The sequence below is a fragment of the Nicotiana sylvestris genome, chromosome 11 (genome assembly GCF_000393655.2).
Source record: "Nicotiana sylvestris chromosome 11, ASM39365v2, whole genome shotgun sequence".
Lineage (NCBI taxonomy): Eukaryota > Viridiplantae > Streptophyta > Magnoliopsida > Solanales > Solanaceae > Nicotiana > Nicotiana sylvestris.
Window position 1 is genome coordinate 158906318 of NC_091067.1, and position 72089 is coordinate 158978406.

Below are 72089 nucleotides of genomic sequence, written 5' to 3' on the forward strand. Positions count from 1 at the left end.
GGCAAACGAACAATTGTACCTCTACTTGGCGGTTTCCGAGTTGGTAGTAAATGGAGTCTTAGTCTGGGAGGAAGAAGGTATGCAATTGCCTATTTATCATATCATTAGAACTCTAGGCGAGGCCGAATCAAGGTATCCTCACCTGGAAAAATTGGTGCTCGCTTTGTTAAGCGCCTCTAGGAAGCTAAAGCCTTACTTTCAATGCCACCTCATATGTATCGTGGCCTCTTACACGCGAAGGAACATCATACACAAGCCCGAGTTCTCAGGCCGGTTGGCCAAATAGGCCGTGGAAATTAGCAGGTAAAATATCGAGTATCGACCCCGAACCACCATAAAGTCTCAGATTTTGGTAGACTTCATGGCCGACTTTATGTCGTCCTTAATACCCGAAGTCGAAAGAAAATTACTGTTAACCTCGGGGGACACTTCGGGGATCTGGACCCTTTTCACAAACGGTGCATCGAACGTGAAAGGTTCCGAGCTCTATATCGTATTGAAACCGCCTACGGGAAACGTAATTAGGCAATCTATTAGAACTATGAAATTGACTAAAAATGAGGTCGAGTATGAGGCTATCATTACAGGTCTAGAATCGCTAAAAGCCTTGGGCCGAGGTAATCGAAGCTAAGTGCGACTCCCTTCTTGCAGTAAAATGCAAAGATACTTGGACAAATTACAGGTAACCCTATAATAATTCAGGAAATGGACCCTGTAGCATGTACCTCGATATTAGAACAGCGAGGCCTATGCACTGGCTAACTTATGGTCGTCGATTGATTCTAATGAATTCAGTTCGGAAGTAGTGGTGCAGCTAATGAACTCAGTAATAGAAGAAGGCCATGACTAAGTAAACTCAACAAGTATAACTTGGAATTTGAGGAAAAAATGCATAGACTTCTTGAAGATAGGAAAATTGCCTTTGGATCCTAAAGAATCGAGAGCCTTACGCACCAAGGCTGCCAGATTTAGCTTGGTCGAAAGGGAATTGTTCAGGAGGACCTTCGACGGTCCACTAGACAGATGCTTGGGATCGGGAGAGATCGAATACGCCATTAGAGAAGTTCATGAAGGCACTTACGGGAACCATTAGGGGGCAAAATCTTTGGTTCGAAAACTAATTAGGACCGGCTATTATTGGACTGAAATGGAAAAGGATGCGAAGGACTTCGTATGGAAATGTGACGACTTGACACGCCCCAATGATCCATCAACCAGGAGAAATGCTCCACTCGGTCCTATCCCCGTGGCCAATTATGAAGTGGGAAATGGACATCATCGGTCCCTTGCTATGGGTACCCGGTAAAGCTCAATTCATACTATTCATGATCGATTATTTTTTTCCAAATGGGTTGAGGCTAAGCATTCGAAAAGGTCCGGGAGAAATAAGTCATTGACTTTATCTGGGACCACATAATATGTCAATTTGGGATACCGGCCGAGATCATTTGCGATAACGAAAAACAATTCGTCGTTAGCAAGGTGAGAGTTTTGCAAAGATCAAAAAGATACTATCAACACCTTATCACCCTAGTGGGAACGGGCAAGGGGAATCAACGAACAAGACTATACATCAAAACCTTATAAAGAGGTTGACCGGTTCGAAAGGGAAATGGAAGGAGATCCTGCTCGAAGTCCTGTGGGCATACTCTACGGCTTCAAAATCAAGCACCGGGGCCACCCCATTTTCTTTTGTCTGCAGAGCCGAAGACTTAATACCCAAAGTCGAAAGGGAAAATTTTTATATAATCTAAAATATATTTATAAAGGCCTGATAGAACGACCTCAAAACAAAAACAAAAAAATACATAAGGAAAAACTGGAAAAATACTAAGGCATCTATGGCTGGTCTACACCGGGGCCCGTCTCGTCGCCAGAACCGTCAAATCCTTTCGAGCCCTCAGAACCCTCGGAGCCTTCGGGAGCCTCAGGCTCGTAGAGCTCTTTTTCCTCAGCCTCGAGCCTCCTAGCTTCTTCAATCTTGGCTGATATGTCAAACCTCAGGCATGGATCTCTTCGAGGGTCTATCTCCGGGATAGCCTCTTTATGTACTCAGTCTTCATCTTTAAGCGAGTCTCGGCTGCCTCCACATCGGCCTTGTACTGGGCCACCATTTCCTCGGCATCAGCAGAGTTTGAATCCAACTTGGACCTTAGTGCCGCATATTCTTGTCCGAGAGAATCTAGTTTCGCGATGGCCGAGCTTAGTTGTGCCCGAAGATCATCATTCAGCCGAGACCACTTATCAGCTTTGTCCTTTGCTACCCGAAGCTAATTCACGACCGATGCCAACTCTGATTTTGCGGCTTCCTTCTCTGAAGCCAGCAGGTCCAACTTGCCCTTCCAAACTTCGGTCGTGGCCTTGACCTCGTCCATCTCAGTACGAAGCTGGTCGATCAGGTCTATCTTCTGTTGGACCTGTGAAGTTGTATTGTTAGTCACCATGACTAGCTGCTCATTTTTAGCTTAAAAGATCTTCACCTTATAAACCAAGATGGTGTTTTCCTACTTCAGGGTCAAGGCCTCCTTCTGAGCATTTTATAGCTCGGCCTGGAAAATCGGGAGGTCTTTGAGGGCCTCGTCCTGTTGCTCACTAAGAGACTCACAAAGGGGGTACATAAGGGTTGACGCCTTACCCGGTTCGGCACCTGCTACTCCTTGTTAAAGAGTCTCGACGTGCCCACTTTGTTCATCTCTGTCTGGTCCTCATCGGTCACCAGGCATCAGAGGTACCTGGCTACCCCCACCGGAGCAGACAGGACCCGGGCATCCTCTAGTATTGTGAGAATGACCATTTTCTTGCGCTCGGGGTCTAGCTCGGAGTAGGGAATTACTTCACTAGTTTTAGGCTCGAACTCGGCCTACCCGCTCCTGCGAGCACATCCTTCTTCGGGATCTCCAAATGACCAAGTCCGAAAAAATCCTCCAATGCAGCCATATCCATGTCGTCAAAGAACGTGTTAAGGGCGTTGTCTGGGCCCTGCGCCACCTCGCTTGACTTCTCTTTACCCACTTGGGCCTCTTCAAGTATAGACTCGATATAGGAGGGCGTCTATGCAAGGTCAATAACACTGGTTGACCCCTTCGGAGCAGGGGCTGCTTCCTGGGAAGCCACAACCTCCGTCTATCACTCTGGTTCCCGAGTTAGAGAGGGATCGACCTTATGGTCCTCTTTCTCGATCGTTGTCTACTCCCCTCATTAAGGGTTAACCCATGAGCGACAAAAAGGTCATCATCTTCGGGCTCGTCCCTGAGCCGGTAGAGAGCATTGGGGTCCGTTACCCTGGACTTGGTGCCCTTCTTAGGCTTCCAGAACCGAATGTCCATCCTTTTCTTTTTCTTTGGCTCAGCGTCCAGGGAATCCGAGGACTTTCTCTTCTTCTTCTTCTCCTTCACGGCAGCCCCGAGCAGCCTCGAAACAGTGGGTTCAGCAAGCGAGGATAGATCCTCATCTTCATCCAAAGGCCTAAGTTTGGTAGTCTTAGGAAAACCTGTAAGAAAAGAGAAAAGGTTAGTATGTATAAGTTAAGAGCATGGTGATAATTATTCAAGGAAGAACCTCACCATGAGAACGGGCCTCCCATTTGCCCTTCAAAAGCTTGCACCATGTGTGCTCGTAGTACTACATCTGCTTGTAGATCCCCTTGATCCACTCCTTGAATCGGGGGATTACATCAAGAACTTAGGCAATAGCTGAACGACCACAAACGCAAGCAATGGGAGAAAGAATAAAACAGAAAGGACTACTCAAGAAAGACAATACATACAAGATACGTTCCACTCCTCGGGCAATGACAGAAACTCAGAAGGGATCAGGTCTTCAGTTTTCACTCGAACGAACCTCCCCTGCCAACCTCTATCTCGGTCCTCGTCAATGCTCGAGAAAAGAGCCTTGCATGCTCGCCAAACGAGCTTAATCAGTCCCCTTCGGAAGATTTAGGGACTGTATATGTGGAGTAGATAGTCGAGGGTGAATCGAGGGGCTTCGGTGTTGTTCACGAAATGGCATAAGTGGATCACTATCCTCTATAAGGACGGGTGGATTTGCCCAAGGCACACCTCGTACCTTTAGCAGAAAGCAAAGAATATGAGGTCCACCGGGGCGAGCGTGAAGGGGTAGGTGTAAACATGCAGATACCCCTTCACGTGTGTAGTAATATCTTCATTAGGCCCAAGAACAACCACGTCCTTACCCTCCCATTTATAGTCCGCTCGGACTATGGGTAGGACCTTTTCAATAACGGAGTATATTTATCTCCATGCTCTCTTTCCTCGGTCTTGTTGACTAAAGGCCTTCTCGACCTTGAAATCATCCCCGATAGAGCAGCCCCCAGGTATGAAGCACTTCATGGAAGACTCCTGAGCCACTTCAGGAATGACCATCTCGGCATCTGCAGCCAGGTGGGAAGATGAAGGAGCAGCCTGCTGAGGCAATGACTTGGAGATTTTTGCCATTGCATCTTGTGAAATATGAAGGTCTGAAGAAGAGTATAAAGGTTTGAAGAAAAATATGAAGATTTGAAGATGGTATGAAGTTCTGGGTTGAAGGTCCGAAGAAAATATATGAGGATGAAGATGAAGATATGAAGGCTCAAAGAACAACGTATGAAGACTTGGAGAAGTTGAAAACAATTTGAAAGTTCGGGGATAAAATCTAGAGTTGGAAAGTGAAAGAAGTGAAAAAGGTTGAAGCTTTTATAAGGGAAAATCAATCAATGCACGATGTTTCGCATTCAAAGCCAGCCAGCAAGTGACTGACACGTTTTTGAAGTCAGAACAACGCGACTGATTGGATGTTTTGATTTAAACGTCATCTCGGTTGTATCGTACGAAGGAAGGAACGAGGGTTCATCTATCGTTTCCCATCGTTTTGGCAAACTTACTCTCAAAAAAATGAGGGGACTATCTGTATGCGGGTAAAATCGGGGATAATGCATACCCCGATTTTCTGGTGAAGAATGATAACTAGGGATTTTGACGCATTTTATGCTCCTTCTTACTTACTCTTTGATTATAAATTCATACAAAATAGTCCCAAAAGTCTCATAAGTTGTGCTTGATTGCAGGTTTGATCAATAAAGTGACAAGATGTCAAAGATCAGCTCAAATGGAGTGAAACTTGCACAAGTACAAAAAACAAGACAAACTCAGGATAAGCAGGCCTAGTGCGGCCTCAATACACTTTGTGTGGTTCGCACTAGGGAGATTCAGAGACCTGGAGTTGAAGGCATCAAAGCAGTGCGGCCGCAGTAGATATTGTGCGGCCCGTACTGAAGACACCGCGGCCGCACCACCATTTCATGTGGTCTGCAGAAGCAATGTTCAGAGATATGTCAAGTACTAGGGTTCAAGCCTGTGCGGTCCGCAGTCCATTCTGCGCGGACCGCATTGGAAGCCCCCTGCAGCTGCGGTCCATTCTGCGCGGTCCGCGGAGCCTAGGTTTAGAGAGTTGAAATTGCAGAGTCAAGAGCCTAGTGCAGTCGCACACCATTTGTGCGGTCCACACTGACCCTACAGGGGCATTTTTGTCCAGTTTTTCCAACTTAGTATAAATAGAACCTTTTTCCATTTTTAGGGCATCAGATATTATCAGATATTAGTTGCGCTCGTGAGAAGACCATCTGTAGCCATTTTAGGCTTTTTAACTTAGTTTTAACGATAGAATCTCTGTATTTACTTTAGTGTTTAATTAATATGCCTTTATCTTCATCTATTTTTCTGTTCTTCTCTCCAAGCATGAGTAGCTAAACCCATTAGCTAGGGTTGTGGCTCAACCCTAGTGTAGGTAATTGATGGGTATTGTGATTTAGGGCTAGATTGACTATGGGTGTTTGTTATTTGGGTCAATTTTATGGTTTAATTTATGAATTGGTGGTTGCAAACACTGGTTTGTTCTAAGTTGACTTGGCTCTTCTTGAGAAAGAGAGCCTAAGTCTCCAAAATTGACCCAACAAGGAATTGAGATGGACTCAAGAGAATTGATAGTCCCAATTAAAGGGTTAAACCTTGAGAGAGTAATTACCCGACTTGAACCCTAGTTGCTTGAGCAAATTTGCCTACCCATTTGGTCTTGAGAAAGTCAATTGGGCAAAATCACTCTCTCTACCGAGAGGTGTTAGAGTGGGTAAAATCGTGCAACGGTTATAGCATATTTCTCCAATCATGTCAATCGTGCCTTAGAAGCAATTACCCATCAATTAGACACCTAGGTGGAAGTCACTACCCTAGCACCTTTTTATCCATTATATACAACTTTTAGCAATTCTCGTTTAGCATAATTTAAGTGCATTTATAATTAGTAGTTGATAATAGTAGTTTGTTAAAGAAAAACCAAAAATGATTGGAAGTGATATTTGGAACAAATACACAATTCCACTCTAAATAGATACTCGACTCCATTCCTAGCTCCTTGTGGAAATCAATCCCGACCCACAAATCGGGTAAAATCTATTGCGACCCTCTCTTCCTACTTTTTAGTAATGTGGAGTAGGCTGTGATCACTTTTTGATGCCATTGCCGGGGACCTAACGGTTTTGGCTATCTATTTAGTTAGTTTTGTGTATTGTTCTTCTTTCCTTCTTTGTTACTAACTTGTTTGTGTCACTACTCAGGTACCAATATGGCTTTAAACAATGCTAATGACCCTCTTGGAAACGTTATAGCGGGGGAGGAGGTAGATGATCTTGAGCAAGATGAGGTACCCCTTGCACCTTAAGGTCAACGGAGAGGCCAGAATGCCAATTCTAATCCAAATGACAATATTCCAGACCCTCCCCCGGTTCCTCCAAGAGTGGCCCCCAGAGTATTATTGAACTAGGGCTACGCAAGTGCTATTGTCCCACCCCGAATCCGAGCGGGCAACTTTCAGATAACCAATGTGATGTTGACCTTACTTGAGCATCGTGGGTACTTCACGGGAACTGCAAATCAAAATGCCTACAAACATCTCAAGGGATTCGTAGATACATGTTGGGGAGAAAGCAGACGAATGTATGCGAGGATGCGCTAAGATTGAGACTTTTCCCGTTCTCACTTCGAGGGAAGACATTAGACTGGCTCGAGAGACTCTCCAACCATTCCATCACAACTTGGGATGAGTTGGCGGATAAGTTTATTGCCAAATTCTTCTCTCCTTGTCATATGGCGGCACTTTGAGATGAAATATTAGCCTTCAAGTAAGAGCCAACGGAACCTTTGCATGAGATTTGGGAGCGGTATAGAACGATGGTGAAGGAGTGCCCAAATAATAATATGACTGAGGCCATGATCCAACAAACCTTCTACCGGGGAATAAATACTACAAATCAATGCATTGTTAACCAATTGGTTGGTGGCAATTTTATGAAGTTTTCTTATGATGAGGCATGTGATGTACTTGATGAAATGGCGGACACTTCTTCGGCATGGCAGAGTAGAGCAAATGTGCCTCAAGGTGATCCTACGGTTATCCATTTGCACAAGGAAATGCACGACCACGAACACGGGCAAGCGATAGCTGAGCTTACTACTACTATGAATCAATTGGCTAAGGCGCAGTTGCAAAAAGTTCAGAATCCTCTCCAAGTGAATGCCATGGAGGGTGTTAGTATGCTTGTCAACAAGAGAAGTTAAAGGAGGCAACAAAATCAAGGAAATTCTGAGAAATTTGTTGATGAATATGATGGGTGTAAAAATGATGGTTATGATGACCAAAGTGAAGAGGTACAAAATGTCAACAACTATCAAAGCAATAGAGGCAACTCTTCAAACCAACAATGGCTACCCCAAGGAAATTGGGGCAATCAACAACAAGGTGGTGGGAATTGGAACAACAACAACCAAAACAATAATTGGGGTAATCAAAACAACAACCAAGGCAATTGGAATGGAAATAACAACAATTGGGGCAACAACAACAATCAAGGCGGGTGGAACAACAATGAAAACCAAGGCAACCAGGGGCAAGGCTTTCAAAGGCCCTCAATGTACCAACAACCGAACAATCCACCCCCTTTCCCTTCTCAAGGTCCTAGTTCTTCTGGTAATGATATGGGTAGAATTGAAATGATGTTCAAGCAGATGATGAAGAGGAATGCAGATTCTGATGCACAGTTAGCTTCTCACAACACCTCTATCCGAAACTTGGAGGTACAATTAGGCCAAATATCTCAGTCATTGAATACTCGCCCGAAGGGTGCTCTACCAAGTGATACGGTAGTAAACCCAAAGTGTGGGAAAAATCATGTTATAGCGGTCACAACAAGAAGTGAGAGAGGCGGTGATGTGAATGCCTCTAAGCAAAAGCAAGTCGTGGATGATGATGTTGAGTTGCAAGATGACGAAGTCCCTTTGGTAGTTGAAGATGTGGTTGATGAAAATGTGAACAATGAAGTGAGGATTGATATTCAAGAAGTCGAGGTGGAAACCCAAAATGATGTGAACCCGTCTAGGGAACATATAATTGACATGCTGGAGCCGGTTGTGCTAAAGCCAAGGCTCCTTTGCCAAGGCCACCTCCACCTTATCCTCAAAGGCTCACGAAGAAGAAGAATGATAATCAGTTTAAAAAGTCCATTGACATGATGAAGAGCTTATTTATTAATGTGCCTTGGTGGAGGCACTTGAACAAATGCCGAGTTATGCAAAATTCATGAAATACTTGGTTACAAAGAAGCGTTCTATGGATTGTGAAACTATAAAGATGACTCACCAAGTTAGTGTTATATTGCATTCAATGGTCCCGAAGCTTGAAGATCCCAGTGCTTTCACCATTCCTTGCACCATTGGGAGTGCGGATTTTTCCAAGGCTCTATGTGATTTGGGAGCTAGTATCAATTTAATGCCCTACTCGGTTTTCAAAACTTTGGGTATCGGGCAACCTAGGCCAACCTCAATGAGACTTCAAATGGCGGATCGATCGATGAAGCGACCTTTGGGCATTATTGATGATGTGCTTGTCCGGGTGGACAAAATCATTTTGCCGGCCGACTTTGTCATTTTGGATTGTGAAGTGGACTATGAGGTTCCTATTATCTTGGGCAGACCTTTCCTTGCAACGGGGAAGGCATTGGTTGATGTTGAAGCGGGTGAGATCACTTTCCAAGTAGGAGATAAAAAGGTCGTTTTCCATGTTTGCAAGTCTATGAAGCAACCCAATAGCACCGAGGTGTGCTCATTTGTAGACCTTGTCACAACTATGATTGTGGATGATACCAGTTCTATGATCAACGTGGAGGATCCTCTTAAGGACGTGCTATTAAATCTTGATGTCAATGAGGATACAAGTAGAGTAGAGTGCGTGAATGCCTTACATGGGATGGGCTCTTATTCTTATGGGCCTAGAAAATTGTCTTTGGATCTTGAAAACCGAAAAACTCCACCAACAAAGCCATCAATTGAGGATCCACTGATGTTGGAGTTGAAACCACTTCCTCCACACCTCAGGTATGAATTCTTGGGTTCAAACTCTACTTTACCAGTTATTCTTTCTTCTTGCCTTACTAACATGCAGGTTGAGGCCACTTTGGCGGTGCTTCAAAAGTGGAAAAGGGCAATTGGATGGACTCTAGCTAACATTCGGGGAATAAGCCCAGCATTTTGTTTGCACAAAATTATCTTGGAGGATGATGCAAATCCTTCCTTGGAGCATCAAAGAAGATTGATCGAGGCTATGCGAGAAATGGTGAAGAAAGAAGTGATCAAATGGTTGGATGCCAGGGCCCATTTCTGATAGCTCATGGACTTCTCCGGTGCAATGTGTACCGAAGAAGGGTGGTATGAATGTGGTGACCAATGACTACAATGAACTTATTCCTACTCAGACAGTCACATGTTTGAGGGTTTGCATGGACTACCGGAAGCTAAACAAGGTGACCCGAAAGGACCATTTCCCATTGCCATTCCTTGACCAAATGTTTGATCGTCTCGCGAGGCGTGCTTTATATTGCTTTTTGGATGAGTACTAGAGGTATAATCAAATCTTAATTGCCCCGGAGGACAAGAGAAGACCACATTTACTTGTCTGTATGGAACCGTCACTTTCTCTCGGATGTTGTTCGAATTGTGTAATGCTCCGGCGACTTTCCAAATATGCATGATGGCTATTTTCACCGACATGGTGGAAGATATACTAGAGGTCTTCATGGATGATTTCAGTGTGGTTGGTGATTCCTTTGAAGAATATTTGAAAAATTTGGATAGAGTATTGGCCCGATGTGAAGACACAAACCTCGTACTCAATTGGGAAAAATGTCATTTCATGGTTGAAGAGGGTATAGTGTTGGGTCACAAAATTTCAAAGCATGGAATTAAAGTTGACAAAGCCAAGATAGAGGTGATTTCAAGGCTTCCTCCCCCCATTTTTGTCTAAGGGGTGAAGAGTTTTCTTGGGCACGCGGGTTTTTACCAGAGGTTTATAAAAGATTTTTCAAAAGTGGTAAACCTCTTGTGCAAATTGCTAGAATAGGATGCAAAGTTTGTGTTTGATGAGGGATGTATGCAAGCATCCGAACTTCTTAAGCTTAAGTTGACCACTACCCCAATCATTACCGCACCAAATTGGGGCTTGCCTTTCGAGCTCATGTGTGACGCAAGTGACGTTGTGGTTGGGGCTATTCTGGGTCAAAGGGTTAATAAGATATTTCATCTAGTGTACTACGCAAGCAAGACCATGAATGAGGCTCAAAGGAACTATACAGACACCGAGAAAGAGTTATTGGCTGTAGTGTTTGCAATGGAAAAATTTCGGCCATATCTTATGGGGGCCAAGGTTATAGTGTACACCGATTATGCCGCCCTTAGGTATTTGATGACAAAGAAAGACTCCAAGGCAAGATTGATGAGATGGGTGTTACTATTCAAGAATTTGATCTAGAAATTGTGGACCGGAAAAGTAGTGAGAACCAAGTGGCGGACCACTTGTACCGTTTGGAGGAAGAGGGAAGGCCTTGTGATGGCCTTGAGATCAATGATTCATTTCCCGGCGAACAACTCCTTGCGTTGTCAATGAATGATATGCCATGGTTTGCTGATGTTGCCAATTACCTTGTGACTGGAGTAATCCTGTGTGAGCTCTCTTCTAACCAAAGGAAGAAGCTCAAGTGGGATAGTTTGGATTTCTATCGGGATGAGTCATACTTGTTCAAGATTTGCACAGATGGTGTGATTCATAGATATGTCCCGGAGGAAGAACAATTGAGTATCTTAGAGGATTTCCATTCTTCACCCTATGGTGGCCATCATGATGGGGTGAGGACCGTCTCAAAAGTTCTTAGTTTTGGATTCTATTGGCCCACCTTGTTCAAAGATGCGGGTGATTTTGTGAAGAGGTGTGACGATTGCCAAAGAGCGGGTGGAATTTCAAAAAGGGATGAGATGCCTCTCAATACCATTCTTGAAGTGGATATCTTTGATGTTTGGGGCATCGATTTCATGGGTCCATTTGTTAGCTCTTGTGGGAATACTTACATTCTCGTGGCGGTTGACTATGTCTCAAAATGGGTTGAAGCCATAGCCTTGCCTAACAATGAAGCCCGGAGTATTGTTGCATTTCTTCAAAAGAGCATTTTCACAAGGTTTGGCACTCCTCGTGCGATTATTAGTGATGGGGGGTCTCACTTTTGCAATAAAGCTTTCGACACATTGCTTTCCAAGTACGGTGTCAATCATAAGGTTTCGACCCCTTATCATCCTCAAGCTAGTGGTCAAGTGGAAGTATCCAACAGAGAAATCAAAAGTATCTTGTCAAATACGGTCAATGCAAATAGGACTGATTGGTCGAAGAAGTTAGATGACGCTCTATGGGCTTATCGGACGTCTTACAAAACTCCGATTGGGATGTCTCCGTATTGGTTGGTATTTGGGAAAGCATGCCATCTTCCGGTTGAGTTAGAGGACAAGGCCATGTGGGCTTTGAGGAAGTTGAATTTGGAATGGATATTGCAGCTAATCTTCGTGTTGAAAAACTCAATGAACTTGATGAATTTAGATTCCATGCCTACTCCAGTTCGTCCTTGTATAAGGACAAGATGAAGTACCTTCATGACAAATATGCTCGTGGAAAGGAGTTCAACGTAGGTGATTTGGTTCTCTTGTTCAACTCCCGGTTACGTCTGTTTCCGGGAAAGCTCAAATCCAAATGGAGTGGATCGTTTGAAGTTGTGTTTGTGACCCCTTATGGTGCTCTTGATTTGAAAAACAAAAATGGTGAAGTCTTTAGAGTTAATGGGCACCGGGTAAGCATTATATTGGAAGGTTTGATGACAGCCACGTGGTGGCGCTCCTTCATCTCAAGTGATGTGGTGGTAACATGCATCGTGCCGCGACATTAAATCAGGCGCTTCTTGGGAGGCAACCCATGTGTTTTTCTTCTTGTTTTCTTTGATTTTCTTTATAGTATAGGATTGATTTTTGGGCTAACTAGTTGTGAGATGTTGCAGGGATTGTGTTGATGCAGTGCAAGACATAGTGAAGAAAATGTTCAGTCTCTGAAGTTGCCAGTGCGGCCGTACTACACTTTGTGCGGTTCGCACTGGTGAAGGACAAAATGATACCTCTCTGTAGTTGAAATTGCGGTCGTATTACACTTTGTGCGGTCCGCAGTGGACCACTGCGGCCGTGGTCTATTTTGTGCGGACCATAGTGGGATACTGGGCCAAGCTTGATCATAACAGCCCAGTGCGGACCGCGGTCCACTTTGTGCGATCCGCACTGGTAGGTGAGGCTGGGCCTCAGGGGCTTTTCTATAAATAGACCCTGGGGACCCCTTTTTTACTCTTTTTGCAAAATTGAATCTCAGAGCATATTATTACTATTCACTCCCTGAAATTGATCGTGAAAACTTGCTTAGCATTGATTAACTTCACTCCACCTCATAATCTGGTAACATTACACTCATTTCTTCCATGTTTAATTTTGTAATTTTGTTCTATTTTCATTTTCTTTTCTTAGCTTATACTTCTTCTTCTTCCTCCCATAATTAGTTCGACTCTAGGATTAGATTAGTTAAAGGTTGATTTATGTGGACTTAGTAGTTTCATGGACTGGGTAAATTTTATAGGGACAATAATTTAGTGGAAAATTGGACTTTAAGGCAATTCTGATAAACCCTAACTCAGTGCCACTTCTGGGCACGTTGTGCGGACCGCAGTCAATTTTATGCGGTCCACGGTGACCTTGTGCGGTTCGCAGTACCACTTTGTGCGGATCGCACTGATGATCTTGTGCCGAGGGGACCCTTGCCCAGTGCGGTCGCACTATATTTTGTACGGTCCGTACTGGCCCTGTGCGGCCGCGGTACCATTTGGTGCGGGTGCACTGGTCAGATTCAGAGGAAGGGTAGTCTGAACCCCATCACTATGTGGACCACGGTTATTATTATGCGGTCCGCGATGGTGCCAGTGCGGCCGCAGTAGATATTGTGCGGCCCGCACTGGGATATTTCTACAACCTGGCTGCAACTTTTCAATTCTGTCTACAATTCTTTCTGCAGAATTGTTGCCCACTGCTTCTATTGATACTAACAATGTGAGATGATTGTGTTTGCAGATAATGGTTAAACAAAGAGGAAAAGGCTCCAAACAACTCGGCAGAGGTGATTCCTCCAGGGGAGGGAAGCAGATATTGGTTAAACTCACTCTCCAGGCTCGTCAAAACATAAAGAAAATGCGAAAGGCAATTAAGGAAGCTGATAGAGCCTGTGATTAGTCAGGAAGTGAGTATCTGCCCTCCCAAGATATCTCTTCAGACTCAGCACCAACACATTTCTACTCAAGTTTCAGATTGACAGATGACACTCCTCCACCATCAGCCACTGCCCAAGTACCAGGGCATGTTTCTACTGAGTCGTCTGAGAGCTCAGCAGCCAGTAGTGGTGAATGCTCCACCTCCCCCACAGCTTCATTATCTGGGGAGGGTGCAAACGGAGGTGAGGAGGAAGTGCAAGGGGATGAGGAGGCAGCTGAGGGTGGTGAGCTTCAGGTTGGGGGCATTGCCCGAACTAGAAAACCTGAAGTTTGGGAGGATAGGTTCATGAGCCAGGTGGCGTACCACAAATTTAGGGAGTGTTGGCCGGTGAGAAAATTGATACCAGAGCGGAGTTTCATTGACAGAGATCTTTTACCCCACAACTCTGACGTGCATAGACAGTTCAGAACGAGAGTGGGTTGGGAGCACTTCTTAGATGACTGCGTGGATGCCAATGAACACTTGGTCAAAGAATTCTATTGTAATTTAGCCTACATCGTAAAGGGTTCAAAGTGACCAAGGGTCGTAACCTCAAGGTGTTGTTTGACGGGAAGTCGCTCAATGAATACCTGGGTTTCAATGAGGAAGATGAGCCTCTTTACATGGAAAAGCTGGAGATGGGCGAGGAGGTCCGTCCATGGTTAGCTCAGTACTTGGTAATCCCAGGTACCGTTTCGGAGTGGTTGAATGTTGGGGTCAAAATACTACGGAGGACCCTAATCTTTGAGGCGAGGGGCTGGGAGACATTTGTGTGCAGTCGGTTAGACCCTACTACCCATGACCAGACATTTCCTCTCCATTGAGCTATTTTGGTTGCTTCCATTATAGTGGGGTACCCTATCAACGTGGGGAATGTGATGTCTCGGATCATTTCTATAGTGGGTGCCGAGAGCGACCGGAACTATCCCTTCCCCAACACCCTTACTATGTACTTCCGGGATTTATAGGTGGACAAGAGGTCATACGACATCAATGTCAAGGCGACATCCCCGTTCTCCTAGTATAGCTTGAAGGGGAATCACAACCCCAAGGACAAGAACTACAAAGCTCCTGCTTCTGCCCCAACTGGCCAGTCTAAAGAGCCAGTTGTGGTAGAGACCCTCGCTGAACCTGCCTCCACTCATACTGAGATGCCTCCCGGACCTTCCACATTAGTAGGCCCGGAGATCCCATCTACATGGGCCCATCCCATCACTACCCACCAGCTGAGCCAGGCCCTTCTGAGTATAAACAACTGGATGCAGACTGCCTCATCCAAGTTGTCCACATTGACTACCACAGTAGAGGCTCAGTCGGCTCCTCCAGCCCCACAGGTGCCCTAGTCGATAGAGGATTCTTTGAAAAAGATACTTGAGAACCAGAAGAAAATCCTCACTACTCAGGAGACATTGATCAAGGCAGTCGATTCACACAGCAAGGCTCTCAAGAAGCTTGCTCGGGAGCATAAGAAGCTTAGGAAGACACGGGCCTCCAAGGAGTCTGTGAAGGAGCTGCGGGCACATGTCGATAGACTGAAGGCAGACCAGCTGCCTTTGGACCTGTTGCTCGATGACCCAGTCTCAGCAACGCATCCATAGCCAGAGAAGACCCAGAGGCCTCCGAAGAGGAGGAAGATCCCTAGAGCAGATGATGCCATCATCTAGTTGGCAAACCCACCCGGAGGCTTCCTCCAGTCATCCACATGATGTACCAGTTCCACAGCCTGTCGAGGTCCAGGCCTAGGTCCCAGCAGCTAAGCAGCAGGACACCGGGAACTAGTCTGAGGTTCCCGAGCACACAGAGGACCCAGGGACCATCCATAATCCTATGCAGACCGACAGGGCTTAGGGAGTCTTCATATCCTTTTTCTATTATTTTTTATGCTTATTTGGACTAGTTGGCATTGGGGACAATGCCAGCTTTTATTTAAGAGGGTGCGCCCTACATTTTTGGATGACTGTATATATTGATTCATTTTATGCTTTCTTGATTTTCACATTTGATTTGTATATAATTTGATATTTTGTTATTTTTATCGCATTTTTCATTTTTATTTGGGTCTGTATATAAAGTTACATCATTGTATATATTCATCCTCGTTGTATATTCAAATCCCCTATTGTATATATTCGTTCTATTTTCGCAAAAAAATTTCCGTTTTTAGCTTCTTATTTATGTTCGTAGCTTTTGTTTTGTTTTGGACGTTTTCAATAAGCTTTTGGTTTTCTTAATGCCATGGTTCTTTCCAAACGTGGAGTGTTGTGTGAACCGGGTAGCTCTTCCCAATAATGGATGGCGTGACAACCTTCTTAAGGGTTTGAGTCCGTTTTTGTTTTTGTTTTTAGTAGTTTATAGTTAAGGATACCTCAAGCAAAACTTCACTTGGGCCTAGCATATTTGTCTTTGATCCCATGGTCAAAGATAAAATGTTGTGTTAGGATGGTAAAAGTCGTGACCTTGAGACTCTTGTGTTGACCGATAATCATGAAATGGTTTTCCGGGACTATTGTGAGCTCAAATCGTATCTAAGGTCATTGTGGGCCCCTGACTCTATATCTTTAGCGATCCTTTAGCTTGTGTGGTGAGTAATTGAATTGCAAATCCAAGTCCCGAGCCATTGGTCTAGAACTTGCCCCGAATATTTGTTGAGGCGAAATCCTAAGTGAATTTTGACTTGAGACGTGATTATAGGCCTTCCTTGATCCAAATAATAGCTTGAAAAATTCCATAGCCTACAAATGATATGATCCCTAGTTAACCCTTTTGAGCCTTAGACCTTTTTTCTTTCAAGAACCATGAGACAAGCCTATACCCTTTCTAAAATATACCCTCTCTTGGCACCCGATCTTTCCTCACATGGCAAGAGTATAAGCTTGGGTGGGAGAGACGAAGGTGGTAACAAAGTGATAAAAGGCACAAAAATGAAGAAAAGGAAAGGCAATGAAAAAGAAGGAAAAGCAAAAGACAAAAAGAATGCACAATGTGAAAAAGAATAAAAAGGGATTCAAGAAAAGCAAAAGAATGAAAGGTGTGGAAAGTTGAAAAAGGAGAAACGGTTTGAATTGCATAAGAAAGAGTGACAGCGTGCCCCTCTAACCCCTTAGAACGAGGTGAGATGACTCAAAGAGTCAAGAGAATATATGTTGAATGAATCAAAAGAAGTGCTTAAGGGAAGATGGAACCCACTTAGATCAAAACATTCACTGCCCTGAACCAAAAACCTTCACAATGACTTCACAAAAGCCCTATATGATCTTGAGTTGAATGATGCTTACATTAGTAGATACTCACATGAGGGTCAAGCATATGGTACTTAGAGCTGGACTTGTGACCTTTTCTTAAGAGAGATGACTGAATTTTCATTAACCTCGGTTTGTGTGCCAATATTCTAAAAGGTGAGGTTTATTTAGGGAGAGTTGAGGATGTGTGAGTTTGGGTTCCACAATGACCAAAGTAATTGAGAGAGTTCTTTAGATGTGTTGAGTCAACTCTTGATGCTCTTGTGTCGCACTTGATCCATGGTTTTTCAAAGGTTAAATGTTGTTATTGATTCATTTGTATTAAGGGCAATTGTTAGTCCCAATTGATGCTAGTTGAGGTTGCTTTAGGACAGCTAAAAATTTCTTGGACTTTGCCTTAAGGGGTGGGTCTTATTTTGTTGCTTGAGGATAACCAAAAGCTTACGTTTGGGGAAGTTGATAACTAGGGATTTTGACGCATTTTATGCTCCTTCTTGCTTGCACTTTGATTATAAATTCATACAAACAGTCCCAAAAGGCTCATAAGTTGTGCTTGTTTGCAGGTTTAATCAACAAAGTAACAAGATATCAAAGATCAGCTCAAAAGGAGTGAAACTTGCACAAGTACCAAAGACAAGACAAACTCAGGATAAACAGGCCTAGTGCGGCCGCAGTACACTTTGTGCGGTCCGCACTAGGGAGATTCAGAGACCTGGAGTTGAAGGCATCAAAGCAGTGCGACCGCAGTAGATATTGTGCGGCCCGCACTGAAGACACCGTGGCCGCACCACCATTTCATGCGGTCCGCAGAAGCAATGTTCAGAGAGATGTCAAGTACCAGGGTTCAAGCATGTGCAATCCGTAGTCCATTCTGCGCGGACCGCATTGGAAGCCCCCGCGGCCGCGGTCCATTCTGCGCGGTCCACGGAGCCTGGGTTCAGAGAGTTGGAATTGCAGAGTCAAGAGCCTAGTGCGGCAGCACACCATTTTGTGCGGTCCGCACTAACCTCGTAGGGGCATTTTGTCCCGTTTTTCCAGCTTAGTATAAATATAACTTTTTTCCATTGTTAGGGCATCAGATATTATCTGCGCTCGTGAGAAGACCATCTGTAGCCATTTTGGGCATTTTAACTTAGTTTTAACGATAGAATCTCTGTATTTATTTTAGTGTTTAATTCATATGCCTTTATCTTCATATATTTCTCTGTTCTTCTCTCCAAGCATGAGTAGCTAAACCCATTAGCTAGGGTTGTGGCTCAACCCTAGTATGGGTAATTGATGGGTATTGTGATTTAGGGCTAGATTGACTATGGGTGTTTGTTATTTGGGTCAATTTTATGGTTTAATTTATGAATTGGTGGTTGCAAACACTGGTTTGTGCTAAGTTGACTTGGCTCTTCTTGAGAAAGAGAGCCTAAGTCTCCAAAATTGACCCAACAAGGAATTGGGATGGACTCAAGAGAATTGATAGTCCCAATTAAAGGGTTAAACCTCGAGAGAGTAATTACCCGACTTGAACCCTAGTTGCTTGAGCAAATTTGCCTACCCATTTGGTCTTGAGAAAGTCAATTGGGCAAATCACTCTCTCTACCAAGAGGTGTGAGAGTGGGTAAAATCGTGTAACGGTTATAGCATATTTCTTCAATTATGTCAATCGTGCCTTAGAAGCAATTACCCGTCAATTAGCCACCTAGGTGGAAGTCACTACCCTAGTGCCTTTTTATCCATTAGATACAACTTTTAGCAATTCTCGTTTAGCATAATCTAAGTGTATTTATAATTAGTAGTTGATAATAGTAGTTTGTTAAAGAAAAACCAAAAATGATTGGAAGTGATATTTGGAACAAATACACAATTCCACTCTAAATAGATACTCGACTCCATTCCAAGCTCCCTGTGGAAATCGATCCCGACCCACAAATCGGGTAAAAGCTATTGTGACCCTCTCTTCCTACTTTTTAGTAGTATGGAATAGGCTGTGGTCAAAGAAGATGGAAGAAGTGCACGGATGCACGAGGTTAAAATCGAGGCTGGGAGCCCTTCGTATCGAGATCCATGAAAGGTGAACGATGTGTTCATCATCGGGCGTGATAAAGCAACGCTCCCCGGACCCAGAACGAGTTCTAAGACCTCGGGAAATATGGTAAACGGTTACGCACGATGGATAGAAGGTCGTGATATCCGTACCTAACCGGCTCCCACTGCACAGATCTCGCTCAATGTTGGTTATGGATCAGTAATTAACGAGAAAGGAAGATTTTTACCTTTTTTAGACTTGTACTAGGGATGAAACTCTCCTACTATATATAGTGAAAGCTTTTTTTGTAACACACGAATCAAAGCAATACCAATTCATTTTCTGCTACTGCAAAAGTTTTTATTTAATTGTCTTGTTCTTTATTCACAACTGGCTTGAACCAAAAGTCCAATCGAGGGCAAAATTACTGTTCAACCTAGTTAGGTTTGGGCTAGGCCATAACATTACAACTGGTTTGATCAGTTACTTTGTCTTTAATTTGTTTATCTAATATTCTTGATTATTTGTGTTGAATCCATCCGCGTATCCTTAAAATCGCATAAGAAATTAATTGTTATTCAATTTCTGTGTAAACAATATAAATCACTTAACCACAGTAAATTGGTACGTTTTGACGTAAGTTTTTACCCTGTCTCGAGTCCCCACCTTATATTAAAAAGTTTTCTATGTTGTGTCGAATTCGTACCAGCTTGCTGATATTTGTATTCATATATCCGTGCTATCATGGGTCGTAAGTAGGGGTATTCATAAAAATCCGAAAAACTGAACCAAACCGAAAACCAAACCAAATCGACCAAAAAATCGATACTTTTTGGTTTGGTTTGGTTTTGGTTTTGAAATTTAAAAACCGATCAAATTTGGTTTGGTTTTGGTTTAATAAAAAAATAACCGAACCAAACCGAATATAGGAGTAGCTATTTTAAATGTTAATCGTTTGCACCTTTAGTACAGTTCTTTACCTTTACATTCTAGTTTGATTGGTAGTTTTCTTTTGTTAAGTGTAAGAATCTATTTTATGTTAAAAATAATATATTTTTAATTGTGTCCTTAAATTATTCATCATTATTTGATTCAATTATCATCAATATATCTTGGTAAATAATTAATTTTTCAAAGGGCAATTGATTTGATAGTGTTACGTTAAAAATGTGGTCGCCGAAATATGTGTTTGGTAATGTATGTCTTATATTTAAGAAAAACCCGACAAATAACCGAAAAAACCGAAAAACCGTCATAAACCGAATCGAGAAAAAACCAATTTAATTGGTTTGGTTTGGTTCTAATATTTGAAAAACTGACTTACTTGGTTTGATTTCGTTTTAGGGAAAAATCGATCCAAACCGAACCATGAAAACCTAACATGTGGAGAAAGAACTTAAGTAGGGAAATTCGAGTATATTCCAAAACTCTAAAAAAATTCTAAGCTTATTTCCACAAAAAAGACTTTCTTGGTCATACCTTAAAGGATTTGTTTTAATTTTTTTAATTTTTAAGTTTAAAAATTTATAATATGGGAAAAACAGAAAAAATATGTGAAAAACAGAAACGAGCGTTAGGGTGAAGATTTTAGTTCTTTTAACTTATTGGATTCTAAATTAATACTTTCTTCATGCCAATTTTTATGTGATGCAGTGCAGGATATCTGCTAAGGGGGTTCAAAAAAGAAAAAATTAAAAGAATTAAAGAGACTGTGGCGAGTGGGAATTGAACCAGTAACCTAACAAAGATTTTTGAACCTCTTTTACCACTAAGCTATACTTTTAGGCAATATCAAGGGGTACAAAATATAATATATAGAGGCACAAACTAAATTTTTCTTATATGTACAGTATAATTTTCCGGCGAACAAGGTTCGCACCCCCTTCTGCCCCTAAATCCACCCATGGCAACTGCATGCATGTACCGCTACTATATCTAATACCCTCATGTTCAATGAACTATATACCCACTAAAAGGCTAGCTCATAGGTAATTAGGCAAATTGCCCTTGTATACATATAGCCTGTTTGACCAAGCTTATTTTTTTGCCAAAACACGTTTGTCCAAAAATTGAGGTGTTTGGCCAAGCTTCTGGAAGGAGAAAAAAGTGCTTTTGAAGAGAAGCAGAAGCAGTTTGGAGAAGCAGAAAAAAATAACTTCTCTTCAAAAGCACATTTTTTGAGAAGCACTTTTGAGAAAAATACACTTAGAAGCAGTTTTTTAAAGCTTGGTCAAGCACTAATTGCTGCTCAGAAGTGCTTTTCAAACTAATTAGTCAAACACAAACTGCTTCTCACCAAAGTACTTTTGAGAAAAGCACTTTTAAAAAAAAAATACTTCTCAAAATAAGCTGATTTTTGCAATTTGGCCAAACGGGCTAATAGTCTAGCCTTTTTTCCTATCCAATCAGTGAAGGAATTAGAAATAAATGGACGCGCATGTTAAATGACTTATACCCTTTTATATGTGGTTAAAAATGTTTTAATATATTGATAGAGATTTGCTAATATCCGTTTTCAATCACTCACACACACTATCTCTGGCTCTTTCACACACACAGAGAAAAGGAATTTGGGAGAAGCTGATCGCACATTAATTTATAATCTATGTTACGCGGACTCTCTAAAATGTTATCGCACTCGTGTTGAATTTTCCAAAAATGCACTACCTAAAAGATCAGACACACACTCGATTACATTTTCGGAAAGTATGAGCAACATAGTTTCTGATACATAAAAATTTACATGTCTTTGATGTTTACACCAAAATTACTAGCATTAATCTTTAAAAATAACTTTTCCAAAACAAAATTTTCACCCATCAAACAAATACTAAAAACCATTTCCTATATATGGAAAACAATTTTTTCATGAAAAAGGATTTTCATCGTACGCTCAAAGTAGTATAGTGAAATTTTCCTTGTCACCACAAAAGGATGTGGTGCAGTGAATGAGACTTATCTTTCCTTAACTAAAGGTCTCGGGTTCGAGCCCTGGGTATGGAAAATATTTTGGTAGGGAGCACTTCCCCCCGAATGAGGCCTTACGCGGCACGAATCTGAATATAGTCGGGTTCCAATAGAAATACTGGACATCGAACGGAAAACAAAAAAAAAAAAAAAAGATTTTCCTGGTCCTTCAGCTCCTTAAGCTAGATTATCCACTTTTTTCTTTTCTATAACTACTCCTTGCAATCGATTAATTTGAGATTTGAAGACACAAGATACTTCTTAAAAGAAAATTGGAGTATTTCTCGATTGCCATCCTTGCACATGGACCATGTTAATTAATCTTCTTTGTATTGTTCCAATTTATCGAATTATCCAAAGGGACTAGACACAAATTACATATATCTACACGTTTATCGTCTGGAATAATCTGTAACCCTAGTTTCCATGCAACAGCTAGGGTTACAAGTCAAAGACATCACACAAAAAATGAAAAAGACTCCATGCTTACCCCAAGCTAAGCAAAAAAATGTTATCTATATAAAGAGAATCCTTAGCATAATTCAAAGCAAACCATATATCCTCTTAAACTTACATCCCACAAAAAAAAAAGAGATTATATGTGTATGATTATATTTTATCAATGTATAACGTGTACATATGGCTAGAAAAAGCAAACAATAAATATTGTAGACATGTAATTTTTTACTTCCACAAAAGTTTACCCCTTTTTAGTGATTTGATATTTCTTTTAGCTCTAATATTGTTACTTTGCCTATTTTTTACCTTTTTGCTTTATTTTCTCTTAAAATGGAAATTACAAAAATATTTTATTTGTTTTAGCTAATTGAAATTTTGCTTAGTTACTTTAATTTATCTTACTTTGAATAATATCTAAAAGTCACAAAAATAGGTGTGGTTAGTTGTAGTGTTTGAATTTCATTAGCTAAAATATCTTTGCAATTTTTATTAAACAATTAAAAAATGAGAGAGACAAAATTCTTATCCCTTTCATGACATAATTTTCACGTGACCACTCACTCTGGACCACTTATTGTTCAACCTCATCAATTCATTTTATATTGCACATTAGAGTAGCTTTTTCCACAAATTAATCAATGTGCACATGTTTTTCCTTCATTCCCATAGCAACGTCACAAGACTACTAATTTGACTCGCACTTTTCAGCTCTATCCAAATAGCCAATTCACTCACTCTCGAGACCCGCACGTTTTTTGCTATTCCATATTTCTGATAATGCTACTTGTTTGCCTCTTATGTTTTTCTGTTTAGCGTGAGAACTTTTTATATTTAATGTGATGAATATGTCTTATTACTTATCCTTTGATTACTAGTTTACTAGTTTTTCATTGAAGTGATTTAGAAAAACCTGTATAATTGGTATTGAGCTCGTACAGATTAGGTAAGGATACAAAAGGGTCATGGGAGTTGGCTTTAAAAATGTGAAGGAAATTGAGCTTAAATGACCTTGCTTCTTTTATTTTATTTATTTATTAATTAAATCGCTAGTAGTATGCTTAGGCCGACCATACTCAGGTAAAAAAAATTTAGGTCTTGTCTTTATTTTATTTGAGGTGAGAGGTCGTCCCCTTTAGTTTATACTCAGGGAAATGCCCCATATATTTTGTATATATTTTTATCCGGGTATGCCCCGTAGTGAATGTAATTGGAGGTGGTGAGAGACTTGTGGATGAGCATAGTATAGACTTGTAGTATTTTCCTCTTCTTCTTTTTTTTAAATTTAAGTGGGACAACTTCGAGCCTCTTGTGTGTTTATTTTTCTTTCATGTGTTTTTGCTTCAGTTTGAGTATTTTTTTTTTTAAAGTAATTTTTACATACCTATACACTATTGGAAACTTTATTACCCTCTCTACTCAAGTTTCAATTTAATTACCTCCTATATACAAATTTACCAATTATATGTACTTTAGGAATTAAATGAGTATCCCTTTATATTAGGAATCAATTATTAACCATCCTTATTCTCTCTCCCTCATGTCTCTCTCTCTCTCTCTCTCTCTCTCTCTCTCTCTCTCTCTCTCTCTCTCTCTCTCTCTACGTCTCTCTCTATCTCTTAATCCCTAATTCCAGTAATGTAGAGCAAAGAAAAAGAGATCAGCAATTCTACCATTAACAACTATTAAAAAGCTTTGAAGCGTTGAATTTGAATTTGGGTTTTCAAAAAATATTATTTGTTTGAATTGGGTGTTGTTGTAAATAATTGGGAATTCTCTCTACATATCTCTCTATCTCGCAATCCTAATTCCAGTAATGTAAAGCAAAGGAAAAGAGAGCAGCAATTCCACCCTTGACAACCAATAAAAAAAAATTGAAGCTTTGAATTCAAATTTGGATTTTCAAAACCATTATTTGAAGCTTTGAATTCGAATTTAGGTTTTCAAAACCATTATTTGAAGAAGAAGAAGAAGAAGAAGAAGAAGAAGAAGAAGAAGAAGAAGAAGAAGAAGAAGACATGACATACACATTATACTGCAGAAATTGTAGTAAAGTTGTAGAAAAATTGTATTCTGTTATTTATATATATATTTTATTTAAATATTGTATAAAAATTGTATTCAAGTTGTATGATATTATAGTTGTATATACATATATTATATTGCAGAAATTGTAGTAAAGTTGTAGAAAAATTGTATTCTGTTGTTTATATATATATTTTTTATTTAAATATTGTATCAAAGTTGAACAATATTGTATAAAAATTGTATTTGAGTTGTATGATATTGTAGTTGTATATAACTGGGTAGAAATAATGTATGAAAGTTGTAGATAAGTTGTATAATATATAACTAGTTATATCAAGTTTATTTTTACTATGTATAAATCAGATACAAAATACATATTGTATAAAATTTGTATTTAAGTTGTATGATATTGTAATTATATATAAATTGGTAAAAATAATGTATGAAAATTATAGACAAGTTGTTGATAAGTTGTATCAAGCTACGTCCTCCTTTTCTTTTTTTTACTATTAGTGTTAAAATTTGCTTCATTCTATCCCAGTGGTCTCCGCCCGTGAGCTATTTTGATATTCTTTTTTTTTTTTTTCTCTCTTTTCTAATGACTCTCTCACTCTCTATAATTTTAACGTGGTGAAAAAGGCACATTAATTTTTTCTCTCTCCATTTTTGCCGAATAAGAAAAGGGCAGCATAGTCTATCAACTGAAAAAACAATACCGAAAATTTAAAAGGATGTTAGTCATAGAAACTTAGCCACCAGTGGCAGACACAATTGAATTCGAATTTTCAACTCAAGCTATATATGTCAAGAAATAGTGGCTTGACACACCGAAATCAAATGTCAAGAAGCGACTCTGAGTAAAATCCTTTGAAACACAAAACTTTTGTCACTTTCTAATTGAAAACCATTTTCGAGCTTAAATCACTTTATATATCCTTTATAGAGGGTTAAGGTGTGAGAAAAGGAGTGTGATAAATATCGCCGGCTATTTGTGTAGAGATCCTAAATTATTTAGATTTTAGTCCATTAAATTATTTCTTTTTCGTTTTCTTTTAAAGTAACTATTTATGTGCTTTTAATATGTTTGAATCATCCAAATTTTGTACAGTTTTAAACGATACTATCAACTTGGGCGAATATAGTCTTTCGAACGCAGGTTCAACTGAACTTGATATGGAATATGAATTTATATGTAAAAATTTATTAAAATCTTAACAAATATTAGATTTTAAACCCATAATTTTAATTGTATAATAAGTTCAATGCTACATCTCTTCCATTTTCTTTAAGATGGCCGCAAGTGCATCGTTTCTTGCGTCAATGACATTTATGAGTGTTACCTGTTCGTGGGGTTTCTGGCTCATCGGCGACAGTTGCGGTTTTTGCGGGTATTGTGCCTTCGATATCCCTTTGAACGGGTTTCTCGAGTATATTGCTCAAGGTGTTTGTCAACCATTCTTCTAATAGCCTTCTCACGGACGGTGGTACTTCTCCTGCTACGGATGTTGAGGTTTCCCTTTCGCGAGAGACAGTTAGGCCCTCGTGCGGGGGAGGGGGGGAGGGGGTGAGATCTTTCCCTCAGGTGTAGCACTTGGAGTTGCGTTTTTGTTATCTTACCCACCGGCTTCATTGAGGGAATTTAGGAGGTTGTTCGTGACACCTACTATCGTCTTTAGCCTTATTTCTCCCTTTCCGGCCATTGTTGGCCTTTGTGAGGCTCAAAAGAAGTAATTATTTCTTTCAAGAATCTAGACAAAACTAAGATCTCAGCTATAGGAATCCCCACAGACGGCGCCAAACTATTTGACTCAAAAGATATCGGAACCTTTTTGAATAAATCAATCAAAGGAAATGAGGGGGTAAATCTTAGCTAAGTATACTAATCTCTAGAACAAAAGATAGACTAAGAGATTGCAGAGGATAAGATTTCTTTATCTCGTTAAGACAAACCCTTAAACAATAATCATATCAATCGTTTATGTAAGCAAGTGTTATCAGTTAGGAAAATGCCTAAGGCCTTACAAGGTTGTTTTATGCTATATATATAAGGGATAAACCCCTTCTAAGCCCTAAAAGACAAGTCATAGGGAATATTCGAAAGAATATTCCTAATGTCCCCTAATGGGCCTGTACTGCTGCAAAAAGTCGTGCAGTCTCTTGTTCGCATGTAGGTCGTCCCCTGCAAGATGTCGAGCTTCAAGAATCTCGTCGTTCTTCGTACTCATCAACAGTCGTGGTTGTTCATATTTGGACCCATACAGCAGGTAATAATGAATCACCTTATTTTGAGCCCCTTGTAGAATGAAAGATCCCTTCCTTTGAACCATTTATTAGAATAGAATACCAAACACTTACAATTGATCTCCATATCAAGTCTATCAACTTCTCTGAAAAACCAAGTTTCTCGTAAGAGCCAGGAGGAAAGTCCAATCCATTCTGTCATATACTTTTGACATATCAAGTATAATGACTGCATTACCCCCTTCATGGTTTGTATTTGATGAATATTTTATCCATATACTGCTCCCAATCTGCTTCACTTTATATGATTTAGTTTGACTCTGATATGAAATTTAATAAAATATAAGATGGGCAAACAGAAAAATTTAAAGTTAAATTATTTTTAAGTATAAAAATATGTTATTCTTTTTGGAATAGACTAATAAAGAAAGCGTGTTAAATAAATAGAACGGACAGAGACTTAAATTAAAAAAAATCATATCATGGTTGTCTCAATAGTAAAAACTTACTCGCATGGAATTTTTACATCAACCAAATAGTTATAATATACGTGGTCGCGCTTAAACTTCTCACTCTTTATCATGGTTAATTCATATATATAGTGGGGACTCGAGACAGGGTAAAAACTTACGTCAAAACATACCAATAAAGTAATATATATCCCTTGCCTTGTTTTTTTGCTCTGTCACTCTCTGTTCTTAAGTAAGGTTTCCCCTCTATCAAAAAAAAAATATGTTAATCATTACCGATATCGGGCAGAATTGCTTTTTCTTGTTCTACAGGAGATTGATATTGGTAGAGTCACATTCAATCCCGTCTTTTTGCCCTTTGGCTGGTAATCACATCGGCCATAAAGTGGTCTATTACCTCGGTTGGGAAGAAAAGCTTTTTTATTGTCGAAAAATTCCTCTCGGCTTTATTAAACTCTCCTCTTAGGCAAGAGCTCACTCAATCCCTTAACCACAGTATATTGGTATGTTTTGACGTAAGTTTTTACCGTCTTGAGTCCCCACGTTCCTATGTCGTGTTGAATTCGTACTAGCTTGCTGATATTTATGTTCATATATCCGTGCTATCATAGACCGTACGTAGCATGTGGAGAAATAACTTAAGTAGGGAAATTCGAGTATATTCCCAAACTCCAAAAAATTCTAAGGTTATTTCCACAAAAAAGACTTTCTTGGTCATACTTTAAAGGATTATTTTTTTCGATTTTTTCATTTTTAAGATTTTAAGGTTAAAAGTTTAAAATATGTGAAAAATAGAAATGCGTTGCAGACTCTTTGACTACTTATTCAGGCAGAGGTAAAGCCAACATTTCAAATTTACGGGATTGGGATTTTAATTCTTTTAACTTGTTGAATTCTAAATTAAATTAATAGTACTCCCTTCATGCCAATTTATGTGATGCAGTTCGACACCATCCTATTTCAAGGTTGACATGTAATGTTTTGATTTTTCAAGACGAATACAAGATTTAGACCAAAGTACAATAAGTTTGACGGTAACCTAAACCCTATTTCCACTTTTGCAATTTCAGTGGCGGAGGCAAAATTTCTGCTAAGGGGGTTCAAAAAAGGAAAAGGTTAAAAAAATTTAAAGAGACAATGACAAGTGCGAATTGAATCAGCAACCTAACAAAGATTTTAAACCCCTTTGACCATTAAATTATACTTTCCGGCAATATCAAAGGGATTAAACTTGATAAAAACTTGATTTTACCTTATATGTACCGTATAATTTTCCGGCAACTGCATGCATGGACCGCTACTATATCTAATACCCTCATGTTCAATGAACTATATACCTACCAAACCAAACTGCTAGCTCATAGGTAATTTGGTAAATTGTCCTTATATACATAGTCTAGCCTTTTTCCAACCCAATTAGAAATAAATAGATGCACATGCTAAATGACTTACTGCATACCCTTTTATATGTGGTTAAATTTGTTTTAATATATTGACAGATTTGCTAATATCAGTTTTCAATCACTCACACACACACTCTCCTCTTTCACACACACCAGACAAAAGGAATTTGGGAGAAGCTGATCTACATGTCCTCGATGTTTACACCAAAATTACTAGCACTAATCTTTAAAAATAACTTTTCCAAATGATTTTCATGAAAAATGATTTTTATCGTGCGCTCAAAGTAGTATAGTGAAATTTTCCTTGTCACCACAAAAGGATGTAGTGCAGTGAATGAGACTTATCTTCTCTTAATTAAAGGCCTCGGGTTCGAGCACTGGGTATGAAAAATATTTTGGTAGGGAGCACTTCCCCCCGAATGAGGCCTTACGCAGCGCGAATTTGAATATAGTCGGGTTCCAATAGGGATATTGGACATCGAACGAAAAACCAAAAAAAAAAAAAAAAAAGATTTTCCTGGCCTTCAGCTCCTTAAGCTAGATTATCCACTTTTTTCTTTTCTATAACTACTCCTTGCAATCGATTAATTTGAGATTTGAAGACACAAGATACTTCTTAAAAGAAAATTGGAGTATTAATTAATCTTCTTTGTATTGTTCCAATTTATCGAATTATCCAAAGGGACTAGACACAAATTACATATATCTACACGTTTATTATCTGGAATAATCTGTAACCCTAGTTTCCATGCAACAGCTAGGGCTACAAGTCAAAGACATCACACAAAAAATGAAAAAGACTCCATGCTTACCCCAAGCTAAGCAAAAAAAATGTATCTATATAAAGAGAATCCTTAGCATAATTCAAAGCAAATCATATATCCTCTTAAACTTACATCCCACAAAAAAAAAAAAGAGAAAAAGTAAATTAAAGAATGTTGAAGCCTCAGCTTCATCAAACATCACAATCTACAAAAACCCTAATCCCATGGAGTAGTACTAGATCATTTATTTCTGGAGAAATCTTAGCCTCTTTTCCCATCAATATTTTAAATAAAAACCTTAGACAAAATCAGAAGAAGAATTTTAGGGTTCATTATAATGCTGCAAATAGCACAAAAGCTGTGCTTAGTTCTACTGAGAAATCTACTAGTGTAAAAGCAGTGATAACTGTCCAAAAAACAGTTGGAGGCACTAACTTATCTTTAACAAGAGGACTTGATGATATTGGTGATTTGCTTGGTAAAACACTCCTTTTGTGGATTGTTGCAGCTGAGCTTGATCCTAGTAAGTGTTCTCTTTTTACATTTTTTTTCTGGTACACGGGTTGGAACGAGGGGCAAATTCAGAGTTTAAGCTCGATGGATTCAACCAGTTTTAAAGTTTTTAGCAATAAACTCACTGACTTTCGAAACGTATATCTATGCTTCACTTAAAAGATATCGCGGTTCAATAGAACCCGGCCTGTTGGAACTAAATTAATTAAAGTGCATCTGCCTTTAGAGGCGATCTAAGATTTAACTTTGATAGGTTCAACCCTTTATGTTCTCGTTATTAAATTATTGCACTCTTTCAATTATGAGTTCAGAACTTAGTATTTGTTCATATGTTAGTATTTTTTACATATATTTTGTTCTATATATATAAAATATGGTATTCAATATTTGAGCCCGTTGACACTAAATTTCCTTGTGCATACATCAAATTTCAAATCAGCATCTGTTGTCTAACCTTTTATGATAGTGAAGTAAATAATTGTACTTTTTTTCCAACTATGTAAATAATTGTATTATTTTATGTTGATAATAGATAAGCCGTTTGTGGATGCTATTTCGTTTGCAAATTATCTTCTATCGGATTCACTCAGTTCACCGAAACAACGTACGAATGTAACGTGCAAAACTGAAGCAAATTGTACTTTGATAATTTTTTCAAAATTGAAAACGATTTAAATAATTAACTCAATAACTTCGAAGCTGAAGATTATTATTGCTCCTTTTTTAGTTTTTTTTTTTTTGTTTTGAATTTTTGAAATTTTGACGAGCATATAAAATAAAAGTTTGTTTACTACCTTATCTTATAAAAGAAAAAAAAAAGGCATAATCATGCAAAAGTCATTCAATATTTCTTTTATGCTGATTTCTTACTTCATAATTGTTCAAGTTTTTCCTCATTTTCTCACTGCAAAAATTAACTACGAAATTCATGTCTATTCTATTGCTAAATATAGCTGATAAGATTTTTCTGTAATGTCACTGAATTGGTTAAGCGATAAAAATATACAGTTTAGCAACATCCGCGCGACGTTATCCAATTTTTTTAAATTTTTTTTAGTGTCTTAATTCCTGATAGAATGTCCTCTTTTGTCTTGCAACTTGTATTTAACTGTTATTCTTTTTGTTAATGGTTTTTCTTTGAATATTATTAATTATATATTTTGTTCTCTATTATCTCTTTTAAAGAGACTGGAATAAAGAAACCAAGCATTAAGACGTTTGCACATCGTGGACGAGATGTGGAAGGTTACACACAATATGAGGCTGATTTTGTAATTCCTGAAGACTTTGGGGAGGTTGGAGCAGTTTTAGTACAAAATGAGCACCACAAGGAAATGTATGTCAAGAATATAGTAATCGATGGCTTTCCCCATGGCATAGTTAATATTACTTGCGATTCTTGGGTTCACTCCAAATTTGATGATCCTGAGGAAAGGATTTTCTTCACCAACAAGGTTTGCCAAAAATTCCCTCTTCATTTATGCTTTATTTATTTTACCCAAAATAATTACTATCTTATTATATTTTTGGAAAAAGAATTAATAATGATTTTCTCTCATAGTAGCCAAACAATTAGAATTGACAAACCATAATAGGTGATCTAAAAACGTGAGTTATTTCACAAATATTTCGTAATTTAGACATGCTTTTTTTGTCCAGAATAAGAAATTTCCGGTTGATTGATTTTCACTAGACCTATTAAATGGGTCGACGCGACCCGAACTCGTTGACGCTGGTCCGAGCCGGTTGACCCGTGGGTCAGCTATCAGTTCGGAGCCGGTCCGATTCAGTGGGTCAAAGTATTATAGCCCGACCCAGGCCCCTTAAATTAATGGGTTAGTCCAGTTAGGGTTTCGTAGGTCATGGGCCGGTTAAAGAGTCAATTTTAATGAAAAATTTAAAAATAGTCAGCTTTACAAGTGATCATTCAAAAATAGTCACAGTTTCAAAAGTCATCGAAATTTAGCCACTTTTCATGTAAAGATAAATTTGAACGAAAACACTGTTCAAAATCCGAAAAATACTCCAACATAATATATTGGAATTCCAGTATAATATACTGGAGTTCCAGTATATTATACTGGAGCCAACAAACTATACCGGGCCAGCATAATATGCTGGAAGTTCATGCACAGGTGCACCGAACTCCAGTATATTATGTTGGACCGGTCTCTATTGCAGCAAAATAGTGGCTATTTTTCAATAACTTGGCAAACGCTGGCTATTTTTGAATGAACAGTCCGAAAAACTGGCTAGCTCGTGCTATTTTAACGTTATGTTGGTCGGTTCATGGTCGACCCGGCCCATTTGACATGCCAAATTTTGATATATAATGGACGAAAATATGATCTAACTATAGAAGAAGTGATTCAAGTTATATTTACCAGGTTATTGCTTAAGCTTATTATAGCAATTTACTTGTAATTATATTATAATCAGTGACTTGATTGTATAAGCTTAAATATTAAACTAGTAAAAGATTTCCTATAATAAACAGTTTAAAGTACCCCTAGTATGTTTTACCTTCTTTTCTTCAAAACCTAAAAAGAATTCTAAAAATCACGTCCACGTCCATATTTTACCATCCCAATTATGGGGTCTTACATGTAACAAGAAGCATATATTCGAATTGGCACAATTGGAATATTGATAGGTAATAAAAGATTCAATTTTTGTTCACCTGGTAACTGTTTAATAATAGACGATCTTTTCGTTAGTACTGGACCGCATATAGGGATAATTGTTTAATAATAGTTTTCGTTAGTACTGGACTACATATAGGAGTAGCATGACACACATAACTCTCATATCGGCGCTTATGCACACAGTTTTACTATGCATTTTTACAATAGATTATTTTTGCAACTTCAGTACGCTAGCCCATACTATTTTTACCATATATAGTGGTCCATTCCAATATTCGATATATAGTTATGTTTTTGTTTCATCTCACTTATAAACAAGACAAATGTACCAAAAAGGCATATTGTGGACCTTGTGGTCCTATTAATTGCATTTATTATTATTACAAACACAGGCTGCTCTTCTTGTGTACTACATTTCTTCTAGCAACAACATGCATGCAGTTAATTATCCAACGTTAGAAATGGTCGACTGCCACTTAGGTAACTCCTAGGACCCATACGAGAAAAAAGAAAGAGACTAGACATACAACTATACTATATATATATATATATATATATATTTGTAGGGATGATTTGAGAGTCAGAGATAAATCTAGAATTTTTAGAACATGGGTGCACTACTAAAAAAGAAGAAAAAAAATGTATTAAGTGGGAATTGACCCTTCTTCCTCCTTATAAATAACTCAACCTCCATCCAAGTACACCATTCAACCTTCTTAAAATATGGGTGCCAACAATTAATATTATACTAATTTTAGAAAATATGTACTCGCTCCGTTCACTTTTAATTGTCAAGTATTCCAAAAATAAATTTTTATTTTTATTTGACACTTTTCTCATATCAAGAAATAACTTATTTTTTCTGTTTTGATCTTAATATTAATTACTCATTTCAAATTCATTAAGATTATACATCAATTAATATGAGTATCATGATAAATTAGAAACTTTATTTATTAATTCTTAAGGGGTGCGTAAAGTCAATAGTGGCAAGTAAAAGTGAACGGAGAGAGTACATAAAATACCTAATTTTACAAAAAAGACCATGTATTCACGTACCCCATAATTTTGCCTATAAATCCGCTCCCGTTGATAGTCAAGAGATTACATATTTAGTGTATATTTGATTTCAATAATTTCTTGAAATTTTACTAACATAACTGGATCATTTCAATGTACTCTTTCAATTGTATCCATAATGAGAATCAATCCAGGCTTATTAATATGTTTTATTTCCATATTGATACACAGTCATATCTACCATCTCAAACACCAAGTGCAATAAAGAGATTAAGAGGAAAAGAACTTGTAATATTGAGAGGTGATGGAATTGGACAACGTAAAAAGTTCGAGAGAGTATATGATTATGATGTTTACAATGATATTGGAGATCCTGATGCCAGTGATGATACTAAAAGACCAGTACTTGGTGGGAATGAATTCCCTTATCCTAGAAGATGCAGAACTGGTGGCCCACGAAGCGAGAAAGGTACTCCCGACGCTTCAATTTATATGGCACATTTAAAAAAAAAAAAAAAAAGAATGTAACATAAATTAGGTCAAAAAGAGTATATACTATATATTTTTATATAGATTTAAACTTATAGTCTTATACTCTACAATAACACTGTAAATAATTTTTATATAATTATGTTACTTTCTGATTGTTTGTCGTGTTGTCCAGATGCTAATTTTACTTATTATGGATAGTTATCCGTGATTATCTTTGAAGTGACATGATAATATAAATTTTTTATTAAGTTTAATTTATAGAAGTTAAACTTTGATTGGATCTAAATTATATACATTAACCGTGTAACATAATATGTTACCACAACTTGCATGTTACCAAACTGCTTGTTATAGAAAAAAACGATAAAGATTTAAGTTATATAAATTGATAATGTAAAAAAAAAAAAAAAAATTATCTACCAGTGTAGAGAAATATCCAATAGCAAGATAGTTATCATTTTTATTAGGCTATTACGTAATGCTTATATATAAATATATGTAATTATCGTATAATTGACCAGTATGTACATACTTTTTACATGCATGGTCAATACATAACTCTATTTGTAAAGTTTTTCCTTAATCTAATAGTATAAAAATTCTATAGTTTCCGATGATTAAAAATTAAACTCGAATTTAATTTATACTACTCATTTTGTGGTTGCGATATTGCAGATCCATTATCTGAATCAAAGAGTAGCTTTGTCTATGTACCAAGAGATGAAGCATTCTCAGAAGTGAAGAGCTTAACATTCTCAGGCAACACACTTTCCTCAGTTCTGCACGCGGTGGTGCCGGCGTTGCAGTCCGTCGCCGTTGATCCGGACGTCGGATTTCCACATTTTCCGGCCATTGACTCACTGTTCAACGTCGGAGTCGAACTTCCACCCCTTAACGATAAAAGTACCTTGTTGAATATCATACCAAGGCTCATTAAGGCCATTTCAGATACACGAAAAGATATCTTGCTCTTTGAAACTCCTGAATTGCTTCAACGTAAGTCACCGGTGTTGCTCGGATTCGTCAAAAATTCATTAATCAAAATATTATATCGGAAACTTATGTTGCTCAGATCCTCCAAAATGACGTCACATCCGTCCCATTCTTCCAAAAATGCATAATATATCTGTTGGAAATTTTTTTTTAAAAAACCACAAGTAATATTATTGCACCTTTGGTAAATTTCTTGTAAAAATCTAAGGTTATATATATTTTTCAACGTTATTGCAGGGGACAAGTTTTCTTGGTTTAAAGATGTGGAATTTGCTCGTCAAACCTTAGCTGGTTTGAACCCCTATAGTATACGCTTGGTTACGGTATGGTTGATTTCCCTTAATTAGTTATTTTATTTCATTTTATCATATTACTTAATTATTGTTTTATAAATCAAAGCATACATTATGGTTAAAGATCAAATTATTGATAGAAACACAGGACTAAAAATAGTTCATGAAAATTCCAGGAATGGCCATTGAAGAGCAAGCTAGACCCTGAGATATATGGACCTCCTGAATCAGCAATCACAAAAGAGCTAATTGAGCTAGAAATTGCAGGATTCATGACTGTTGAAGAGGTATATATAAACAAATCCTTTGTTTTTTTTAAAAAAAAAATTTATAAGAAAAATTACACTGTTTATGGTTTCTTTATGGACACACGATATTCCGCAGTCCGCAGGCCAACGGTTGGGGAAGTGCACAAATAGCCGCTCTTAGGGCTGCTATTTAGGAATTAGCTTGTGCTTATTTCCTAAAAATTTAAATTTCAGGACAATTCAGGACATTTGTGTCTCAAAAAATTTAACTGAAAAACTAAAATTCGAGTCACATTGGCTAATTCCTAAATAGTAGCCCTTTAGAGTAGCAACTTAATGTCATTTCTAGCCAACGGTTGTTCCCTTTATTTGCATAAATGGTTTCTTTTAGGCCATTATTTAAATTATGACCCCCCCCCCCCCACACACACACACACACGCTTGATTATACATGATCTGTACATAGTCTTCCTTCTGCCTTAACTAAATCTTGAATAATACATTATAAATTGCAGGCAGTTAAACAAAAGAAGCTGTTTATTCTAGATTATCATGATTTGTTGTTACCATATGTGAACAAAGTGAATGAACTCAAAGGAAGAGTGTTATATGGATCAAGAACTCTATTTTTCTTGACACCAGATGGCACATTGAGACCTTTGGCCATTGAGCTAACAAGGCCACCTGTATATGATAAACCTCAGTGGAAAGAAGTATATTGCCCTACTTGGCATGCCACTGGTTCTTGGCTTTGGAAATTAGCTAAAGCTCATGTTCTTGCTCAGTACTCTGGCTATCACCAGCTTGTTAGTCACTGGTAAGTGATGACACATGCATTATATTCCCGGCCGCTTTCATTTAGTGTTCATAGTTGAGTAATAGCTCGCTATCTGACTGAAAACATCTGTGGAAATATTAATAGTTTGAAACTGGTTTTTGCAGGCTAAGAACTCATTGTGCTACAGAGCCATACATCATAGCAACAAATAGGCAACTTAGTGCAATGCACCCAATATACAGATTACTGCATCCTCATTTCAGATACACTATGGAAATAAATTCCTTAGCTAGAGATGCTCTTATTAATGCCAATGGCATTATTGAGAATTCATTTTTCCCCGGCAAATACTCCATGGAGTTGAGCTCTGTTGCTTATGATCTTGAATGGCGATTTGATCGACAGGCACTCCCGGAAGACCTCATTAGCAGGTAATTCACTATCAGTGTATTTTAACTTGTCGTAACAAGTTATTTCTGTCTAATTTTTTATGTTACTGATCTCACTTATCATGGAGAATTACATACGATTATATTTTAAGTGATCTGATAGTATAAAAATTATTTGTGCAAACTTTAACAGGGGAATGGCTGTGAAAGATCCAGATGCACCATATGGTTTGAAACTAACAATAGAAGACTACCCTTTTGCAAATGATGGTTTAGTACTATGGGACATCCTTAAACAATGGGTAACAGACTATGTCAACCACTACTATACAGAAACCGAACTCATAAAATCCGATACAGAACTCCAAGCTTGGTGGTCAGAGATCAAAAATGTTGGACATGGTGACAAGAAAGATGAGTCGTGGTGGCCAGAACTAAAAACCCCAGATGACTTAATTGGAATTATCACAACAATTGTTTGGGTAACTTCTGGACACCATGCAGCAGTAAACTTTGGACAATACAGTTATGCAGGTAAACCCCCCCCCCTATCTTTTAAGTTAAAAATCTTAATTTTTGTAAATAGTTATCTTTTAGTTGACACTGATAGTGTAAAAGTTCTTATACACCATCGGTGTATAGAGGTTAAACTCGTTTTAAAACAAGTTTAAGTTCTATGCATCGGTGATGTGAAAGACATTATACAATCATCCATTTATAGGATAATTACAGGTAAATCTCAACGATAAATATTAAGTAGTAAACTGATAAAAATGATAACTATAATCATAAGTTAAAACTACACTGATAGTATAAAAATCTTTACATTGTCATTGTAATCACCCCCATCCACTTTCTCCAAATTTGATAAAATTGAAGTTTCATTTTGTACTTATTGAATTTATGTTGTCTTCACTTCATAGAATATTGACTTTGCTATTGCATGTGTAGGCTACTTCCCAAATAGGCCAACAACAGCTAGAGCAAAAATGCCAACTGAGGATCCAACTGATGAAGAATGGGAGAATTTCTTGAAAAAACCTGAGGATGCACTATTAGAATGCTTCCCTTCACAAATCCAGGCAACAACAGTCATGGCAGTTTTGGATGTTTTATCAAATCATTCTCCAGATGAAGAATATGTTGGAGAGAACATGGAACCTTACTGGGCAGAGGATCCTGTGATTAACGCGGCGTTCGAAAAATTTTCTGGAAGATTAAAGGAACTTGAAGGGATTATTGATGGTAGAAATGTTGATTGCAATTTGATGAACAGAAATGGAGCTGGAGTTGTGCCATATGAACTGTTGAAACCATTTTCTGAACCTGGTGTTACTGGAAAAGGTGTACCCTATAGCATTTCCATTTGATTTTGCATATGCTCATTTATATGCTCACTTGGTAAGTTTACAGTAGTAAGCAAGAATCTTCCCCTTGAATATTCGTCTCTGACCGAGCAGAAGAAAGCATAAATTCTAAATCCGCTTCTGACACTGAGTAATGAGCCAATAGTTTGGGACAATGCAAAAATTTGGTACAAGCAGTTGAGTAAGAAATGAAGTAAATTCACTTTGTCCATAGTAACAATGACATGGAAATACAACCACTTTAAATAGAAAAGAGAAAATTTCCTTTAAACAGAAGAGACATTGGTTTCTGTTAGGACCATAAAAATCAGGTGTCATACGGAAGCTAGCAAAGCAAACCTTGAGCGACGATAAATCATACAACAATGGAGAAATATACCAAAAGAGACACAAACATTTAACGTGGTTCGGTCAACTGACCTACGTCCACAACGGAGATGAGCAATTCACTATATAAAAAAGAGTACCAAATATCGAGAGAACAACCTCACGAAGAGGCAAACACAAGTGACACACTAACACTTGTCCCGTAAAGTTCTCCCCCTAAACTCTACTCTCAAGCCCACATGGCTACATTGTGGATGCTACTGAATGAGAAGGACGGATCTTCAATTTATAGAACTCCAAACTTTTTCCTACAAGAAAAAGGACTAGCCAAATATAGGAGAATTACAATTTTCTTCTACAAAAAGGAAAACCCAATTAAGGTAATTATATTGCTCTTTCCTTCAACAAATAGGAAAACCAAATATGGTAAGAAAATTATGGCAAACACTTCTTATTTAAGTCATTAGTGGAAGCCAAGAATTGCGGAGGAAACATTTTACCATGTTAAATGGCTTCTGCTTTTGAATTTTAAGAAGCAAAATCTTGAATGACAGAAGGTACTTAACAGAAATATTTTCTTAAACAAATCATGGCCATCCACTTGTTCTCAACACGACAAAGATTACGAGCACTTAACTTTTACTATTACACATGATTAAAACATCAAAATAATCCTGATCATCAGAATTCATTACATGTTCATCCTGACATGTAAAAACGCGTTGCTCCCCCCTTTCCAGTAGTTATACATAATACAGATTAACAGTTACCAGCACAAAATTGAGGAAATTATGCAGAACATACAATTTAATGAGCATGCAACATGATGAGTAACATTACCTTAGTATTTAGTTATTAAAGATATACAGCGGAGGAAATTGCACAATGTCAATGAGGGTGATCTTAAATAGTAGTGCTGAATGTATAAGGGCACGGTGGAGTAGTTACTTCGACAGATCCTTCAAGCATTTGAGTGACTTTCCTCATAGTCGGCCTCATTGTTGAATCTTCTTGGATGCACCAAATACCAACCATCACGAACCTCTCGAGCTGCTTCTTGTCATTCAAGGCCTCAGTATCAGTCTCTACCAAAGCTTCCAATTTTCCGTCATGAAAGCAATCCAAAACCCAATCTGTAAGAATTGCCTCCGGTCCATAGCTTTCCTCATTCTCCAAGCTTTTCCGACAAGTGATGATCTCTAGTAGCAACACTCCAAAGCTGTAAACATCCACCTTAACCGTGACCTGACTATTCCTGAACCATTCTGGAGCAACATAACCTCTTGTTCCTCTTATATCGGTAAGAGTTCGGCTCTGGTTAATCATCAGAAGTTTAGACAATCCAAAATCTGATATTCCGGCAATATAGTAATCATCTAGAAGAATGTTTTGAGGCTTTATGTCACAATGAATATCTGTGTACTGCACTCTTCGTGGAGGTAAGCGAGTCCCCTTGCAATCCCCATTGCAACTTTCGTCCTCTGGCTCCAAGTAGGTTTTTGATCACCAAAAAGATAACTTGCAAGAGTGCCGTTACTCATATACTCATAGACCAACAAGCGATGAGGTCCCTCGTTACAATATCCAAGAAGACGGACCAAATTTTTGTGATGAGTCTGACTAATCACATTTACTTCAGTCATGAATTCCTTCTCTGTTTCGTGAGCAACTCTATCCAGCTTCTTTACAGCAACAACATTTCTTGAACCGATAGGCATCACTCCTTTGTAAACAATCCCAAAGGCGCCCCTTCCTAGCTCTTCCTTGAAGTCTGTTGTGGCTTCGACAAGTTCTTTATATGTAAAACTATGACAAATAGAGTCTGCTACATGACTTGTGGGGCGAAATGTTTTCGGTTTCTTTTTATAAATGTGGAAGAATCCCCAACAAAGTACACCAACAAAGAGAACATTCACCAACACAGAGCTACCTAAGAGCGTGGACGACACAACTGCCCAATTTCGCCAATTCTTGCTTTGAGGAGATCCTGGATTTGGAAGCCCAGGACTTAGAGGAGGAACACCATTTTTCCTTCTCTTGATAAAAGCTTTCGCATTCAGACTGGTGTGTTGCGGAAGCCAAATGTATATAGTGTGAATAAGTCACAACTACTATACCAAAATTATGACAGCCACCAAATAATAAATAAGACAATAAAGCAACAATAAAGGGAACACCAGAATTTACGAGGTTCGGCTAATTTTGCCTACTCCTCGGACACAACCAATATTTTATTTCACTCCAAAATACAAGTGAAATAATACTAAAGAGAGAAGATACAAATGCCTTAAACAGATGAGAAGGCAAATGAGAGGTGTGTTTCAATCCTAAACATTAGGCCTTCTTTTATAGGGGAAAAATCCCCCCAAACTTAACTCCCAACCAATGTGGGACTTTGGCATTTTGCCAAACTTCAACAAATCTCCACCTTGGCAAAATTCCACATTTTCAATTCTCTCTCAATAACAAATTTTGGTTGTGTCTTCATCTTCAATCTTCAGTGTTCAACAATGTTGATCAAATCCAAACAATGTTGAAACTTGACCGCAGTCACCACCTTTGTCAGCATATCAGCAGGATTCTCTGTAGTATGAATTTTCTTCACCGTGACTCCACCTTCTTCTATGATTTCTCGTACGAAATGATACCGAACATCAATGTGCTTCGTCCTTGCATGATAAACTTGGTTCTTCGCTAATTGAATAGCACTTTGACTATCACAAAAAATTGTGATACCTTTTTGTTCAACACCAAGCTCCTTTAGCAATCCTTGAAGCCAAATTGCCTCTTTCACAGCATCTGTAATAGCCATGTACTCTGCCTCTGTTGTAGACAAAGCAACTGTTGACTGCAAAGTAGACTTCCAACTAACTGGTGCCTTTGCAAAAGTAAACACATAACCAGTAGTTGATCTTCGTTTGTCCATATCACCCGCAAAATCTGAGTCACAATATCCAACTACAAACTGATTGTCTTCCTGCTCAAAAACTAACCCGACATCTACAGTATTATGAATATACCGTAGAATCCACTTCACAGCTTGCCAATGCTCCTTCCCTGGATTGTGCATATATCTGCTAATAACTCCAACAGCTTGTGAAATGTCAGGCCTTGTGCAAACCATTGCATACATCAAGCTACCAACAGCATTTGCGTATGGTACCTTTGACATATACTCTCGTTCAGCTTCATCCATTGGCGACATAGTAGTACTTAGCTTAAAATGGGAAGCAAGTGGAGTACTAACTGGCTTAGTCTTGTCATCTATGCCAAAACGTTGAAGTACTCTCTTCAAATATTCCTTTTGAGATAAACAGAGTTTCTTTGAACGTCTATCTCTAATTATCTCCATGCCAAGAATTTTCTTTGCCTCACCCAAATCCTTCATCTCGAACTCCTTCTTCAGTTGAATCTTCAACTTATCAATTTCTTCCGAATTCTTGGAAGCTATCAACATATCATCAACATATAGGAGAAGATATACAAAGGAACCATCTTTAAGCTTGTGCAAATACACACAATGATCGTATTTGCTTCTCTTGTACCCTTGCCGCAACATAAACTCGTCAAATCGCTTGTACCATTGTCTAGAAGATTGTTTCAATCCGTACAACGATTTTTCAAGTTTGCACACCATATTTTCTTTTCCAGCAACTTTGAATCCTTCTGGCTGAGTCATGTAGATTTCCTCCTCCAAGTTTCCATGTAAAAACGCAGTTTTTACATCCATCTGAACTAGTTCCAAATCCAATTGTGCTACCAAAGCCAACATAATTCTAATGGAGGAATGTTTTACAACTGGAGAAAACACTTCATTGTAATCAATTCCCTCCTTTTGAGCATATCCTTTGGCCACCAATCTTGCTTTGTAGCGAACATCTACTTGGTTAGGAAATCCTTCCTTCTTTGCAAATACCCATTTGCACCCAATTGCTTTCTTTCCCTTCGGGAGATTGGCCAATCTCCATGTATGATTCTGATGAAGGGACTGTATCTCATCATTCATGGCAATCCTCCACTTATCTTCTTCTGAACTTTGAACAGCGTCTTTATAAGTAGTAGGAACATCATCAGCTACAATTGAGGTTGCACAAGCAACCGTCTCTATGAGACGAACAGGTTTCGTTATTGTTCTTTTTGGCCTGCTGGTTGCTATTGATTCAAGTTGTTGTTGAGATTCCTGAGTTGGAATCTCCTCTACTGGCTCTCCTTCCAGAGGGTAATCTTCATTTGTTTCCTCCTCTGCTTCTTGTGTAGGAAAAATAAATTTTCCCTCAAACTCCACCTGCTTAGAAGCACCTTCATTTTGTTTGGTATCTTCTGTTACCTTATTTACCATAGCAAATTCATCAAAGGTAACATCTCTGCTGAATATTACTTTCTTTGTCATAGGACACCATAAGCGATATCCTTTGACTCCAGAAGTAATTCCCATAAAAATAGCCTTCTTTGCCCTTGGATCCAATTTTGACTCCGTCACATGATAATATGCAGTTGAGCCAAACACGTGCAAAGAGTTATAATCTACAGCAGGTTTTCCGTACCATTTTTCAAATGGTGTTTTGCCATCAATAGCAGCAGATGGTAGACGATTAATGAGGTGACATGCATATGTAATTGCCTCAGCCCAAAATTCTTTGCCCAAGCCAGCATTGGACAACATACACCGTACCTTCTCCAGCAAGGTCCGGTTCATACGTTCTGCCACTCCATTCTGTTGTGGTGTATGTCTAACAGTGAAGTGTCGAACGATGCCATCATTTTCACAGACCTTATTGAAATGATCATTTTTGTATTCACCTCCATTGTCTGTGCGAATACACTTGATTCTCCTGCCTGTCTGATTCTCCACCATCGTCTTCCATTTGAGAAAAATTCCCAACACTTCATCTTTGCTCTTCATTGTATACACCCATACTCTTCGGGAAAAATCATCAACAAAGGTTACAAAATAGTGCTTCCCACCCAATGAAGGTGTTTTGGAAGGACCCCAAACATCAGAGTGTACATAATCCAAAATGCCTTTAGTATTATGGATCGCTGTACCAAATTTAACCCTTGTCTGTTTCCCTTTAACACAATGCTCACAAAACTCCAAGTTGCAAGCCTTTACTCCTTTTAACAATCCTTGATCTGATAGAGTTTTCAAGGATTTTCCTCCAGCATGTCCCAAGCGCATGTGCCATAGCTTGGTTGCTTCTGCCTCTTTGTCGTCACTGGATGTTACTGTCGCTGTCCCAATAATTGTACTGCCACGATAGCGGTACATATTATTATTCTTCCGATTAGCCTTCATTACCACTAGTGCACCGGAGCATACTCTCATCACTCCATTTTCTGCAATGATTTTGAACCCTTTTGATTCTAGGGCTCCCACAGAGATGAGATTCTTCTTCAAATCCGGTACATATCGAACATCTATCAATGTTCTGATCATTCCATCATGGTTCCTTAATCGTATTGAACCAATGCCATATGAGGTAAGAGGGCTGTTATCCGCTGTGTGGATGACTCCATATTCTCCTTCTTGAAATTCCACGAACCAGTCCCTGTTGGGACACATATGATAGCTACAAGCCGAGTCCATCAACCATATGTCTGATGATGTTGATGACTCTGTTGTAACTAATGAGAAGTCTGAATCATCACAATCAGCTACATTTGAATCCATAATAGCCTTTCCATTGTTATGTTTGGCCTTATTCTTCAACTTCGGACAGTCTTTCTTCCAGTGCCCTTTTTCTCGACAAAAGGCACATTCATCTTTGCTGGGTCTGGATCTTGACTTGGATCTTCCCTTCTTTGTCCTCGTTTGATTTTGAGGACGACCCCTCACAAACAGTGCTTCTCCTTCTCCGCCCTTCTGTTTTTCTCGCTTTCTTTGTTCATAGCTGTACAAAGCTGAACAAACTTCTCTGAGAGAAATTTCGTCATTTCCATGGAGTAGAGTAGTTTCAAGGTGCTCGTACTCATCAGGAAGTGACGCCAACAACATTAAGGCCAAGTCACCATCATCATAAGTTGTATCCATATTTTGCAAATCTGTGACCAACTTATTGAAACTGGTGATATGTTCATTCATCGTGGTACCAGGAACATAGGTGAAGTGAAACAGTCTCTTCTTCATGTACAATTTATTTTGACTGTTTTTCTTCAAAAATTTATCCTCCAGTGCTTTCCATAATTTACTTGCAGAAGTTTCCTTTGTGTATGGATATTTCTGCTCTCTAGCAAGGTAGGATCGAATGGTACCGCAAGCAACACGGTTGATAATTCTCCAATCTTCTTCTCCAATAACATCTGGTTTCTTTTCTTCAATGGCCAGATCTAGCCCTTGTTGAAAAAGGACATCTAGAACCTCGCCTTGCCACATCCCAAAATGTCCGGACCCGTCAAATATTTCGACCGCAAATTTCGCATTTGACACAATTCTTGTCATAAGCGAAGATGCCAATGATGACGTATTGTTGACACTTGATGTAGATTCTTCTTGTTTATTGTCTCCCATCTTTGACACAAATATTATTTAATAGCTGACGACACAAATCAAGATTATTTCCTTTCTGGTGTGGAAGATCAGACTAAGCTGCAACCACAGAGCATACTCAGACAGAACCTTGACTCAGTTACCAAGATAAATCTTTTCTGATGTGGAAGATCAGACTATGCTGCAACCACAGAGCATACTTAGACAGTACCTTGGCTCTGATACCAATTGTTGCGGAAGCCAAATGTATATAGTGTGAATAAGTCACAACTACTATACCAAAATTATGACAGCCACCAAATAATAAATAAGACAATAAAGCAACAATAAAGGGAACACCAGAATTTACGAGGTTCGGCTAATTTTGCCTACTCCTCGGACACAACCAATATTTTATTTCACTCCAAAATACAAGTGAAATAATACTAAAGAGAGAAGATACAAATGCCTTAAACAGATGAGAAGGCAAATGAGAGGTGTGTTTCAATCCTAAACATTAGGCCTTCTTTTATAGGGGAAAAATCCCCCCAAACTTAACTCCCAACCAATGTGGGACTTTGGCATTTTGCCAAACTTCAACATGGTGTCTATTCTCCCATTCCACAGTGGCAGCTTCTTTTTCCAGCAGCTATCGCTTCTATAAATGGCAACAGCACAAAAACAATCATTCAACAGAAACTTTGGCAGTCTTGTTCAGTAGAAGGGCTAATCTTCTGAAGGTCAGACATTGGCCAATCAGTATCACGAACCGTGATAAAACTGTACAAATCTTCGGGTGACCCCCTTGCAACATCATCACAACTTACAGCAGAATCTGGTTTGCAGTTGCCATAAGTATCATTTGGATCAACTAGTGAATATCCTTCAGGACAGTTACAAACTGGTCTTTTGTTTGTACCAAGATTGCACACATTATTGTATCCACACGCCCCTGCTCCTCCACTAAAAATGTTGAAACATATATTATCTGGTGGAGTAGAGTAGTTTCAAGGTGCTCGTACTCATCAGGAAGTGACGCCAACAACATCAAGGCCAAGTCACCATCATCATAAGTTGTATCCATATTTTGCAAATCTGTAACCAACTTATTGAAACTGGTGATATGTTCATTCATCGTGGTACCAGGAACATAGGTGAAGTGAAACAGTCTCTTCTTCATGTACAATTTATTTTGACTGTTTTTCTTCAAAAATTTATCCTCCAGTGCTTTCCATAATTTACTTGCAGAAGTTTCCTTTGTGTATGGATATTTCTGCTCTCTAGCAAGGTAGGATCGAATGGTACCGCAAGCAACACGGTTGATAATTCTCCAATCTTCTTCTCCAATAACATCTGGTTTCTTTTCTTCAATGGCCAGATCTAGCCCTTGTTGAAAAAGGACATCTAGAACCTCGCCTTGCCACATCCCAAAATGTCCGGACCCGTCAAAAATTTCTACCGCAAATTTCGCATTTGACACAATTCTTGTCATAAGCGAAGATGCCAATGATGACGTATTGTTGACACTTGATGTAGATTCTTCTTGTTTATTGTCTCCCATCTTTGACACAAATATTATTTAATAGCTGACGACACAAATCAAGATTATTTCCTTTCTGGTGTGGAAGATCAGACTAAGCTGCAACCACAGAGCATACTCAGACAGAACCTTGACTCAGTTACCAAGATAAATCTTTTCTGATGTGGAAGATCAGACTATGCTGCAACCACAGAGCATACTTAGACAGTACCTTGGCTCTGATACCAATTGTTGCGGAAGCCAAATGTATATAGTGTGAATAAGTCACAACTACTATACCAAAAATTATGACAGCCACCAAATAATAAATAAGACAATAAAGCAACAATAAAGGGAACACCAGAATTTACGAGGTTCGGCTAATTTTGCCTACTCCTCGGACACAACCAATATTTTATTCCACTCCAAAAATACAAGTGAAATAATACTAAAGAGAGAAGATACAAATGCCTTAAACAGATGAGAAGGCAAATGAGAGGTGTGTTTCAATCCTAAACATTAGGCCTTCTTTTATAGGGGAAAAATCCCCCCCAAACTTAACTCCCAACCAATGTGGGACTTTGGCATTTTGCCAAACTTCAACAAATCTCCACCTTGGCAAAATTCCACATTTTCAATTCTCTCTCAATAACAAATTTTGGTTGTGTCTTCATCTTCAATCTTCAGTGTTCAACAATGTTGATCAAATCCAAACAATGTTGAAACTTGACCGCAGTCACCACCTTTGTCAGCATATCAGCAGGATTCTCCGTAGTATGAATTTTCTTCACCGTGACTCCTCCTTCTTCTATGATTTCTCGTACGAAATTATACCGAACATCAATATGCTTCGTCCTTGCATGATAAACTTGGTTCTTCGCTAATTGAATAGCACTTTGACTATCACAAAAAATTGTGATACATTTTTGTTCAACACCAAGCTCCTTTAGCAATCCTTGAAGTCAAATTGCCTCCTTCACAGCCTCTGTAATAGCCATGTACTCTGCCTCTGTTGTAGACAAAGCAACTGTTGACTGCAAAGTAGACTTCCAACTAACTGGTGCCTTTGCAAAAGTAAACACATAACCAGTAGTTGATCTTCGTTTGTCCAGATCACCCGCAAAATCTGAGTCACAATATCCAACTACAGACTGATTGTCTTCCTGCTCAAAAACTAACCCGACATCTACAGTATTATGAATATACCGTAGAATCCACTTCACAGCTTGCCAATGCTCCTTCCCTGGATTGTGCATATATCTGCTAATAACTCCAACAGCTTGTGAAATGTCAGGCCTTGTGCAAACCATTGCATACATCAAGCTACCAACAACATTTGCGTATGGTACCTTTGACATATACTCTCGTTCAGCTTCATCCATTGGCGACATAGTAGTACTTAGCTTAAAATGGGAAGCAAGTGGAGTACTAACTGGCTTAGTCTTGTCATCTATGCCAAAACGTTGAAGTACTCTCTTCAAATATTCCTTTTGAGATAAACAGAGTTTCTTTGAACGTCTATCTCTAATTATCTCCATGCCAAGAATTTTCTTTGCCTCACCCAAATCCTTCATCTCGAACTCCTTCTTCAGTTGAATCTTCAACTTATCAATTTCTTCCAAATTCTTGGAAGCTATCAACATATCATCAACATATAGGAGAAGATATACAAAGGAACCATCTTTAAGCTTGTGCAAATACACACAATGATTGTATTTGCTTCTCTTGTACCCTTGCCGCAACATAAACTCGTCAAATCGCTTGTACCATTGTCTAGAAGATTGTTTCAATCCGTACAACGATTTTTCAAGTTTGCACACCATATTTTCTTTTCCAGCAACTTTGAATCCTTCTGGCTGAGTCATGTAGATTTCCTCCTCCAAGTTTCCATGTAAAAACGCAGTTTTTACATCCATCTGAACTAGTTCCAAATCCAATTGTGCTACCAAAGCCAACATAATTCTAATGGAGGAATGTTTTACAACTGGAGAAAACACTTCATTGTAATCAATTCCCTCCTTTTGAGCATATCCTTTGGCCACCAATCTTGCTTTGTAGCGAACATCTACTTGGTTAGGAAATCCTTCTTTCTTTGCAAATACTCATTTGCACCCAATTGCTTTCTTTCCCTTCGGGAGATTGGCCAATCTCCATGTATGATTCTGATGAAGGGACTGTATTTCATCATTCATGGCAATCCTCCACTTATCTTCTTCTGAACTTTGGACAGCGTCTTTATAAGTGGTAGGAACATCATCAGCTACAATTGAGGTTGCACAAGCAACCGTCTCTATGAGACGAACAGGTTTCGTTATTGTTCTTTTTGGCCTGCTGGTTGCTATTGATTCAAGTTGTTGTTGAGGTTCCTGAGTTGGAATCTCCTCTACTGGCTCTCCTTCCAGAGGGTAATCTTCATTTGTTTCCTCCTCTGCTTCTTGTGTAGGAAAAATAAATTTTCTCTCAAACTCCACCTGCTTAGAAGCACCTTCATTTTGTTTGGTATCTTCTGTTACCTTATTTACCATAGCAGATTCATCAAAGGTAACATCCACGCTGAATATTATTTTCTTTGTCATAGGACACCATAAGAGATATCCTTTGACTCCAGAAGTAATTCCCATAAAAATAGCCTTCTTTGCCCTTGGATCCAATTTTGACTCTGTCACATGATAATATGCAGTTGAGCCAAACACGTGCAAAGAGTCATAATCTACAGCAGGCTTTCCATACCATTTTTCAAATGGTGTCTTGCCATCAATAGCAGCAGATGGTAGACGATTAATGAGGTGACATGCATATGTAATTGCCTCAGCCCAAAATTCTTTGCCCAAGCCAGCATTGGACAACATACACCGTACCTTCTCCAGCAAGGTCCGGTTCATACGTTCTGCCACTCCATTCTGTTGTGGTGTATGTCTAACAGTGAAGTGTCGGACGATGCCATCATTTTCACAGACCTTATTGAAATGATCATTTTTGTATTCACCTCCATTGTCTGTGCGAATACACTTGATCCTCCTGCCTGTTTGATTCTCCACCATCGTCTTCCATTTGAGAAAAATTCCCAGCACTTCATCTTTGTTTTTCATTGTATACACCCACACTCTTCGGGAAAAATCATCAACAAAGGTTACAAAATAGTGTTTCCCACCCAATGAAGGTGTTTTGGAAGGACCCCAAACATCAGAGTGTACATAATCCAAAATGCCTTTAGTATTATGGATCGTTGTACCAAATTTAACCCTTGTCTGTTTCCCTTTGACACAATGCTCACAAAACTCCAAGTTGCAAGCCTTTACTCCTTTTAACAATCCTTGATCTGATAGAGTTTTCAAGGATTTTCCTCCAGCATGTCCCAAGCGCATGTGTCATAGCTTGGTTGCTTCTGCCTCTTTGTCGTCACTGGATGTCACTGTCGCTGTCCCAATAACTGTACTGCCACGATAGCGGTACATATTATTATTCTTCCGATTAGCCTTCATTACCACAAGTGCACCAGAGCATACTCTCATTACTCCATTTTCTGCAATGATTTTGAACCCTTTTGATTCTAGGGCTCCTATAGAGATGAGATTCTTCTTCAAATCCGGTACAAATCGAACATCTGTTAATGTTCTGATCATTCCATCATGGTTCCTTAATCGTATTGAACCAATGCCATATGAGGTAAGAGGGCTGTTATCCGCTGTGTGGATGACTCCATATTCTCCTTCTTGAAATTCCACGAACCAGTCCCTGTTGGGACACATATGATAGCTACAAGCCGAGTCCATCAACCATATGTCTGATGATGTTGATGACTCTGTTGTAACTAATGAGAAGTCTGAATCATCACAATCAGCTACATTTGAATCCATAATGGCCTTTCCATTGTTATGTTTGGCCTTATTCTTCAACTTCGGACAGTCTTTCTTCCAGTGCCCTTTTTCTCGACAAAAGGCACATTCATCTTTGCTGGGTCTGGATCTTGACTTGGATCTTCCCTTCTTTGTCCTCGTTTGATTTTGAGGACGACCCCTCACAAACAGTGCTTCTCCTTCTCCGCCCTTCTGTTTTTCTCGCTTTCTTTGTTCATAGCTGTACAAAGCCGAACAAACTTCTCTGAGAGAAACTTCGTCATTTCCATGGAGTAGAGTAGTTTCAAGGTGCTCGTACTCATCAGGAAGTGACGCCAACAACATCAAGGCCAAGTCACCATCATCATAAGTTGTATCCATATTTTGCAAATCTGTGACCAACTTATTGAAACTGGTGATATGTTCATTCATCGTGGTACCAGGAACATAGGTGAAGTGAAACAGTCTCTTCTTCATGTACAATTTATTTTGACTATTTTTCTTCAAAAATTTATCCTCCAGTGCTTTCCATAATTTACTTGCAGAAGTTTCCTTTGTGTATGGATATTTCTGCTCTCTAGCAAGGTAGGATCGAATGGTACCGCAAGCAACACGATTGATAATTCTCCAATCTTCTTCTCCAATAGCATCTGGTCTCTTTTCTTCAATAGCAAGATCTAGCCCTTGTTGAAAAAGGACATCTAGAACCTCGCCTTGCCACATCCCAAAATGTCCTGACCCGTCAAAAATTTCTACCGCAAATTTCGCATTTGACACAATTCTTGTCATAAGCGAAGATGCCAATGATGACGTATTGTTGACACTTGATGTAGATTCTTCTTGTTTATTGTCTCCCATCTTTGACACAAATATTATTTAATAGCTGACGACACAAATCAAGATTATTTCCTTTCTGATGTAGAAGATCAGACTAAGCTGCAACCACAGAGCATACTCAGACAGAACCTTGACTCAGTTACCAAGATAAATCTTTTCTGATGTGGAAGATCAGACTATGCTGCAACCACAGAGCATACTTAGACAGTATCTTGGCTCTGATACCAATTGTTGCGGAAGCCAAATGTATATAGTGTGAATAAGTCACAACTACTATACCAAAAATTATGACAGCCACCAAATAATAAATAAGACAATAAAGCAACAATAAAGGGAACACCAGAATTTACGAGGTTCGGCTAATTTTGCCTACTCCTCGGACACAACCAATATTTTATTCCACTCCAAAAATACAAATGAAATAATACTAAAGAGAGAATATACAAATGCCTTAAACAGATGAGAAGGCAAATGAGAGATGTATTTAAATCCTAAACATTAGGCCTTCTTTTATAGGGAGGAAATCCCCCAAACTCAAGAGCCCACCGATGTGGGACAAAGAATTTGCCAAACTTCAATAGAGATGTTGTTTCCGGAAGACCCTCGGCTCAGGAAAGGTAAAAGGAAGGGCAACAACAAGCACACCAAACAGAAAACCGAAGCAATACCTTGAGAGAAATTAGCTTCTGATCTTTGAGAAACAAGGAAGCTTCCTCTTTCCAATGTTTGACTTGGCAACAAAGTGTCAGTTGGATTTCTAAAACTTTCCCACAATGGATCAGTAGAATCATTTCCCATAATAACAAAATTTCCAGTATCATTCATAAATCCATGGTCAATATTACCAAAATCCATATCAGTTCTCCAAATTGTATTGCCTTGTGTATCACTAAGTATGAGACATTTTGAGAATCAAGCTGTAATCTTGATCCACGTGGCACTGGATTACTGATATTTGCATGCCATACTATGGTCTTTTCCTGTATTTTTGCATACCATATACAAAGCAAGAATTGATCTTTATCTTGAAGTTTTTGGAACCCTAATGCAAAATCACCAGATGGTGAAAACCATGGAGTGGTTTCATCTGTTGCAGTAAGAGAAGTGCTAGTAGCTACTCTACCATTATTTTGAGCTAAATTGTGTTGTGGAAAGAAAAACAGAAACAATAGAAGATAAAAAAGGGAAGAAACCATTACTGTACAAGAAAACTTGTGATTTTTTAAACAAATCAAGAATATTACTCTATACATAAGAAAAATAATGGGGCTATTTATTTTTGTTAATTTGTGCGTGAGTTTTGGATCAATTGCAAAGACTTCAGAGTCAACTTCTACTTTTCCTGGTAAGTTAATGTTTTGTGTCGTGTGTCCTTTTTATTAGTTGTAGCGTGTTGACGAGTGCTAATTAATAACGGAAAACTACTGAACTATGCGAATTAGGATATATATGCATGTTCGTAAATAGTTTGGCACAGATAAGTCCTAACGATGAAGATGGTAAAATAATTGAAGAAAGCACAAACTAGTTCAAATATTATATTATTAAAATAATAAATATAAATTACTAGTTTTAATAGGATTACTTCCCGAAATGATGTATAAAAAAAATCGATTCTAAAGTTACTCAAATAAATAAATATGATTATCACATAATTTCTCAATCAAACAAATTAAAATAATATATCAAAAAATATCTTTGAAATAAGAGTGGGTCGGGTCGGGTCAGCAGATTTTGGTTTGTCCGGTTATTCATTATTTAAGAAAGATAAAATAGTATGGTTCCGTTAAACCGAGGGCATGAAACTATTGACGACGACGGGTATATTAGTCCTAATTCGCATAGTTCACTGACATATATGGCGCTTTTCCGAATTAATAAAGTATTATTTTGTGTATTTTCCCTTTGCCGGTCCCTCAAAGTTATAGGAAAAAATAATTTTCAAACCCAAAGTTGAAAGGGGGTCTTCAGTTCATGTCGATACGCAGTAACAGAACCAAGAATTTATATAAGAAAATTTAAAAAATACTAAAGTGTCACAGTTAGATTAAAACATGTGGCCTAAAATCATTTTTGAACTTATTTGTCATTACATTATTTATTAATATAAAAAAGTTTATATATAACCAAGAAAATTAATTTTTACCCTAATATAAATTTGTAACGAAGGAGATTTCAATTGACGCGGCCTAGACATTTGTACTATAAAACCACAACAATTGTGGTGATTCAAGAAAGGAATTAGAGTACGTTTTAGTGCATTTTTAACCTATATCTGGTAAAATTATTCATATAAATATACCCTTTTTTAAATTAAAAAGAGAGAGAGAGCAGATTTTAGACTATTGACTAGGTCAATTCCACAGTGTAGAAGGATGGAAATAACTAGTCAATCAACTTTATGGCCCTAGCTCTATTGTCATGATACAACATTCTAATATGTTGGAATATTCAATTGTGCAAGTGTTGACTAATCTCTGCCTATAACAAGAATAAAAGAAAATATCTAGTAAATTGGAAGTGATCCTTTTTCTATTATATCCCTAAATTCAACAAAATAATAGGTATCTAAACTCTTATTTTATTCTTTTTCTTGTCTATCACTAAGGACATTCCCCAACTGGAGTATTAGAGTTTAAATTTATGATTATATATAAGCAATTTCAGAATACATAACACTAATCTTCAGTACATTTTCTTTACATGTATGAACTTGATTAGCTTTGATCATTGAGCCTACTTTTCAAGAATCCCTTCATAGCAAGGAAGAACATAAGCTTATATTTGCTTAAAAAACAAAACAAGATTATGTTGAAAAGTATGAACCTAAGTATAGAATATGATATTGTTGCTATTTAACTAGTATTTCCTAATGCAGTAATAGAAAAGCTAAAAGAACAGCAGTCACAAGTAAACATTGCTGGCCAAGCAAAATACATTTTCTTGTTGTATGACTTTGGTTGTATCCTTTTTCTCCAATGTTGCTGCAAAGGAACAGCCAGTGAAAGCTTCTTGGAGAGGCTTTCTATTTCTCAAATGCTGGCATATGTCATGACATTTTGTCCCGAAAAATTAAACTGAAAAATTGAAATTAAAAGAGCGATCTTTTAAAGTGGCTATGTGGTGTCATTTCTATGCTAAAATTGTATGGGTCAAAATTAGGTCTAATTTAGCGAATGCAGACGGATGAGCTGAGGCTGGGGTCGAAACACAGTATGGTCTAGTGGCAAGGAGTTGCTCAAAGGTCTAAATTAGGAACTTTATTTATTAATTCTTAAGGAGTGTGCAAAGTCAATAGTAAACAAGTAAAAGTGAACGGAGAGAGTACATAAAATACCTAATTTTACAAAAAAGACCATGTGTTCACGTACCCCATAATTTTGCCTATAAATCCGCTCCCGTTGATAGTCAAGAGATTACAGATTTAGTGTATATTTGATTTCAATAATTTCTTGAAATTTTACTAACATAATTGGATCATTTCAATGTACTCTTTCAATTGTATCCATAATGAGAATCAATTCAGGCTTATTAATATGTTTTATTTCCATATTGATACACAGTCATATCTACCATCTCAAACACCAAGTGCAATAAAGAGATTAAGAGAAAAAGAACTTGTAATATTGAGAGGTGATGGAATTGGACAACGTAAAAAGTTCGAGAGAGTATATGATTATGATGTTTACAATGATATTGGAGATCCTGATGTCAATGATGATGCTAAAAGACCAGTACTTGGTGGCAAAGAATTCCCTTATCCTAGAAGGTGCAGGACTGGTCGCCCAAGGAGCAAGACATTAATTTGACTCAACACAAAATTTAAGAAAAAAAATAAATTTTTGAAACTTATGGTATAAAAGTCATAAAAACAATTGTGGCAATAAATCATTACATTAAAAGTAAAATGAGAAGTATAAAATTGAATCGTAACTAAATATAATACTAATATGTTATGTATACTTTTTTAGAACTAACTAAAAAGAAAAGTAGAATGTAACCTAAATTAGGTCAAAAGGAGTATATACTATTTCTAAATAGAGACTTATATATGATGCTACTATTGTGAACACCTAATTTTTAACAACATTTAATTTTTTATCACTTTTTTTATGTAAATATTTTAGGGGGTTTTAACCTACTATTATTTTAGCTTTATTACACTTTTTATTATAGGATAAAATACCAAAAATTAAAAGGTGAATTATCACTATTAATATTTTTTTTATTATTTTTTGTTTTTTTATATAAAAAAATCCGAAAATATTTTTTTTTATTTTTTTTAAAAAAATAATAATTTCGGGAATGATTTAAAAAAAAGGGAAGTATTGAATAAAAAATATATATATAAAAGTAAAAATAGGTGGAATTCTCCTTTAAAAAAAGTAAAAGAAGGTAGAAAATTTAAAAAAATAAAAAGTTTTGTGGAAATTTTTAAAAAATTAAAAAGTAAAAGAAGGTTGGAATTAAAAAATAAATATAAAGGTATCTGAAAATTTAAAAAATTTAAAGTAATTGAAAGTAGCATTTTTAAAAGAAAAAGAAAAGATAGTGGTTTGTTTTTTTAAAGAAAAGTTAAATAAAGTGAGATTCTCTTTTAAAAAAATAAAAAGTGGGATTTTAAATAAGATAAAAGTAATTAAAGTTGGAATTTTAAAAATAAAAGTAAATAAATGTGGGATTTCTTTTTCTAAAAAAATAAAAGCAATTTGTAAGTGGGATTTCTTTTAATTAAAAAATAAAAAATAATAAAAAACAAATCTGAAAATTTCGAAAAATTTGCTATAAATAGAATAGAAAATTTAGGAAGAAAGGAGCACAAAAAAAAGAGGAAAAACTAGATAGAGAGAAGAAAAAAAGAGGGGGCGGAGAGAGCGATATACACCCGATATACACTCTGTATACACTAGATATACAGGGACAGAATTTATTTTGGAGAGAGTAAAAAAGATAGAATCAAATTTTCTGAAATATTGAGAGTGGAAGAACACCATAGAGAGTTCAAAGCTAGAAAGAAAAAAACAAAGAGAGATTTCCGGACTATTTTTCTTCTCCATTTTTACTAGTTTTCTCCGTGTTGCTGGGATTTCTGGATTGAGGTGTTGAAGCTACTGTGTTGGGCTTTCTGCTGTTGTATGTTGCTGTGTTACATACTACTTTGCTGACCTTCTTCTTCTTGTATTGACAATACCAGGTACACAACTGTAACTTTGGCATACTGTAAACTGAAACATGAAGCATGAATATGAAATGAAGAGTTGAAGTTCTGAATTTATCTTAGTTATATTTTGAATTTTATTCGTATATGTACGTTATTTAGCTTCCTAATATCAGAATCATGTAGTTGTTTAATATATATAATGAAACATCTTACAATTGCTTAGTGGACGAACTGTCTATGTATTGTTAAAAAAAATGGTGTAGTAACTCTGTCCAGTTAGTTTGTTATTGTTGGATGATTATCATGTCTCAAAAAGCATGTTAGCTGATTTAGACTATTCTTAAACATTCAACAGTTAGCTCATTAAACGAATAGACCGTTTCAGAACTTGTAGGAATATTGTTTAGCTAGATACTATTGGTTAATTTCAGCATATAAATGGTCTAGGATTAAAATTAGATTGCCAAGTTTTTTTTAATTTGACAAACTGTGAGCATGTCTAGTATAATGTAGCTAGGTAGTAACATGTGAATGAGATGACACAGGTCCAGTTTTGTACCATACACGTTGGGCCTGGGTCCACGTTGGCCAACAGGCTGTCCATATTGTGTTTACATTCTGATTTAACAAATTGCGTTCAGAACCCGACTATAACAACTCGTAAGCATTGTAAATAAATTAGGACCTTTTCTCTTTCATTTTTTTTAGAGACAAATTTAATAGAAAAAATGTAGGCACTTTAGGATTATCCTTTTAAAATAAATGAGATGAGCCTCACCCAATAAAATGCACAAGTTGCGGGGCCCTCAATAAATGGTTAATAATTGTATAGACTTCGGGATTGGTCGTTTAGCAAATTTCACGACCTTACCCAAAATAATGATATACTAGTCGCTTTAGGCGCGCCTTTAACAATTTATTTTCTTAAACTCGGGTGCATATTTATGTGACCCAAATCCAAATCTCAACAGAGTCGAAATATGTCGATAACCACAGGTACATTGATGTGACATGGTTCGAGATATATTTTCACGATGTTGCAATTTTCGATAATAATAATAATAATAATGATAAAAGCGATTAAAAGTTAAAGTTCGCACATATGTTCAACATGTATTATATCAGATAACCAAGCCGAATATGACAGTTGAGCGACCGTGCTAGAACCACAGAACTCGGGAATGCCTAACACCTTCTCCCGGGTTAACAGAATTCCTTATCCGGATTTCTGGTGCACATGCTGTTAAACAGAGTCATTCTTTTCCTCGATTCGGGATTAAAACCGGTGACTTGGGACACCACAAATCTCCCAAGTGGCGACTCTGAAACAAATAAATAAATCCCGTTTCGATTGTCCTTTAATTGGAAAAACTCTCTTCCGCGTCCCTTTGCGGGTTACGCGGGCGAAAAAGGAGGTGTGGAAGCTCTGGCGACTCTGCTGGGGAACGAACCCAGAACCACTGGTTAGAAATTCGAGCTTAGAATAATTGTTGTATTTGAATTTATCGTGTGATTGAGCTTAAATGTGCAAAATGATATTTTTTTACCGCTTTGATATTATTTGAACTGTACATATAAACTGTGCCGAAATCTTCTCTTCTCACCTCCGGGGATGTGCTTACTGGTTGAGACTCCCTATTCTGTTAGTGTCATACACTGAAATAAAAGAGGCTCGGAAAGTTTCTAAGCCGATTAGCCTTTTGGTTCCCGGAAATGAGCTCCTTCCTCAACTCGAGTTGTCCGCTCGGGTACACTATCTAGAACATATACCCTGGTTGAACCTAGAATAACTTGACTTCATGCCGAATCCCTAGTAGGAACGTTTATTTGCATCATGTTACATTTGACTTAGGGGACTCAACACAGGGGTTGGGTCCGTCTAGGACAAGCAACATGAAATGAAAAAAGACCATCCTGCTGCATCCTGTTTGTTTTGCACATTTATTTGCTTCAGATCTGCATGCTGACTGACTTCTGAAATCGGGAATTTTTGAAAAAAAAATTGTGAAAAAAAATAGCAGTGTAGGGAGATAACAACTTATTTTTTGAAAAATAAAACCAATGTCCAAGTAGTGTCAAAACCCTACCGAAATTTTGAAAAAAAAATTATCTTTTTTAGTTTGATTTATTTGGAAAAAAAAAGTCTTGTTTACAAGTTTAGTTTATGTTGGGCGAACTACGCTGGTTTGATTCTCACCGGATGTGAGATACGTAGGCAGCCCTAATCGGATCGAACCTCCCCTTTTGCTAAAATAGCAAAAAAAAACATGTCAAAATTTTAATTTTTGTCATAAATAAGTCGGGTGATGTCCAACCTCTCCTTTGCTAAAATAACCAAAAAAAAATGTCAAAATTTTAATTTTTGTCATAAATAAGTCGTGTGATGTCCAACCTCTCATTTGCAAAACTAGCCAAAAAATGTCGAATTTTTGTCATAAATAAGTCGGGTAATGCTGCTCATGTCAAATATAGCCAAGTGTCCCCAAAAGGGACGCCGGAAGGCTGACTTTGCATAAACGACCACATTTGGTCATTCTTTTAGAATTTTGACCGGTTATCCATACAGCCTTAAATTCTGCGTCCCCGAGGCGCTAAAAAGGCTGTGTTTACCGGATCTTTCATTTTGATTTGAAAAACAGAAAAAAAGAGTCATAAATACGCCGGGTGACGCCGTTTTTGTCAAAATTAGCCAAATGTTCCCAAACGGGACGCCGGAAGGCTGATTTTGCATAAACAACCACCTTTGGTTATGTTTTGATTTTTGACCCTCACAGCCTTAAAATCTTCGTCCCTAAGGCGCTGAAAGGTCGTGTTTGCAATAATGAGTCTTTTATTCTAATTTGAAAAAAAAAATAAGAAGAGAGTCATAAATAAGTTGGGTCACGCCGTTTTGTCATAATTAGCCAAATGTTCCCAAACGGGACGCTGGAAGGCTGATTTTGCATAAACAGCCACCTTTGGTTATGTTTTGATTTTTGACATTCACAACCTTAAAATCTTCGTCCCTGAGGCGCTGAAAGGTCGTGTTTGCAATACCGGGTCTTTTATTCTAATTTGAAAAAAACAAAAACAAGAAAAGAGTCATAAAAAAGTTGGATCACGCCGTTTTGTCAAAAATAGCCGAATATTCTCGAAAGGGACGCCGGAAGGCTGACTTTGCATAAACGACCATCTTTGGTCATTCTTTTGGGTTGTGACCAGTTATCCCGCACAACCTTAAAATCTTCGTCTCCGAAGTGTTGAAAGGTCGTGTTTGCAAAATCAAGTCTTTTATTATTTGAAAAACAAGAAAATAGTTAGTGGTCAAGTAAATACCGTTTGGTTTTTAGTTAAAATAAGCCAGCCCGGCTTCCGTGATGTCTTAAAACCGTTCTTGCCGAGATAGCCTTAGAGTATCTTTCAGTTGTCGAAGGGCTATTTTCGTAAAAGAACGAACAAGTTTGTGAAAGGTCGTAAAATAATCCTTCCCGACCTTAAAATTCATGTGAAATTGAGAAGGGGCCACGTCTGAAAAATAACCATTTGGTTAAAATTGGCATATAGGGGAAGGAATCTAGCTGTTTGTTTTTGAGTTTGTAATTCTTTGATTAGAGTATGCGGGTTATTTGATTTTCGAGACCGTTTGTTGTCTTTTGTCAAAGTTTGTTAGTATGGTCAGTTTTTAAACTTTTGTAATCAAGTTTGTTTTATTATGAAAATTGAAAATTCCAAAAAATGTTTTATTATTATTTATCTTTTATTGATCCGAACTACGCAAGGTCTGATTCATGCGGGGACATGATACGTAGGCAGTCTACATAAGGTTCGACCACCGCTAAAAAGAAAAAAAAGTGAATAAAAGAAAAGAAAAGAGAGAGAGAGAGAGAGAGAGAGAAAGAAAAAAAGAGGGAATGGAGGGTTTACGAAACACTTGAAAAAGGCACAAATAAAACAAGCCGGGAGGATGTATGCGGTAGGAGCAAAACATGTTAGAAATGGTTAACTGCCTAAGAACATTGCATCCCCCAACGTGCAATTGCAATATCTGTTAAAACTCTAATGCTAACAAGTTTGTTGTTTGTCCAATTCCAAACAGTTAGTTGTTAAAGCGTACTGGCACCATACCATTATCAAACAAGATCAAAAGGGCATATACCAGAAAGCATGACTGGCTCAGAAAATAGTGTTGAGTCGGAAAAGACGGCACATCAGATGCTAAAGGAGGTGATGGCCAATATGGAAAAAATAAGATTAGAAATGAATGAAATGCAGCTAGCCATGGCTAAGGTGCAAAAGGGGCCCGAACCACCCGTCACTCCTACTCTCCCACCGGGACACACGCCGGAATACCCTTCCCCCGGCCCTTCAACAAGCTTCCCAATCCACCACTACTATTAGGGGAGAGATGCCTATGATATCCAAGCTTCGCCACCTAATCAGAACCCTCCACCAGCAAATGTTCCTGTCATTGTGGCACCTCCCCCAGCCACATTACAAAGATCGTCTAGTGAACCACTGTTCCAAGTTCACGACACCCAATATTTTCCTCCTGAACCCACTTTTAAAGCTCCTGAGCCATACACATATACACCCCAATTTGGGATCCCAGAGGAAGCTGAGAAACCGGTTAAGAACACAGAACATGAGAAGGTGATTCGAAAGGTCAAAAGCCTGGAGCAATCCTTCAGGAACATGCACGGGTTAGGCCACCAGGTCAGCGTGGCCTACAAGGATCTATGCCCTTTCCCTGACGTCCAATTGTCGGCAGGGTTCAAGATGCCCAAGTTCGATTTATATGAAGGGCATGGCGATCATGTGGCACACCTACGGGGTTTTTGTAGCAAGATGAGAGGAGATGGTGGCAAAGACGAGCTGCTGATAGCTTACTTTGGCCAAAGCCTAAGTGGGTCAGCACTGGAGTGGTATACAACACAAGATCCGAGCAGGTGGTACACCTGGGAAGATCTGGCACAGGCTTTCGCCGGACACTTCCAATACAACTTTGAGATAGTCCCAGACCATCTCACATTGCTAAAGCTTGAGAAGAAGCCCGGGGAGAGTTTCCGGGAATTTGGGTTCCGGTGGAGAGAACAGGCAGCCAGAGTTGATCCTCCAATGAGGGAAAACGAAATGGTGGACTATTTTCTGCAAACTCTAGAGCCAACGTACTTTGGTCACTTGGTGACGTCAGTTGGCAAATCTTTCAATGAAGTAGTGAAAATGAGAGTTATGATAGAAGATGGACTTAAGTCCAATAAGATCCTGAGTTACTCGGTAATCAAGGTAACGACTCAGGCCATTCAGAGTGGCACGGGAGGTGCGCTTGGAAAGAAAAAGAGAGAAGAGGTCACGACAATAGAGGCAGGCAAATGGTCCAGATCGAGAGGTCCTTCCCCTCGCTACAAACCTAGACCTCATCACCCAAACTACCCTTACACTCCAAATTACCCTACACAACCCTACTACCCGCCACAAGAACCACACTTCTCCGTACACCAAGCCCAGACATATACTCAGCCTCCGGCTCGCCCGCAATGGCGCGCGCCGGCTCTACAAAATACATACCCACCTCCACAAAACACATATCCGCCACCAATGGCCTACAGGAACCCTCTAGGGGCAGGTTTCCGGGGAAATCAGGCTTTCAGAAATGAAAGAATACAGAGAACATTCACTGAGTTGAGAGAAACCTATACTGTTGTGTTCCACAAATTGAGGCAGTTAGGCTTGTTGAGTCCTGTTGAGCCCAGATTGCCAAATCCTTTTCCCAAAAATATGGATCACTCGGTAAGCTGTGAGTATTGTTCGGGGGCTCCCGGACATGATACCGAAAAATATAGGAAGTTGAAACATGCAGTGCAAAATCTTATTGACACCAAGAAGATTGAGGTTCAGACACCAGAGGCACCCAACATCAATCAGAACCCGTTGCTGGCACACCATGAAACTCACATGATCGAGCTAGTGCACGAAGGAGGGGAGCTAAAGAAACCCTCACAAATAGTGATGATGATCCGTGCCGGTTCAAAAGAAAAGTCGACCAGTGAAAAAACGGTGGCATAGTTGGAAAAGGTAGATGACAAGTCAGTTATAGTATTGGGAAAAGGGTCCATTGGGGCAGATGTACAGTTTGTGGGGCTTAAAGCAAAAAATCAACAATTGAATGGCTACTCCTCTTCCTATCCGAAGGGAGTCTTGGTAGTGGGCTCTGATTTTCTTTCTTGTTGTCTGGATTATTCTAGGGTTGTAATCCAGATTTCTTTTTGTGCTCGCCAAAGTGTGAAACCTTGTTATCCCGTATTTTAATAAAGTGAAAGTTTTTTTCTTCATTCTTTATTTTGTTTTAATTTTTCTTCTTCTTTTTCTCTTCTGAACAGTTCTCTTTATACTGGTTCTAATGATATGGCATGCACGACGTATCTTCAACCTAGTCTAAAAAATCAATCTGATTTCGAACTTATAGTACAAGATTGTGATGATGAGTAGGAATACGATGAGGATGAAGCCTTCGAAGAAATTAACATAGAGTTGAGCCAATTTGAGAAAAAAAAAACAAACTCAAATGACACGGAAGTCGTCAATCTAGGGGATGCGGATGATATCAGGGAAGCTAAGATAAGCGTCCACATTGAACCAAACATCAGGGAAGAACTAATCAAAGCACTTACTGAATTCAAAAACGTTTTGCAGGGTCATACGACGACATGCCGGGTTTAAGCACCAATCTAGTGGTTCACAAATTGCCCACTGACCTGACATTTCCTCCCGTCAAGCAAAATTGAGGAAGTTCAAAACCAACATGAGTGTGAAGATTAAGGAAGAAGTAACCAAACAGCTGAATGCTAAGGTTATTCGGGTCGCTCGATATCCTGATTGGTTGGCTAATGTGGTGCCAGTGCCAAAACAAAGATGGAAAAATCCGGGTGTGTGTTGATTATCGCAATCTGAACAGAGCAAGCCCAATGACGCTTTATGTTTAACAGATATCGAAGGGAAATGCGTCGACATGACTATCAATTCTGACGCAGTTAAGAGATATTATGTATGATTTCTTGTAATTGTAATTGTTGTTTGTTTGTACTTAGCATTTATCGGAGAATAAAATGACGGGGGCAATTCTTTCCCTTTTGAGCCTTATTTATTCTTTCATACTCCTCTTTTTGGAATAAGTAATGAAAATGAAAGAAAAAGAGAAGAAAAAAAAGTAATGATAATAAAGACAAAAGAAAAGTCACAAGAATAAAAAACAAAGGCATTGGGAACTACGTTTGACCTGATTCCTCAAAGAAGGATACGTAGGAGCCTCACGGCTCGGTAGCGTCACACAAAAACAGAAAAAATCCCCAAGCAAGAAAAACTGGGGCAAAAGTTTGTGTTTATACTTTTGGGAAGGAAAGTTGATTCCAAGAGTTGTAATGTTTTACCCATCAAAATTATTTTGAACCTCTTGTTACCCCTTTTCTTTTAACCATACACAAAAACCCATATTGATGTCCAAAAAGACCTCCCGATCAGTATCCGAGAAGTGCTAAATCAATGCAAATGGAAGTCAGAAATAACACTTTGATCCCCAGCAAAGAAGAAGATCATAAACTGGAAATGAATTGATAGTCGAAAGAATCCCCAACAGAGAGAGTCATATCGGTAACACTCCGATCCCCAACTGAAAAATAAAATAAAATGAGAGAGTCTTATCGGTGAAAACCTTCACATGCACCATAAGGCGACGGAAGTTGAGAGAAATAAAATAAGAGAGTCTTATCGGTGAAAACCTTCACAGGCACCGTAAGGCGACGGGAGTTGAGAGAAATGAGAGAGTCTTATTAGTAAAAAACCCTCGAAGGGCACTATGAGGCGACAAGACAAGATTGGCGGAAAGGATCCGCATTTGACAAAGAGTTGAGTGCCTGTTTATCCCCAGCAACATGAGGCCATCCAAAAGGTCGATTGATACAAATAGACTGGGTTGATTAATCCGGAATGTGCGACATGATCGTTGGGATCGGTTATATCATTCAGATAAGTTTTTTTCTTTCCTTTTCCCCAGCATTTGTTCAGAAAGACTTCTTCTTTTTCTATTTTTTGAGATCATCACTTTTTCATTTCTTAGTTTAAAGACTTTACCTCCCCAACAGTTTGTTTTTGAAAAGGATTTTCAGAGCTTACTACCAGTTGCCAAAATGATGCAAAGCAAAATGCGAATAGGACAGGCCAAAGATATGGCGATAAAGCAAAAAGAAGTTGGTCGCAAGACCAAATGATGAATGAGTCTAGATCCCAAGAGGACCAAATTTCCAAGGGAAGTTGGAGAAAAACAGGAAAACAACAATTGAGAAAATTGTGGACCTAATTCCAAGAGGGCCCCCAGTAGATCATCGAGATGTAGGAGCATCCCCGACAGATTTTCGACCAAGTTCCAAGAGGGCCGGACAACACAGAGTGGGGAAGGAAGAAAAGGAAAATTCATCCCCAGCAAAATAATCCCTGTCACACCTCCTTTTTCCGCCCCCGCGAGGGTACAAGGGGTTTTTCTAATTAAAGGACAATCGAAACGGGATTTATTTATTTATTTCAGAGTCGCCACTTGGGAGATTTAGGGTGTCCCAAGTCACCAATTTTAATCCTGAATCGAGGAAAAGAATGACTGTGTTTAACAGTCTGCGAACCAGAAATCCGGATAAGGAATTCTGTTAACCCGGGAGAAGGTGTTAGGCATTCCCGAGTTCCGTGGTTCTAGCACGGTCGCTCAACTGTTATATTCGGCTTGATTATCTGATTTTATACAAATATGAACTTATGTGCAAATTTTATCTTTTTACCGCTTTCATAATTGTTATTATTATTTTTACAAGAATGTGAACATCGTTTAAAAACATGTCTTTGGATTGCGTCACATAAAATGCACCCGCGATCCGGAACGTATTTTTATTCAATGTTTTAGGATTTGGATTTGGGTCGCATAAATGCGCACCCATGTTTAAGAATGTATTATTATTAAAATCGTGCCTAAAGCGATTAGCGTATTATTATTTATGGGTAAGACCGTGGAATTCACTAAACAGTCTATCCCGAATTCTAAATACTCAATTAAACATTTATTGAGGGCCCCGCAATTGATGCATTTTATTAGGCGAGGCTCATCTCATTTTATTTTTAAAAAAGGTTAGTCCTAAAATGCCTACATTTTTCTATTGAAATTTGTCTCTACAAAATAAAAGAGAAAATATCTTAATTTATTTACATGTTATTACCTAGTTACATTATACTAGGCATGTTCTCAGTTTGTCAAATTAAAAAAAACATAGCAATCTAATTTTAATCCTAGACCATTTACATGCTGAAATTAACCAATATTATTTAACTAAACAATATTTCTGCCAAGTTCCTACTAGATGGCCTATTCGTTTGATTTTTGACTCGACGGAGTTACTACACCATTTATTTATTTTTAGGCAATATATGTAGATATTTCATCTGTTAAGCTATCGTCGGATGTTCCACTATATGTATTAAATAGCTACATGATTCTGATTTTTGCAAGCTAAATAATTTGTACATACAAATAAAATTCAGAATATAATTAAATATAGTTCAGAATTTCAATTCTTCATTTTTCGTATTCATGCTTCATATTCGGATTACAATAACCAGTGTGCTGATATGGGAAGCAAAAGAAAATGAAGATGAGAATCAGCAGCAGTAATAACAATACAGCGCAGCAACAACAGTCCAACAACAGTAACAACCCAGGAACAGAGTTTGCAAACCGGTGGAGTATTAATCCCAAAACACAAGCTTCAAGTTTTGATGACACAACAACAATTAATGCTAATTTCAAACAATGAAAGAAAGCAGAAGATTTTTTTTTATTTTGAAAGTTTGAATATTTTTTCGGGATTTTTCTCTCTCTTAAATATTCAGCTCTTTTTTTCTGTTTGTGTTTTAATTCTGTCCGTTTTTTTTCTCTCTATTCTCTCTATTTCTGTATTCTCCTCTTTATATGGTTCTCCTCAAAAATCTGATTCAAGACTTCTATATATATCCCATCCTATAAATCTTTTAATCAATTAAAATCAACCCATTTTCTCCTACCAAACTCATTATCTTCCCACTCATCCCCATTACATTAAATAAGTATATCAACTCCACCCCATTATATTTTGTCCCCCATGCCTACCATAAACAAATACAAGATTCCCCTCCACTACATTTTGTCTTGTCCCCCATTAAATTAAACAATTATATCAAAAACCCACCCTATTACATTTTGTCCCCCATGCTTAACATAAAGAATTACAAAATGTTCAATTACCAAACTACCCCTCCGACCTTATTGCAATTACCATTTTACCCCTGAACGTACTACAAATTACCAAACTACCCCATCAGCTATAACAATCAATTAATCAAACTTAACCAAAATATAGACAATATGATCAATTTCTAACAATGTTCAAACAACAAATCACATGAACATGATTTCTTCAATATTTCAACAACAAATCACATGAACATGATTTCTTCAACATTTCAACAACAAATCACATGAACACAAATTGAACAACAAAGAACAACTAAAATTTGATTGAACAATATTTTAGCAACAAACAAACCTATTTTCAGATTCAACAACAACAACAACAACAAACAAGTATATTCAGATTTATAAATTCAATAATATTGAACTTAAAATCAACTCTAACAACATTACAACCAAAAACTCCTATATTAAACTTAAACAAGATCATGAAGCAAACTGAAGGAATAATCAAAAAATGATAATCAACAATCAAGAAGGTCATACTATACTAATTTCGGATTCAAGATCAACCAAACAAAGTATGAACATGAATGAAATCTATTTTTAAACAACAAAACATGACGGATTCACATGATTTAAACAATGTTAACAATTTCTGAAAATACATAAAACACATGAAATAAATTGAAGAAATAATTAATTTAAACTTCAATTTGAACTTAACAAACATTAAACTAACAATTCCTTTTTTTTTTTACAAAAATGAATAAAATTAACATGAAATAAACATGAAAAACAACTAATTAATTTCCCATTTGAATCTGAAAATTGAATTAACAAAACACATGAACAAACTAAAAATTAATTCAAATGATGAACAAAACAAGGATCGAACATTTATCGATTTTTACTTCGAGAAATATAAAAACGAAATATGGACAAAAATAAAACTCAAAACCAACTAACCAGAGATGAATCAACGACGAACTCGATTGTAAACAAATTTGTCCGGGCCTCGACTCAACGAAAGACCTTCGAACTTTGACGAGACGAAGAAGATGAAGCAACGTGAAGCAGAAGCGACTGCCGCGACGAGCAGCAGCAGCAGTTCGTCGAGGAGGAGAACGGGGAGCCGTTGGAGAAGAAAGCAGCAACAGTTGCATGGGCAATAGCAACAAGAACGGAGGGGAATGTTCAGCCTTGCATCAGTGAAGCAGTAGCATCAGCTACTGCTGGACGTCGGAGCTTTGACTGAGGCAGAAACTCGTTGGTGCAGCGGCGACAGTAGCCATGGTGGACTCCTGTCTTTTTTTGGAGGAGGAGATGAAGCAGTGATAGTGGTGATGATGCTGCCAAGGAGAAGGTAAAGCTTTGAGCAGCTGGGGAGGTGGAGGAGGCGTCCATGGATGCTGGACGAAGAAGAAGAAACAACGAAGGTGTTCGGCGGAGGGGTCGTCGCTGGTTCGAAGGAGACGGAGGCAACGGGGTCGTAGCAGCCATGAACGGCTGCTACGTGCATTGTGTGTGTGTGTGCAGTGAGGGTGAGGAGGATGGAGGGGCAGCCATTGATGCTAAGGAGGGGAGCTTGAGGAAGAAGAAGAAGATAGGAGGGGGGGCGGATGACTTAGCTTTTTTTAGGGTTTTCTTCTCCCTTTTTTTTGTTTTGTGTTATTTGTAAGATAATAGGGGTGTTGGGTTATGGACTGGGTCGACCCAGTTCGAAATGGACTGGGTCATAGGGAAGGTTGGGCCATTTTTTGGGCCTGTGGCTTGAAATTGAAGAAGAGGCCCAATTCCGATTTTTTGTATTTTTGTTTTCTTTTTTCTTCTTTTATTTATCTAAAACTAAATTATAAAAATACTTAAATTATTTTTAAGAACTAAATTAAGTTATAAAAGCGCAAATTAACTCCCAATAACAATTAACGCATAATTAAGTAATAATTAAACATAAAATTGTATATTTGGACATTAAATGCTAAAAATGCAAACGATGCTTATGTTTGTAATTTTTATTTTTGTAAAACAAACTTAATTACTAACAATTGTAGAATTAAATCCTACATGCAAAATGCGACATATTTTTGTATTTTTAATAATTTAACAAATAAACATGCACAGACAAACATACAATAATTACACAAAAATACCACAAAATTGCACACCAAGGAAAATCATTTTATTTTTGAATTTTTGGGAGTAATTCTCATATAGGGCAAAAATCACGTGCTTACAGCTGCCCCTCTTTGCCCGAAGACACGAAGGGTTTTCGTGCAAAGATAAAGCGAGCGATTTTTGCCCATCCGAGTACTCCGTGTGAAGCATTTTTTGAAAAAGATTTGACCGAACCTTTGCTTCAAAGGTTTCCTACATATCCTGGGCTAAACAGGAATCAGGTCAATGTAGTTCGGGAAGTTTTGGTAGCTGGGACTACCGTGGGACTGCAATGTTACTGTTGTTGCATGCTATTACCACTGCTTACCGATCTCCTTGTTACACCGTGCTTAAAAGAAAACAAGAAGCTAGGCTAGACTGCAATTTGTTCTTGTTGCCTTGTTTCCTGCTGGGGATTCCTATTGTAACCCTCTGTTTTATTGTCCTCTGACTTGATCTTGAAATGTATGCCTCTGTTATCTGGGCGGGCTCCCAACTTCAATACTTGAAAATTAAAGACTTGAAATGTATGCCTCTGTTATCTGGGCGGGCTCCCAACTTCAATGCTTGAAATGTAAAGACTGAAATGTATGCCTCTGTTATCTGGGCGGGCTCCCAACTTCAATGCTTGAAATGTAAAGACTAAAATGTATGCCTCTGTTATCTGGGCGGGCTCCCAACTTCAACGCTTGAAATATAAAGACTGAAATGTATGCCTCTGTTATCTGGGCGGGCTCCCAACTTCAACGCTTGAAATGTAAAGACTGAAATGTATGCCTCTGTTATCTGGGCGGGCTCCCAACTTCAATGCTTGAAATGTAAAGACTGAAATGTATGCCTCTGTTATCTGGGCGGGCTCCCAACTTCAACGCTTGAAATGTAAAGACTGAAATGTATGCATCTGTTATCTGGGCGGGCTCCCAACTTCAATGCTTGAAATGTAAAGACTGAAATGTATGCCTCTGTTATCTGGGCGGGCTCCCAACTTCAATGCTTGAAATGTAAAGACTGAAATGTATGTCTCTGTTATCTGGGCGGGCTCCCAACTTCAACGCTTGAAATATAAAGACTGAAATGTATGCCTCTGTTATCTGGGCGGGCTCCCAACTTCAACGCTTGAAATGTATGCCTCTGTTATCTGGGCGGGCTCCCAACTTCAATGCTTGAAATGTAAATACTGAAATGTATGCCTCTGTTATCTGGGTGGGCTCCCAACTTCAATGCTTGAAATGTAAAGACTGAAATGTATGCCTCTGTTATTTGGGCGGGCTCCCAACTTCAACCAAGAATTCGCCATTCTGTTCTTCAGGGGGGCTCCTGACTTCAACCAATAAATCGACATTCTGTTCTTCAGGGGGGCTCCTGACTTCAACAACTTTTCAAAAATGCCATTCCTTTCTTTGGCTGACAAGATTTTAACAACTTTTTTTTTAAAAATGCCTTTCCTTTCTTCAGGCGGGCTCCTGACTTCAACCGATAAATCGTCATTCTGTTCTTCAGGGGGGCTCCTGACTTCAACCAGTAAATCGCCATTCTGTTCTTCAGGGGGGCTCCTGATTACTTAAAATTTGAATTGTATTCCCTTATTCTCCAGGTGGGCTCCTGATTTCAACCAATAATTCGTCATTCTGTTCTTCAGGGGGGCTCCTGACTTCAACAACTTTTCAAAAATAAATCGTCATTCCATTCTTCAGGGGGGCTCCTGATTACTTTAAAATTTGAATTGTATTCCCTTATTCTCCAGGTGGGCTCCTGATTTCAACCAATAATTCGCCATTCTGTTCTTCAGGGGGGCTCCTGACTTCAAAAACTTTTCAAAAATAAATCACCATTCCGTTCTTCAGGGGGGCTCCTGATTACTTTAAATTTTGAATTGTATTCCCTTATTCTCCAGGTGGGCTCCTGATCGCTAATACTTCAACTGCTCTTCCTTGTTCTCCAGGTGGACGCCTGATCGTTATTTCAACTGTTCTTCCTTGTTCTCCAGGTGGACGCCTGATTGCTAATACTTCCATGACTCTTCCTTGTTCTCCAGGTGGACGCCTGATTGCTGGGGATAATACCACTGGGGGAGTCTCCTTTCTTCCCCTCCTTCAAATTCAATTTTTTTTTTCTTTTTGTGTTTTTTTTTCTTTTTCTCTCAATACTGCTGGGGATAAAAGTGTTATCTTCTTGGGATAACGTTGTTGAGGATAACGCTGCTGGTGAATTTTATCCCTTTAAATCGATGCTTCATTCTTCTGGAAGTTGCTGGGGATGATAATGGCTTCTGCTTTTCTGAGCACAAGTATCATCCCTTTGTTCTGTCTGCTGGGGATAATTTCCTCCATTGAAACTTATTATGTTGGGGCAACACTGGTTCAAACACCACTTCCCTTGAGACTGGTGTTATCTTTATTCTTCCTCGAATGGGTACCTGACTTCCAGAAAATTTTCCAAATGAAAGGAAAATTTTCTGCCCCAGTTTGACAGTCTCCCTTATGGCATGCATTTCTGTCATCAATGCCATTTCCTTTACCTGTTTCAAATCAAACAAAATTTGTTAGTTTAAAACGTGGTGGTTGGTTGTGATACTCCTACTGGGATGGCTTTTCCTTTTCTCCTTCCTTGCTCTGCGCTCCACAACTTGTTGGGGATGATATTATTTGCTGGGGATAATCCCTTTCTGCTGGGGATATCCCTCTTCTTTTGTGGCATAGCTCGGAAACTGGCATTTCCCCGACCTTTTAGTCTAGTATGAATTTCCCCAAATCATGCTCACTGCTCTCCTTGCTTTGTTCAACGGGCCTTGGCCTTGAGGTTTATAACCTTTGATTTCGGCAAGGGTATCCCTCTTGACACTTGTCAATCCTTTTGTCAATTCCCTTTTGCTGGGGATATCTTTTTTTGACACTGGCCTCGCGTTTGTTCCTCGCTGACTATACCACTTGGATGTACTAGTCAGATCTTATCTTGCATAATTGGAAAGCTGATGGCATATTTTGAAGTCAATTCCCACTGGTTCTGATCAAACAGACTCTACTGGGGAATTTTCTATGAAAGGAGAAAGTTAAAAAGGAACAGAATAAAAGACAAAGGAAAAGGATGACTCTTTAACAAAAGAAACTATAAATAAAAACCTATCAAACGCAGACACCGACTCTAATGGTCATGACATGCATATGTGGCCTATCCTCTGCCGTCAATCGTCTTTCAAGATCTTCCCTTGATGATTCCCCATCTGATTGCCAATCTTATTCGGCTTGTAGTGCCCGAAGGGTTTTCACTATCAAGCCTCTCTCATTTTGGTTTTTCTCTCAGTTTTCATCGTCTTATGGTGTCCGTGAAGATTTTCACCGATAAGACTTTCTCATTTATATCACTTTCCAACTGGGGATTTGGAGTGTTGCCGGTATGACTTTCTCTGTTGGAGATTTAGAGTCCATTCTGTTGTGGAACAGAATGTTATGTTCACTGGTAAGACTCTTATTTGTCTGACTTGGCATCTTTTGCAGACTGGTCAGAAGGTCTTTCTTTGGACCGTAAT

At 38.3% G+C, this 72089-nt stretch overlaps 1 protein-coding gene, 1 non-coding gene and 1 pseudogene across 2 annotated transcripts; 1 reads left to right on the forward strand and 2 right to left on the reverse strand.

Annotated features, from left to right (window-relative positions):
• Window positions 1–22189: 22189 nt before the first annotated feature.
• On the reverse strand, window positions 22190–22292 carry LOC138882406 (U6 spliceosomal RNA). Its single transcript, XR_011404013.1, has one exon. It is a non-coding gene; the product is annotated as a U6 spliceosomal RNA (small nuclear RNA).
• Window positions 22293–29398: 7106 nt separating this feature from the next.
• LOC104226762 (linoleate 13S-lipoxygenase 2-1, chloroplastic-like) lies at window positions 29399–38149 on the forward strand. The gene is made up of 10 exons (XM_070162451.1): window positions 29399–29808; window positions 30984–31252; window positions 33695–33932; window positions 34631–34951; window positions 35186–35271; window positions 35418–35528; window positions 36005–36306; window positions 36432–36698; window positions 36850–37190; window positions 37608–38149. The coding sequence occupies exons 1-10, from the start codon at window positions 29457–29459 to the stop codon at window positions 38024–38026; spliced, it is 2706 nt and encodes a 901-aa protein (XP_070018552.1). The 5' UTR covers window positions 29399–29456; the 3' UTR covers window positions 38027–38149.
• An 822-nt stretch (window positions 38150–38971) lies between these two features.
• On the reverse strand, window positions 38972–52226 carry LOC104227469 (G-type lectin S-receptor-like serine/threonine-protein kinase RLK1; annotated as a pseudogene).
• Between the last annotated feature and the right edge of the window lie 19863 nt (window positions 52227–72089).

Bases quoted from the DNA above. Each gene is read 5' to 3' on its own strand.
- LOC104226762 (XM_070162451.1), top strand. From the start codon at position 29,457: ATGTTGAAGCCTCAGCTTCATCAAACATCACAATCTACAAAAACCCTA. The intron at 35,529-36,004 runs GTATATATAAAC...TATAAATTGCAG, and splicing joins GATTCATGACTGTTGAAGAG to GCAGTTAAACAAAAGAAGCT. The intron at 36,699-36,849 runs GTAATTCACTAT...AAACTTTAACAG, and splicing joins CCGGAAGACCTCATTAGCAG to GGGAATGGCTGTGAAAGATC.